This window comes from Nannobrachium achirus (assembly GCF_963921795.1).
Source record: "Nannobrachium achirus genome assembly, chromosome: 17".
NCBI classification, from domain to species: Eukaryota; Metazoa; Chordata; class Actinopteri; order Myctophiformes; family Myctophidae; genus Nannobrachium; species Nannobrachium achirus.
The window spans coordinates 47,971,492-48,043,580 of record NC_137824.1 but is presented as its reverse complement, the minus strand read 5'-3'; the positions used below and the strand labels follow the sequence as shown (position 1 = coordinate 48,043,580).

At 43.2% G+C, this 72,089-nt stretch overlaps 1 protein-coding gene across 1 annotated transcript; it reads left to right on the top strand.

Annotated features, from left to right (window-relative positions):
* Positions 1 to 33,310: 33,310 nt before the first annotated feature.
* On the top strand, positions 33,311 to 65,873 carry apln (apelin). The gene is made up of 3 exons (XM_080746407.1): positions 33,311 to 33,767; positions 53,212 to 53,384; positions 61,142 to 65,873. Exons 1-2 carry the CDS (start codon positions 33,701 to 33,703, stop codon positions 53,376 to 53,378), a joined length of 234 nt encoding a protein of 77 aa, XP_080602533.1. The 5' UTR covers positions 33,311 to 33,700; the 3' UTR covers positions 53,379 to 53,384; positions 61,142 to 65,873.
* The last annotated feature ends 6,216 nt before the right edge of the window (positions 65,874 to 72,089 follow it).

Sequence of the window (72,089 nt, the reverse complement as noted above, 5' to 3'; positions counted from 1 at the left end):
TGTCGGGCAGAAACCTTGTATCTTTCATATTTGTATGTTTTTTTTTTTCATAAATAATTCCTTATTTTATAGTCTTGTGCAGAAGTAGATGATCTACAAGCTCACAACTCATCACAATACAATGTGTTATGAGCTTTTGAAAAGTTCAGATGTTCTTTTCTGCCTGCTATGACATGCCCACTACTGAGGTTTAAAGTGGTTCAATCTTGTCTGTGGGTCTTAAATAAATATTGAACCAATTCAAAGTATTAACAAGAGCTTGTGACTAAAATAATACACTGTATCCGCTGTAAAACAGATTCTCTTGTCTACTTCCTGAAAAGACAAAACGTTTCCATCCAACAGCGACAAAATCAAAAAGGCCAAACAACAGATTCAACATTGACTGCAGTTTTTAAAGCCAGAATAAATTAATGCCATCCGGTTGAAATGCTGCTTGTTTGCCAATTTGATTTGATCTCGCTGTACAGCAACAGTGGATTAAATCAATGAAACAAGTCTGCGAGGCGCCTGCTGGCCTACTGGTCCAGGCGCACACCACTTAGGCATTGCCACATGCCTGGTGGTGTCGCCGGTTCGATTCCCGAACCGGACGACCTTTGCCGCATGTCACTCCCCGTCTCTCTCCCCATTTCCTGTCAGTCTACTGTCCTATCAATAAAGGCATAAAAGCCAAAAAACAAATCTTAAAAAAAAAGTCTGTGAATGATTTGGTTGTTTTTCATGTTCTAGGGCTAAAAAGAACAAAGGGTGGTCAGGAGAAGATGGAGCATATTGCCACTTCCTGCCTCTGCCTCCTGATATTAACCACATTTTAAATATTGCCATGGTGATTGCTGGAGATGGTCTTGAGAGCTGAAATTGCACATAATTGCTCCGTCTCAGCTTGAGTGAGTTCTCAGAGGACGTACGGTATAGTACAGGGCTGAACAGACAAAGCTTTAAAATGGCATTGAGAGGAAAGACATTATTTTATTCCTTTTGTATAACCATTACGTTTTAATTGCCATCTTCTAGTTTTATAAAGGATGAAAATCACATACAGTAAGCTGCACAGTGCTGACTGATGCCCGATTGTTATGTATCAGAAAGAAAACAAGAAATGTCAAACTATACCAGATTGTGCCAAGCTAAAACCCTTGAAAAGTAGTCATGACTTTTGCATTTTACTAAACATGACCAAAAAATATATATATTAAAGAATTAAATGAAGGTGCCTTTCATATCTAAAGCCCTGTAGTGGATTTATTAATGCACTCTTTCAGGTACAAACAATCCAATATCTAACTGTAAACATAAAAATCACACTCGTGTGAACTGAGCGGTGGTGTGTGTGTGTGTGTGTGTGTGTGTGTGTGTGTGTGTGTGTGTGTGTGTGTGTGTGTGCAACAGCGCCCCTCCCTTAACATGTGTGGTCAGAAAAGGTTACTGCAGGCTACGGACACGGAGACAGACAGACATACATACCCACACACACGGCCACGTATAGGAGCGTTGTGACCACCGCTCAAAAAGTAGAAAGGCAAATGTGGTTGCCCCGACGCGAGTCGTGGGTTGCGGCTGCCGGTAGTGTTGGAGGTCAGGCACTACGTTGAGTACAGGATTCTCGATGTGTTTATTGGATTTTGTAATTTTTGTTTATTAGGCCCCTATCACCATGCACAGGAATACTACGCACACTAGGTCCTTATGGTGGTGCAGGCTCACGGCAATGAAATCTCAGAAGATGTCTATAAAAGACAAAAGAGTGGCCGCACACACCTTATAGCCAAGTGCCAAAATTTTTATAAGGACACAGAGTTTCGGCAGTACAACTGCCGTTTGGGCAGTACAACTTTTGTATTTTATAGACATCTTATTAGGCCCCTATCACCACTATTTTTGGAATCCAAATAGGGCCGAACGGTCGATCATGTGTATCAATTTATGTGAGATTTGGACAAAATCTGTAAGAGGAGAAAAACGTGTTTTGAATAAAATTCTAAATGGTGTGAAATCAAGTTCGCTGCAAATGAGTGTAGCCTGTATGGCGAGTTGCAAGGAATCCAGGGAAATTAACGTTTAATTTTATGATCTACGGTTCAAGAGTTATAGGCCGAAGCGTAAAGTGGGCTGTTGTAGCGCCACCATTAGGCAGACTGGTGTAATTATTATTTCTTGGATAGGCCTTTGGACGTTGAACCTCTCTTCCAAGTGTGGTAACTGTGGCCCTTGCGTTTTCCCAGAGAAAAAAATACTTGAATGGGAGTTTTAGTATATTCCTATTCAAGTCTGTGAGAAGTTTATTCACAAATACATTTGTACACATGACTGGTGTGTGTACTGCCAAAACTGCAGGAGGTGTAGCGTGTGTGTGTGTGTGTGTGTGTGTGTGTGTGTGTGTGTGTGTGTGTGTGTGTGTGTGTGTGTGTGTGTGTGTGTCCATCAATCAAATAAAACATGTATTGAGGCAACTGATGCATATGTCCCATTTACAGTATGTAGCTCTGGCAGTTGTGACGGGATGCCTTAGCCTGAGAGGACGCTCAGGTAAACGTATTGTGCTGACCAATCTGACTAGCCATCGTCACGAAAAGGGGCCGCCCACTTGTCCCTTTTCTGTGCGCAGCCATCATTGACTCTTGTCTCGAGAGATTGTGTGCTGACTGATTCAGTCAGCACAATAAATACTCTTTTCATCAGGACATTAATGAAGGAATATTTCCTTCAGTAGCAAATAAGTTACAGCTTCTGAATGGCAAACATTGTGTAACTCTGATCCACAACATGCGCTGGCCCTCTGATGTACTAGTTCCTGATCCTATCCATCCTTGTTACACATAATTTTGGCCTAAGGGAGGCGCTAGAGGAAAGGTCATGATGTCAGCTGGGTGGGACAGCAGGATGGTGGATCTGAGATCATGAATTCACAAAACGTGAAAAATATTCACAAACAAAACAAAGGCATTCACAATATTATGTGAAAGATATTCTGGGATGTACTGCCTTGGCCGACTGGAAGTGTGCATATAAGGAATTTGGCGCTGATTGGTCGAGTGGTTTGCAATATTTGCCATAGACACACAGACAACACAAAGAGACACACAGACAGACCCTCTTCTCAGGGGCGATCTTAGGGAGTAGGCTGTAGGGGGGCCCTAAAGGCAAAAAATAATATATATCTATATATATTTTGGGAGCAGCCTTTTGGGGATTTTTTTGGGAACCTTTGCAATAATAATATAGCAGCGTCATACCATACATATTCTGTACATTAAACAGTTTTATGTCTTATAATGGAAGCAAGGTATTCCACACAATTGTTGGCTCATGTTGCTGAAGTAACTAGAATATTCTCTTCAGATTAGTAGGCTACTAGTAACTGACAAAAAGAGGGATAAATAGAGCTTTGTTTAACACTACTCTTCTTGTCTTCTAAGCGGCTTTCCTCCTTGGAGAAGGATATTTGATGAACAATATTCTAGTACTATTATATATTACACACACAGTGCATACTAGGGCTGTCTTCTAAAAATCGAAGAATCGACGAGTCGTTTTAAGCCCCGGGAATCGACGCCAATTGTTTGAGTCGAGGTGTCGAAAATATATTATTTTTATATCACCAGTTACTACTGTGGTGCGCTGAACTGGTGTCATGTACTTCCAATTGAAAGAAGTAGCAATTGGCGAACAGTTATTTATTGTCTCGCACCAGCGCAGGGGTGAAAGTGAGCCGGAACGACCGGAACTGCCGTTCCGTTAAAACATTCGGAGCCGGAACGGTGAGGAGAAGCAAGCTGTCAAAATCCCATATTAAATAACCTGCCACAGCACAAACGCACTTCCAAGAAGTAAACAATCTAATAAAGTCAGATTAACATACACAAGTGTAGGCTACTAGTTACATTTTCTAATTAAGTGCTTCTGAATTGTTCCAGTGTTTTTGTAATCCATGCTGTTTGTGTTTCGCTGTGTTTGCGTCCATGTCCACACTGCTAGCTCTAGCTGGAACGTGCATGGGCTGTGCCTCCCCCTGTGCATGATCCGCTGATTCTGAATCTGTTCTCTATGTTGACGTGGTTTAAAGCAACACTTGATTATTTATTTTTTTACACAAAGTATAAAACGATTCGTCGACACGTCGGAATGAATCCCTCAACTCGATTCGACTTCAAAAATCCTGAGTCGAAGACAGCCCTAGTGCATACAGGATACATGTAATAGGGAGTCGTGTGCAGGTGTTATCTTCAAAATGACTGTTAAATGAATACCTACAATACACGCTGTGTTAATAGCAGCATACAGTACAGTAGCATAACAGAGGTAAGCTATGACTTCTACCTGAAAGCTTACATCGCTTTCTTGTTTACTAGGCTATGCACAGCACTGTTCAGAATGAGATGGGTACGCCACATTTTGCCATACCCATCTCATTCTGAACAGCCATTTAATGTCTTTGTACAAGACTGACATCTACAAAATGAAGCGCATCAGCTAAACCAGTGAAGTGAAAGCCCAGTAAAACCGCCGAATCGATTCAGTTACATTTTCTGTGGCACTGCACTCGGGGTGAGTGTTTCTGAGGCTTCTGTCTGGGAACAAAATGTCAACCTTGGGCTTGGTCACCATGGCCACTAGCGTGGCCTCAGCTGGCTTGTCAAGGTGTTTTAATGGGGCCTGGTGATGGATGGCTCCATTACTGTACCACAGCATGCTGTGTCACCTCCGGCTGCCGACATGCTCCCCTCCCCGTGCAAGGATGTGATCTAATTGTTTGCAATGGAGGAAATAATACATATAGGAAACAAACAAACAACCAAAAAGAAAACTTCCGCACAAGTACAGTACTTCCTGACAACAAGACAAGCGCTTGATTGCACAGACATGGGGCCAGGAGACGAGGCACGTTTTGTTGGCTGCATGAGGAGGCCTATACTGTACATCCTTAGAGCTTTCAGATTCATTTGAAATGTAAAATTATTTTTACTATTACCTGTACATCCTGGCAAAGATGACAATACGAAATTATCAATTTTTTCAAACGTAGAAAAAAATGGTTAAAATATATTTTATTATTTAGAGCAGAGGTCTTCAACTTTTTCAGGCCAAGGACCCCTTTGTTGAGAGAGAGATGAGGCAGGGACCCCCACAACCTTTTCATAGATTCCATCGTTTGACAGCACAATCATCAGTGTATTTTGGATTCAAGTCAATTTGTGTTTTCAGATATATTACGACTTGAGCCGTCATTACCTAATAAACTTGACCTTTTACTCTGTGCTTAGTCTGCTATTGTTCCCCTCTACACCAAACCTCTTTACCGAAATAGCCGATCTACAAGCTCACAACGCCTCGCAGCACAAGGCGTTGTGAGCTTGTAGATCTGCTATTTTTGGCTACGGTTCTCAGAATATGGACACTAGGGTTCAAGTTGAACTTGTTAATATAAAAAGTATTGAAAGATTTGGAGGACCCCTTGTAGTAACTCTGAGGACCCCCTAGGGGTCCCGGACCCCCTGTTGAAGACCCCTGATTTAGAGTATAGAATTTACATAAATGTAGTACAGATACAGTAAATTAGTTGTATAATGTATATTCTGATAATAAATGTGGTTGTCATAGAATCCCAAGGCACACCTGGACTTGGACTTCCGACACACCGTTTGAGAACCGCTGCCAAAAGGGCTCCACGCTTTTAGAACAGCTACCACCAGACTATAAAGGGGTCAGGCAGCTGTTCTTTCATTTGAGTAGATTACTGAAGCAGAGCACTGTTGAAGTTGAACATGGAGAAGGGAGATGGCAGAATCAGCGGAGGAAGGGCCGACACAACAAACAAGGCATGGCCCAGATCAAGGTGCTCCCCCATCATCACCCTGCACGCTATCTGAACCACATTAGTCAGGCTTGAAAAGACTCCCCTTTCCCCATAACAACCACCCTTAACAACCACTGAAGATAGACAAGCAACAGTGAGATGGATAAAATCCAGAAAAAAAGAAAAGGTCAAGACTTTTCTCTGATTTGTCCTTTTCCTATGTGCAAAAATCAGGAATCTCTTGTCTGCTATATGGCCACATGTGGACATTCAGTAATACATTCCAGGTGTGTGTGTGTGTGTGTGTGTGTGTGTGTGTGTGTGTGTGTGTGTGTGTGTGTGTGTGTGTGTGTGTGCGTGCGTGCGTGCGTGCACTTGTGCATGTGCATGTGTGTGGGTGGTTCTTTCTCCTTCTGCCCCTCACAGCAACGCTGACCTGGGCTGGGTGCACAACCCGAGGGACATGACCATACTGTCACACAAAATCACAAGTTACATTTATTTTGTTACAAAGGCTTCTAAGTTATTGGGCAAATTTGTTTCGCTAGAAGGTGATGGGCCTTTCAGTTGGATGGCGGTGGTCTTTAAGTCTTTAATTATTTGAAACCACAGAAAAGGAGGAGGGACAGTGTTGTGTTTTGGGTGGATGTGCAAGTATGTCAGAGAATGGTGAGGGAAATTCACTCTCAGATTGATACAGAATACCATCATGGGTCCACGGAAATGGGCTGATAAAATATTTATCAATTCACAATAAATGTTTCACAGACAAAAATAAAACTTGGACTGTTCCAAGTCTAGCATGTTTGGTAGACGGGATTCACCAAAGAAACATGTCCTTCTGTATTCTGTTTATTCATCAAAACACACTTTTTGTCACTACTCCTAAAGATTTTGTACAAAACTCACACAAATCAGTACACGTTCCCTCTAAGGTCATGTAATTGAGATGCACCATTCAGATTTTTCAATTCCATTCCAGTTGCTCAAATTTTCCTCTAAAATTGGCAGTTTAGCAAAAGATGCCACAAATGTCCGATTTGGCCCATCACATATTTATCATATTTATCACATACGAGGGGCCTCTAGACAACATAGAGCCAAAAGCGATTTCACTTCCACTCACAGAGGGTACGACAAATGCTACAATTTCTTGCAGAAACGTTCTTGCAGAAACGTTCTTGCAGAAACATACGGTAAGTCTTCAACATAACTGAAAGACTGGAGTCTTCATCAATAACTTCATCTACTCAAGAACTTCTCATATATGGAGGGGAAGGGGTTCAGACATTAGTTCCATTTTTGCTATTATGTTGTTGGACAACTGTGTCTTTGATATTTCTGTTGTTTTACATTTTTATTGTGCTGGCATATGTTGTAGTTATTGTTGCTTGTTTAAATGATATGTCAGTTTATCCCACCTTGTGTAAGGCATGATCAGCCACTATACAGTTTATGTTCCCCCCATGACTTGGCTGTTATCAGCCCAGACCTATGCTTAAGTATTTGTGTTTGGTAAATTGAAAGAATTACACTACATTCCTATATTCAAGTGATTGATGATGGTGAATGATTTCAGTCATGCAAAGTTGATGGGGATTTTAATTAAATACATACAAGAGGTATTTTGTATGCTTTTACATGTTTAGGGGAAGAATGACTTAAGGGTACAAATACTCTGTATATCAAGTTCTGATTAGTGCAGTAAATGAGGGTAAATGGGTAAATAGATTCCTAAATTATCTTTCTACTCAATTCTGAGGCTTACAATAATCCACTTCTAATTCATTCCTTTAGGCTAATTCAGCAGGGCAAACATCTGAATTAAGATGGGATGGCTAATTTCCTTTTCCAATTATGCCTTTCATTTAGTTTTATTTCCGCACATTATGCTTGCCAGTGAACGGAGCTTGGCAACTCGTCCCAAACAGAAACGAGGTAGAAATTAATCAAATCCTTTACAACTGCAGCGACTTCTCGGCCAAGTTCACACACTGTTTAAATTCCAAGGCCGTGGAATGTGTCACTGCATATCTTTATTTTAACAAGTTTGTTACAAGTTGATGAGAAACAAGGAAATGGAGGCCTTGCGGTGCACATCGGGCCGGAGGCATTTGTCACAGACCGAAACGTGAGAAACTGAGCCTGACTAAAACCCAGCTGAACCCCGCTGAGCTCCCGAGCACCTGTTTTCTGTAAACACCACTGAGCTTTTGCGCCTCCCGATAACACCCTTCACCCGCAAACCCCACCCCCCATCCCCCCAGAGTGGAAGCCCTGTCCCCAGGGGATTCCAACTACTCTTATAACAATTCCATGGACCCTCTTCCCTGCATTATTCCCATCCTGAACAGTGACTAGTGGGTGCCAGCAGGGCAGGCCACGGCTGCCGACACAGATGGGAAGCCTGTGATGGCTTCCATATGTCGCATCGCTCTTGTGAGTCGAACCATGCTTTTAAAAAAAATAATGTTTTCTTTCCATCTCTCTGTTTTTGTCTTGATATGGACTGACCAGGGAAGGCGGGAAGGAGCAGCAAGCGGGACGGAAGGGGGTCAACAGCGATGCCCATTAATATGTCTCAGCACAAAACGGCACTCTGTTTAAGTTTGAACTCCACCTCTTCTCTCTCGTCTAGATGGATATTGTGAGGTTAAAGACTCTGAGAGGTTAAAAGTAGCACATTTTATGGCCAAGAAGCTGACATGAGATAATTTGTACTTTTGGGAGGGGGCGCCTGCAGTGTCTGCCAGGGTCTTGGAAATGGATCCATGGTGAGATTTCCCACCATAACTCCTCCCTCCGATACCTGTCACCAGATTTAGACATCTTTAAGCCCCTCTGGGGAGGCTAGTGACATGAATCTGTTGTTGTATGGTAAATATGAACCGATCGGAAGCAAAAAGGCTCATTTTGACACCGCGGCACTGGGAGGTTTTCCTGTCTGGACTGACACACGAGAACGCTAATATTCCCCTGTCTGATTGTAATCCCTGCAGCCGACCTCATTAACCAGGCATTCGCATTGAACCCTGGCTGAGTAGGGTCCAGAAGCTTGGCTGTCAATCAACACAGTTTTCTTTAAACAAAGGGCATGAGGAGACATAATCCATCTCTCTCTCTCTCTCTCTCTCTCTCTCTCCAACGGAGCTTATAAACAGGTTGTTTTAGGATTTAAAGACTTATGCATGTAAGCATACACTCGTACATAACATGAAGGCGTTTAAACATTAAAGGCAAAATATCACCTTAAAAGGGCTTTATAGCCTCACCTACAGCAAATACAAGTAGTGGGAGAATATAATTCAGAATTGGTCTTTATCTTTCATTTCTTTCTTTGGTATTGTGCTGACACAAAACATGGCACAGATCTTTGTAGGGCTGGTTTAAACCAAAAGCTTCCATCACTTTCATTCTAAAGCTCTCCCTCGAGCCCTCACACAAAGTAATTCATTGTGTACACAAGAGCCACACGTTAATGCAAGTTCCCGCTTATATGTTCAGGTTCATAGCATGCAATAAGGCCTTTACTTTCCATACTAAAGGAATTAGCGGAATTCCATGAGGTTCAGACACTGGACAAAGGTTGAATTGAGGTTCCCTGGTGAACTTTTGGTGGTCTTCTGATGTAGATGTTTCTGCACCCCCTCCCTCTTATTCACCTCTTGCAGCTTGAATTCAGAACCCCTTTTCTCTGCAACATGGAACGAAATAACAGCCCATAAAGTGACACTGGCTATGGGGCAGTCTGCCACTTGAAAACACAGAGCTGCCAAGGTGATTTACGGCATGCTCGCTTTTCCTGAGGGTGACAGCGGAGACAGCGACGGAGACAGAGAGGGAGAGTGATTGGGGCTTTTGTGAGGTCCTCTCATAAAAGGCTGAGCGATGAGACCCCACTGCTCTCATAACATTCCTGTGCTGTTGGGATAACACACTCAAACAGAAAACGATACTCCTTTTACGGCATGTGCCGTGTCACCAAACACTGACGCCGCTCTACGCGCTGTTCATCATGATAAAAGAGAGAGGGGGCTTTGAGTGGGACCTAAAAATGCCTTTTCATGGGAAAACTCACAGGGTCCGATTTGCTTAAAGCTAAGATGCAGAGGAAAACAAACAGTTATAGTTGCTCTAATTCCACAATCTCCTATTTCTGCATTCTCAGTCTGCATTCTGTAACTTTATAGCTCCACAATGTGGGGTGGAGTGGCTCTGCTGCCAAGTCCTTTTTTCCCCTCTGTTGGGTTGAGAGGATGCCACAGACTTGAAAGACAGACAGACAGACGGACAGGGCAGACAGACGGGCAGGAGGCTGAGTCTGGACAAGAGCGTTGTTGTGCATCAAGAGCACGCAGCCTGAACCTTATCCATTTCAGTCTTACAAAGACGCATGGGAGAGAGACATACAAGACAACATGGACACAAAGAGGACACTGCTCTGTCTGCTGTGTGCCATCATAAACTGCCATGTTCGTTCTCATGCCTGTGAGTTCACTGCTGGACCGCTGCCTGGGAAACAGATGGCAGGGAACAACACTGTCACCCACCCTCAACCGTGACATCCTGGTCCAGGCCTTCACCGTGCACCTTGCTACTGTATCAGGCTGACTGTATCTACTGTACGCCTGAAACCCCTCCGACCCCCGGCTAATCCATCGTCAGATTAGGAGATATTCAAGAGTGAAACTGCCTTGACAGCTGAGCCTCATTAGCCGAAGCATGCGCTTCCATTTTACAATGACTTACATTACGTGTAATGTGCACTATAAGGTTGTTCAAGTAGCACAGCCTGTCCTGCTGGACAGTGTCGGAGATTTATGGTACAATGGGACAGATAGACATGCTGAGTTAGCCCCCGTGTAAACCCTCCAGGAGATGAAATCGGAAGCCCCCTGGTCTTGTTACTTACTGACCAGCTTTACCACGTTAGACAATTAACGAGTTAAGATGGATCAGTGGTTCCTGGGATTAAGAGCAGTTGGAGATGCTGAAATAGTTTAGAAAGGATTAAAAGGGGACCTTGTAATACAGGCAATAAACCCTGTCACACAAAGCCAATATTTGGACATATTCTGTGATTCAAAATTGAGATAAGTTACCTAACAACTTGCTTAAGTGGTACCTTAGTCTTGGGATATGGATTTGAATAATTGTGATAAACAAAAAAGGTCAATGCGATGCACCTTTTTCAGACTCCAAATGAGTGGCAGCCAGACACAGAATACAGACAATACCTAGTTCACCAATATAATGATAAGCTGAAATACACAGGCACAACAAGGTCAATGTCTCTGTCAGATTGCCATGGTCTATTTCAGAGAGGGTTTTGGGAACAGGCACATCTCTCCTGGGTGTCTAGCTCCCTCCTGTTCAAAGACTTGTCGGCAGCATGAGGCCATTTTAATAAAAGTTTGCTAGCTCTTTCCACCCCCAAGCCCACCACCCCCACATACACTTCTAGTCTGGTTGGCAGAAAGTGATTTGAACTCAATAATAAGCGAGACGTCGGAAAATGTGTTAGATTGGGAGATGAAGGGAAGCCTTGACCTTGGCGGTTCATGCTGGTGTTCAGAGGTTTTGAGAGGGAAGAGGGTGCTTGGTGACTGCAGGTGGGTTGCCTCCAGCCCTCTCATCTACGTTCTCCATGTGATACCCGTCATGTGCCAGAGAACCAGCGGGTCTATTCAGCCCAGCTCGAACAAGAAAAATAAAAGCCTTTTGGAAAGGTTTGTTGGTTTAGTATTGGACTTCGTTATGTTGTCAAAAGGGGTCGCAAGTTGGAAAGACTAACCAGGAACTGGTCCCCCACACACACATGTTCCCTTGAGCAGAGAACGGATCCCAAAATGCTCCAACTTAATTGAAGTTGTCCTTAATTTTCAAGTACATTTTATAATTCAGACCTTTAAGTTTTATCAGGTTATCTAAGGACTATTGATCACCTTTCCTGAAAGTTTGTAGTTTCCGCTAGACCGCTACAGTATGTTCCTGTTGAATTGCTAAAATAGACAAACTACAGACAAATAAAATAAATAAATAAATAAAATAATATACTCAAGTAGTAGTACTTTGTTAACGTATGTAGTTATAGAACATGATTCTCATTTCTCACTTTAAAATTGTTAAGTGTTTCATTCAAATTCAAATTACATCAGTACTTCAGTACATACTCTACGGTATGTCTTCTGAACATGCCACTCCATTCAGAACAGGTGACTACTGAATATTCATCTCTTTCTCATTCGCCATGCAGTCAGGTTCTGAACCTTTTCAGGCTTCAATACACAGTGAAATGTCACAACAACCCACTGACATTCTCCCCGCTTCAACTTTTTCCTGGAGTCGACCGTGGTCCCTGAAGTGCCTCGCGTCCCTCGTCTTCCCAGCTTCCGTGCAAAGTGTCACGCCGCTGGTAAGCTCTGCCTCGCCCTATGGCCACTGCTGCCGCAAACCACCGGGGGTGCCCTTGGCGGCCATCTCCTATTCCCTGTATCTGCCACCGGGGACAACGGAGTTAGAGGCCTTCCTCGGAGGAACACTCTCTACAGCTCTCTGGCAGGAAGACCCCCCCCTCCTTTCCCCACAGGTGGCTCCGCATCTGGAAGCAGAGCACCAGCTGGGGCGTTGCAGACCCGGAAGACCAGATGGATGGGCGTTTTGTCACCGGTGGAAGTCCTCATTACCCTCCATGTCCTCAACCATCTCAGGGGTTCGCGTGTCACTTTGGGTCCATCACTCCCCCTGTCTGCCTCCGCTCCCGCTGCCCCCCACAGGCCTGCAGAGCTGTTGTGGTGATGCAGAGCCTGAGAAAACTATAGGATGTCTTCAGAGCGGAGAGCGGCGGGTGGTAACCTTGAAATATCGGCCGAGAGCACCGCACTTCACGTCTCTTCGAATCAGCGTCTTGGAGTTCTCACAACTATGGGAGACGCCGCAGAGAGATGACGTGCCCTTTGACCTTGCATGCAAGAACCTCATTTACAAGCTGAGAAAAAGATACTGCAATATATTATCTTCCCCTGCCTTGGAAAAGGAAAAGAGCCAGAAAGCTGCTCATCCTGGGTTATCATCACTATGAAAACATTAGAAAGGTAAACTTCTGTCCAGACCGTTTAAGGAGAGCACAACATACCTACTGTAAGATGACCGAGGATTCATCAAAATGTCACAATATCAAGTGGGAGTAGAAAAATAATACTGCTCACACTGTGCAAAGTGCAGATGCGGACCAAACAAAGATAAGCTGCAACTATGTCATGAAAATAACTTGGAAACAAAGAACATACAGTACACAAAGTAAAATCCTGAGTGTTCATTTAAGTCTGAGAGTGTACAAATTGAATATACATACTGTAACACCTGGAGGCCTTTTGGTAATGATTTACTCAATGAATGTATAATAGACAAATCACATTCATTATAATGTTGATACATGATCTTACTATGCTAATGCAAAATAACATTTAACAACATATACTGTAATGCCTTGACATACCGGTAACTATGGTACAGTTAAATGTGGCCTGGGAAAGGAAAGTCTGGGATTCTCTGCTGGAACTGGAACCTCCGCAACCTGACTCAGGATAAGCGGATGAAGGTGGATGGATGGATGATACTTACAGTACTGTACTAGTAGTCAGTAAAAACGGTTTACAGGCACTTTTTATTAATGGAAATTCAATGTATTTGTTTTTTATCGTAATTCTGCAGCGAGTATTGTGCAGTCACATAAAGCTTTGTTGTTGTTTTTTACAGCTGTCCAATATGTGTCAATCAATCACACCATTCTATGCTAGTGTAATGCTATTCAAATAATAATGACGCTAGTTAACTCCATATATATAATATAACCCCAATATATGTTATCCCCTTAAACTCTATATAGTCTACTTCATTGTACATCAACAGTGAAAATATCTACAAGCTCACAACGTGTTCCTATCTTTCGCCAGATGTTTGTCTATTTTCGCCATGGCCGGAATAGCGACGCTAGGATTCATATATTATGAGCCTGTTGAGTGCGTGTCAGTCAGAGTTGTTCAGCAGATACAATCGGCCTCTGAGGATCGGAGATCTCAGGATACCACAAAGTAGTGATGACTGAACCAGCTGTCCCTTCTGTGTACGAGTGTGTCTACACACACGCCAGCCTCTCATCTGCCTTTCAGCCCTCTTGTTTAATGTCTGTCTGCTTGGAGGGAACAGTGTAATCTTGCTACAATGTCACATGTGGCACATCCACTCCTCCCGCCCTGGAGTATGAGCTCTTGTCTTGGGAAACATGATATTGAGTCAAAACAGCTCGAGGAACAGAAATAACTTATGACCTGAAAGTGCCTGGGAATCCCTTGAAAGTACTCGATGACAGAAAAACAAAAAATATTACGTCCCTATCTGCTCTCTCTCTCTTCTGAAATGCGCCGCTGCTCTTTGGTCCGTGAACCCCCAAGGTAAATGGTTTTGTTTGCAAGCGCTGAATCACAAATGTTGAAAATCCACTTTTCATCGCAGCTGTGGTTGAACGCCTCACTAACTCCTACGTGTCGGAGCCTTCGTTATTATCATCATTAACGGTGTTCTTATCACAGCAACTTTTCACAATTGGCTCAGCACCAAAACATGCACTCAACAACTGCACGTAGTTCCTATGAGTAAAACCTGACCATGACTGACTGCCATTATTATTTTTAACCAGAGCTGCAGGTAACACGGTAGCACTGAATGGAGTACCACAGACAAAGGTATGATACTCAATTTATCACCAGGAAGATCACTCACCCTCAATATAGATGCATACCATGATTGGGCCTCAGAAGCAGGAGGATTCACTCTTTTTTTTAAAGACTTACGAATTGGGTGTCCTTCAATGTTTTTTATTTTATTTTATTATTATTTTCAGTCTAGAAAACCGGGGGCTTTAAGATTATTGAGCCACCAGGTGAGCACCTGGTAGAGCACATGTCATTAAGACGCAATCATTGCACAGCCAGCACCGGTTCAAGTCCAACCCAAAGCCTTTCATGCATGTCGGCCGGCTGGCCCTCCCAGTAGTCAATTTTAAGCATGTGCAAGCCTTTATTTGATGGCGATAGCAGAGAGAGAGACAGGAAATGTCAGGAGAGATGGGGAAGGGCGGAACACAGCCACGATGATACACGAAAGAAGAAGAAGCCACGTCACTGACCATAAACAAACCCGATATGCCCATATATAGGCCTGTCACTATGACTCAGAAATGACCATAAACAAACCCAATAATATGCCCATACTATAGGCATATATGGAGATCCAGTTGTCCAGAGCCAAAGATCCGACCACTATGCCCAAATATGGTCATGGTCATCAGACCGACCGACCAACTTCAAACTTGGGCAAGGACTCGAGGGAGTGCGGTGCCCACAGCAGAGTCTTTCGGTTATGCAGTTGTCGAGAACTCCTAATCCGACGATATGTCCATATATGGGCATGCCAATATATATATATGGCCAAAGAAAAGGGACACAGAAAGACAAAGTTGTGAGGGCCGCGTAACGGTCTGAACCTCTAGTATCAAAAGGGGGGACAACTGACAAAGTACTCTATACCACATGGCCACACTAACTGACTACCACCAGTAAGACTCCCTAATCGGGAGATAAGCGACCGTCAGGTCGCAGCTTGATTTTAGGCCAAAATGTGTAGGAGCAGTGTCCAAAAACTGTGTTTGAAAAAATCGGCCTGATGGTGGCGCTATTTGGGACAGATCCATGTTGATGAGATGAGTGTGGACATACTGTGTACCGATTTGCGTGATTTTAGGGCAAAATCTGTAGGAGCAGTGTCCAAAAATGTGTTTGAAAAAATTGGCCTGATGGTGGCGCTTCATGGGACAGATCCATGTTGATGACATGAGTGTAGACATACTGTGTACCGATTTGCGTGATTTTAGGGCAAAATTTGTAGGAGCAGTGTCCAAAAATGTGTTTGAAAAAATCTGCCTGATGGTGGCGCTATGTGGGACAGATCCATGTTGATGACATGAGTGTAGACATACTGTGGTCGCTTATCTCCACAAATAGGCCAAAAGTTTGTTTTACCAATTATCAAGACATACGGGCAGTTGACAGTTTGCCATGGTTACTCATTGAAGTTGAATCTCCATATATGGAGATAACCTACGCATCACACTAAGTCTGACCTCACCAGCCCATATTTGGGCATGAGCAACTTATGTCTCCATATATGGAGATATGATGACATCACACAGTCCTCAGCCGATGATGTGGCGTGATGTCATACAATACACAAACGAGCCCTACAGTATAAAGGGGCAATTCTTGCCAGGAAAGAAGCATTTCTTCGACTCAGACCTTATCGCCAGGGTTGGCTTATAGCAGCTGTCGGTAGATAATGCCGGTCTTATATAAGGGTCATTTGTGTACGGTGTGATTTGCCATGGTTACTCATTGAAGTTGAATCTCCATATATGGAGATAACCTACGCATCACACTAAGTCTGACCTCACCAGCCCATATTTGGGCATGAGCAACTTATGTCTCCATATATGGAGATATGATGACATCACACAGTCCTCAGCCGATGATGTGGCGTGATGTCATACAATACACAAACGAGCCCAGATAAGAGCAGGGCAAAGGTGTGACGTGTGACGTGTGACGTGACGGACGGCCGGTGGAGGTTTTGATACTAAACTGCGACCTTACGGTCGCAATAATTGCCGGACTATAAGCCGCGGCTTTTTTCCCATGTTTTGAACCCTGCGGCTTATACAACGGTGCGGCTTATATAAAGATTTTTACAGCTAACGCCCAGTTAGTTCGTTTTACAATGGTCTTTAACAAGGATTTATATATACCCGTAATTGCTGGACTATAAGCCGTAGCTTTTTTCCCATGTTTTGGACCCTGCAGCTTATACAACGGTGCGGCTTATATAAAGATTTTTACAGCTAACGGCCAGTTAGTTAGTTTTACAATGGTCTTTAACAAGGATTTATACATAGATTTTTACAGCTAACGGCCACCAGGGGTGCTCTAGCGGAAAGCAAAAAGGACACCTGCGGCTTATAGTCAGGTGCGGCTTATATATGTAAACATTTGTTTTTTGTTCTAAATTTTGCAGGTGCGGCTTATATTCAGGTGCGGCTTATAGTCCAGCAATTACGGTAGTTACTTGCTCCAAGTTATTCTCAAAGCTCTCAATTTAGAACCATTTATTTTTTGTCAAAAGGGGGGCATAATCTGGGCTTTAAAAGGGGGCTTTAAATCTCTGTGTATTATAAAAAAGGGAGCTTACGTTCTTTCAGCATCAAAACATGGGATGCTATCTCAAAAGTCTCCCACCACGCATGCACACACACACACACACACGCACACACACACCACCCAGGGTGCTAGTACTTGTCGCACATATTTGCCAATCGGCAGAATTATACCAAAAAATTTCACATTGTTTTTTTCAACTGCAATTTTGTTTGGTTATTGGGAAGGACTCTGTTCAGGAAGTTAGGTCAACACTTTTAATGCCAGCAATAAATCAGCCACTCGGTGGATTATAGAAGAAAATCCTATGTAGCAGGCGGTTGGAGCGTGTCCAAATCATGAACAAAGAGGTGCCTCTCTTTCCCTCTGCTAAAGGATCGCACTTGTTAAATGCAGCCTGAGGTTTGTCTTCTTTGATTTCCTGTAGGTCTATACTGTGGCTCTGTAACCCAACTTTCTCTGTGGGTTTTTTAATGGCTCTGCCTTCCTTCTATCTCTCTTGATTCTAATTTGCTGGGCACAGTTTTAGAAGCCAGCCGAGTGGGACTTGGTCAGTAATAGGGATGGGACGATACGCGATCTTATCATTTATCGTGATAAAAAACACTCACGATAATCGCATCGTGGAGATTTAATTTATCGTGATATCGTCCTCCGTCATGCGCTGGGATCAATTCACCTTTTATTTGCCCGAGCTGCATATCCGGTACCACTTAAACCCTCTATAATTGGTAAAAGGTACTTAATAACTTAGTAATATGTACTTGATACAGTCTTTTTTTTTCATTCTCTATCAAATATCTTTGCCAAAAAATAGCCGATCTACAAGTTGCTTGTAGCCGATTGCGACGCGTGGTGAGCTTGTAGATCGGCTATTTTTTGGCAAATGTTCCACCCCAGGATAATGGATTTTGATTATCGCGACAATATCGTAAATCGCGATTTCTTTTGTCACAATAATCGTGATATGAAATGTTCATATCGTCCCATCCCTGGTCAGTAATTGGAGTCTGTGCAGTGGCTGTCTCTGCAGCACGGCTCCAAACGATGCACAGGGGAGACCTCCTAGGAAACACTCAATAAGCTCTTCACAGTTAAGTATAGTCATCATTAGGGCCTTTTTTCCACTGTCGTGAACTGTACCACATGTCCTGTTAAACACCATGCGTTGAAATCACGGAATCCTTCAAAGCTCATACTCTTTGGCATGTTTCCTAATTTCTTTCATCACATCACAGAATCACATGATCCCTTTCTAATTTTGTTCAGTGCGAGGCTTTGTTGTTTAATGTGGGTCAATTCATATACCGGTACTTTGAAGAGTAATTTCCTTTCAGCTGGTTAGAGGTCAACAGAGTTAATAAAAATGTGAGTGAGAGCTGGCATGTTCAGCAGTGGTTGGTTGATATCCAGAGATGTCTTGTAAAAGTTTACAGCGATTACTTCTGCTACAAACAGTACTGTACCATTCCCTCTGCTCAATTTGACTCGTCTTGGAGTCAGAAAGCGGCTGTAAATTATTGCCTGAAAGAATCAAGGGAACTATTTCATGAAATAAATTGAAACCTGCTCAGTTACAATGATGGAATATGACCTCGCACTGGTGATGGTGAGGATATTTAACCACATGAACCCTAGCGTCACCATTCTGTGGCAAACATGTGACAATAATATCATATCATATCATCTCTCATGTTGCGTTGCAACACATTGTGAGCTTATACATTGGCTATTTTCAGCTAAGCGATATGGTGTAAAGGGAAAAAAGGAGTGGACCAAGTATATAGCATCCTGGGGACCCTAATCAACAAAGTTTAGGGTTTAAAGGGTTTAAGGGTTTAAAGGAGTCATATGAATGTGATTATTTAATTATCAGCATCTTAGCTTATTATTTATTATGTGTGAGCATGATTTGACATTGTTTGTAAGAGGAAAATAAATTCCATGTTGAGATACAACAACAAAAGCCTCAACTGCACTCAAAATCATGAAGATGTCTGTAATGGCCCATGTTTGACACAGAGTTAGGTCTGGCTTGTGTTTTTTCTTCTCTGCTGTGACAGAGATATTGACTGAGCTGCACTTGAGTAATAAAGGGCATTAAACAGTGATACCCCGCGCCCACAACCCCTTTTAAGGATTATGTGCTTACTTCAAAGCCCACTAGGCACCAAAGAGAGAGCATGAAAAAGGTGTTAATTGCAAAAATGGATTTGCCGCCAAGTCAGCGGTATAGCGGTCCCAGTGCTACGGCCACCAAGGTCTAACCCCCCCCCCCCCCCCCCCCACACACACACACACACCCCACTGGGCTGACACAGGGAACAGTCCGCAGGTTTTGTGTGAAAAAAAGACAAGGCCGAAGGGGGGGAAAATGATGAAAAGGAATTCTGTTCGAGCTGCTTTTCAAACATATATATTGCTCTGCCTCTTGAGGTTTGTCAGAGCTCTGGAAAGTTCAGATCAGGCGTCCACCGCCAAAAAGAAACAGATCCTGTCAGTGGAGGTATAGTAGCTCTCAGGAGGTGGGAGTACCGGTATGTGTTTCAAGTTGGTGTTCCTGAAGCTGAACCTATACATTACAACAACCAGAACATGCCATGAATCAGGGTTGCGTTGCCATCGCTTCCTGATTAAGATCCCCCCCCCAAAAAAGCTCCGTCTCACACCTGGCAATGCATGATGGGAAGCCCTGACACGCAGGCGCATGGTGAGTGACATTGTGATAAATGGCTGAGTGACAAAACACAGAGTCTGTGTGACCCCCTCCGACAAACGGTGCCGCTAAACCTCAAGAGGACAGACTATATTACACTCAGAGCCTCCAGCCTTGGAAAGACGTCAACATGATGTAGCAAAATTGCAGGAGGAGTCGTACGTAGCTTGTTTAAGCCTCATTTGGCTCACCATAACTGACAGCTCCCCTCTCATTATAAAAGGAGGTTAAAAATGATATTGAAACCCCCCGCGTGCCTGTGCAAAATCTACTCCCCAAAATTCAAGGCACCTTAAACAACGACGGCTCCCAGTGAACTCCCAACAACTCCTGATCCGCAATCATTTCAGGGGGAAGGAAGCCAATGACACGAGTGGCTGCTGAAAGACTGCGCTTCCTAATTAAAACAGGAAGAGTGATGACTTGGCTCATCCTTTGTGAGTTATCACTCTCTCAACCTCTCACTGTCCTGTGACTCAGCTCGCTGTGTTTTCCCCCAGATAAGTGAAGCTATGGCTAAGACCTTGTGACAAGACCAGGCCTGGCATGCAAGGAGATACGCCAAACACCCCCTCCCCACTCCGTGCAAGACACTATAAAACGCAAGTTGTTATGAATGCATCATGCATGTTGAAAACAAAGTGTTTGCAAAGTGCTTAAGAGTTCCAGCAGTGAAGTGGTAGTTACGTCCCCTGTGCTTTAGATTTACTGTTCCAATACCGCATCCCAGCATCCAGAGGAAGTGGTGGGTGACAGCATTTTTAAGGTGTGTAAGCAATGTTGCTCGAACAAAATGCCCATAATTCACGGGCTATTTAAGGGTTCCCCTTGGCCTACATAATCTTTAATGAGTTAGGGTGTATTTAAACAAGAGGGTCAGCCCCAGTCAAGTTAATGCAGTCCACTGCTGTAGCACTGAACCGCAAAACCTGACATTAATCCTGAGGGTAATGTGGCCCTTCCTGTGGCTAATGAAATCTGAAGCTTTTAAATGGCTGCACCTAATGACACTGCCTGACAGTTTTTGAATAAAGCAGCCGTGGCTGTTGGGACTGGTCTAAATAGCACACAGATGGCCCACACCAAAATGTTGTCCAGCCACCCCCACCACTTTTCGCCCCTGGGCTCTTGCATGCAATGCGGTACCTATTTGGGCATGGAAGCAACAGAGGACTTTAACAACAGGGATTCTACAGTGCCTTAGCCTTAGTCAACAGCAATGGCTGTGATGTTATTGCATGGCTTAAACTTTTAATTTTGTACATATTTAGGTTAGCATTTTTGATGGCAACCATAGCTAGGAATGACTATTCATAATACAGCGATGGCAATTTATGAAAGTGGGGATAACCATTTCAAGATGAATTCTAAGCTTAATGCTTATACACATAAGACAAAAGCTAATTGTTTTTTTTTGGCAGGATTCATCATGACATTATTTCAACATGGGATAAATTATTGCCAATATTGAGATATGAAAATAATTTATTTCACCACATCTGCAAACAATATTTCAAGCTAGTTGCCACTCACTATCTACTTGAATAAGTCGTAGAGATTCTTGCCCTACAAAAGACGAATAAATATATATTGATATTGTTCAAGGCTGGACACAAGACAAGATGGATTTTTTTCTTTTTTCGTGTTTCTTGAGAAATTGCCATGAATACACATGTCCTATGCAATCTAATACAGACAAAATGGCATTTCCTGGTATATGGTTGACTCGCTGTGTACAATGTGTACATTCTTTTCTCCAGTTTGAGGCCTCATAAAAATCTTTAACTAGATTTCAGTTGCCAAAAATGAATGAAATAAGATAAATGGTGATGAAAATTGTTGAGGGAAAGCATACAAAATAGTCATTATTGAATATGCTCAACGGTATTTATTGCTATTATCCCTTATCAATGATACACATTATCATTTTGTAATGATAATGACAATGTCCTTGAGGTGTAAGTACATCGTTATTGTACTGTATGCAATAATTGTTATTTGGACAGGCACAGAGCCTGTTTCACCAGCAGTAAATCCACCCAAACTTCTCCCAAGACAGTTGAGCTTGTCAACATGGAATTCAAAGCCACATAATTGCTGGTTTGATTGCTTCAAATATGTAACATTATGTGTAATCTTTCCGAGCAAAATAAATCAATTCATTTACCAGCTGCAATGCTGCATACAGTACAACAGAGCAAAGGCTTTCTTGGACACATCATGGTGAATCAACATCTGCTGAAAATACTCAAAGCCATTTTCTTTCATGTGCAACAAACAAACCGTTCCAGTAAGCCACAGAGGCACATAGCAAACTGCAGCCAAGGGAAGCGAAGTGTGAAAATGGCTTGAGATGGGATTTAAAACACCGTCGCCAAAGAAGAAGTTTATTTCACACACACACTATCTGAAAGGAGCACACGTTATAAAACTGTGGGGATCTTTTTTTTCTTTTCTTGGTTTACGCCACCCCTCCAAAATAACAAAACTTTGCATCCAAGAAATAAACGATACAGAAACGTATGCTCCTTTCCAGATATAACTTTAAAGTATCACCCATGAAGCATTCCAACCTTATCTCAGCTTCAGAGCCTCCCACAGTGTAAAGTCGTTTAGTGTCCAGATAATGAGCAAGCACTGATGGACCTGACCATTTATTTGATCACAAGCTACTTCAGCAGCACGCTCATTTGACTACTCTCAACATTTGGAATTATGGTCAGAGATGGGAATACCTCAGTCCCCCCCTCACCACCACCAACACCAGAACCCCCGTATAATTCACACATCAGTCACAGGGGAAGGGTAGGTACTGTAGGGACCACAAAATGTTGCTGCTGACTCAGAGGCGACCGCCTCAGGTACCGTCTCAGGTAACCGTGAGCCACGTGAGACACCGGCGAGCGAGCGGTAGCGAGCGAGTCGCCGTGTTGAGCGTTGCGACTGTCGCAGGAGCCGACTCGGCGCTGTTAACGAGTTATGAGCCGTTATGGACAGAATAGTAAATCTGACTTCATCCCCCCGACTTTCGGCACTTCTGCGCGGCCCAAGTGAACATAGCGAAGCGCTCCCTACCTCCTTGCCCACCACTGGCCCCCACCGTTGCGCTTAGGGTCATTATGAAAACCACGGTCGCCACTCTGAGGGGCTCTTCTGGCTCAGGCAGAGCGCTCTGCATCAACTCTGACAGCGCTGTCAGGGCATTGGGGTGGTGGGACTGAAGTCCAGACCCCACTTACTGTACATGTACACGTTCCGTGTCATGGGGAGAGGCCCGAAGCAAGGGGAACCGTTCCCACAGACAGAGCATGCAGGAGCACAGCAATTTCATATCTTGTGTGTGCACCAAAGTGTGCATGGGACACGGACAGGCCGACCGGCCAACCGTCATTCTTAGATACCGATGACATAAAGTTTTAATTAGATTTAGTCTACTAATAAGGTTTTGTGTTAATTGGCCTCATGTATCACCTCTGGCCATGTTGTGTTTGACCATGACATTGGTTGGGTGGGCTTGAGGGGTAGGGTTCCCATGGACTGGTCTGCTGAGCTGGTGGTGAGCTCTGATGGTGTGAGTGGAATGCTAAATGACCTCCATGGCTGAAACCTGAAGCTGCAGGACAGGCGTCAACGTGTGCCCAGATCCACAGCACACTGCAGAGAACTCTGAATGCCAGCCTGGTCATCGCGACTACCGTAACTCCTAACTCTGAGGTGTCAGTGTCATGTACTGTAATATCAAAGAGATACACGGACATCTTAGTAAGGAAAGCTTCAGTAAAGAGGCTATAGTGACACGCACGCATTCTATTCAGGTGTCTGTGATTTTCTAGAGAACCATTTCAAAGGAGAGCAACATGTTCTCAAATGTTTTGTATATTTTAAGATTGACTTGCCTCTTACGTTTCTATTCTATACTTCTCCATAAAGGAATTAGATTCAAAAACATGATATGCAACAGCTTTAATGTACGGCTGGAGCAGACACCTTTTGAACACTGTACAGCAAATTCAACTGAACACAGGGGGTTTCAGGCTGGCAGTGACTGATTATACAGTAGAACCTGTAAAATAAAACATTAAGGCTTTCACAATTATTGCCCTGGAGCCAAGTCAATGTTATGAAAAAAATGTACTGTATGATTCATCTTAAAGTGTTTACAGACTTCACTTCTTTCAAACACAAAACATCTGCAAATTTTGATGATTTTCCACGGTCAAAATGTGTTAATTGTTTGTGGCCGTTTGTTCATATCACAGCAGCAGAAGCTTGGCAAGAAATGCAACAATCGCATTCAGTCGATAGGGTGTTTTGTGTGTTTTGTGTAATGTACAGTACAGTATGTGTGTTGCAGGAGACTATATAGCATATCCATTCGTTTGTCAAGTTAATGGTCAAAAAATAATGCCTGGCGGTCAAGAAACCAAATCAATCGACCCCAAACAGACCTCCAAGAAAATGACATCCTTTTTATTTAATGGAACAAATGTTTTGCCGAGATTTAAGACTGTGTGTGTTCATAGATAAATTACGTGAAATACAATTCCTGCCAAAAGTCTAGTTGCTACGTAACTGAGAGAGGTCAAGCAGACTCAGTGAAGGAACGGGGTTTCTCCAGATAAGTCCATTCATCAAGTGCTGCCATGTGCCAAACATACAAAGGACAGCACTTCCATTCCTGGGTCTATTTCCCTTTCTCATCTCTTTTCTTCTTTTAAACTCCTTTCACAGTTGTCCTGACCCTTTAAAGTAGTCCCAACACAAAGAAACGCCCATATTTCTTTCTTCTTTTTTGAAGGCAAGGAGAAGGCAAGGAGACATATCACTAAATAATGCTTAAAAAAATGGTTATTGAGCTGATTTGCCTCCATGCATTACACATTTTTATTGTGCAATCTCAGTACAAAAATCCAAATAAGAAATTAGGTTTCATTGCCCAATGAATTTAAAGGAATATGATCAGCTTTCACAGGTTTGTCAGGTATGCTCCATCTGCAGTCAATTGTGGTAAAAATAAAACACGATTTAATGGGTCCCTAAGCTCATGCAGAGAAATGCCCTTCAACCACCCCACCGAGGCAGGTGGGGACCAGAGTGGCACGAATAAAAAAGAAACAATTTATGTTCGGGGCATTTGAAGTTTTAAGTCGCCTGTGAAACATTGTGCCATTAACAACGCTGCCTTTCTCTGCACTTCTCTCTTTTATAAAACAATAACAGCTGGGGAAATATTATTTCCAGGTCTGTTTTTTTTAATGTGACAATGAATAAATTACTATCAGATATCAGAGAAAATGGCAAACGATGAAGTGTGGATTGCAGAGCTATATTCTTTCAAGAAAGAGCAAAGAGAATGGATAATGAAGGCAGTGTGGAGACATGAAAGAGAAATTTCACACAGACAAGACAGAAAAGAACAATGCCTTCAAAACACTGCCAAGATAGTTTTTCTGGGTGATTGTTCCTTACTTACTAAAGTTCAACTGTGACTGTGATACTGCACAGTATCTTTTCATTGCTCGTTTTACTGAGAGGATACCAGGCGAAGGACACAATGTCACTCTTGTCAATTAGGTAACGGTATACCATTTTTAAGTATACCATGGTATCAAACAACCACAGTTCTGAACCATAAGCCTTTCTTTCCCACAGCAGTCCCATAGCATAAATTCAGCCATTCATTTTTTTTATGTTTCAGTAAAAACATGCACACGCGAGCAAACACACACGCACACGCACGCACACATGCGCACACACAGGGCCATTTAATGGGCCATAGTACAATATGTTTTATTAAAATGGGGACATTTCATTAGCCTCGCAACAGCCAGACTCTCCCAGGGGAGAGTCTGGGAGTCCTCCGTAGACAATGCATTACGCAATGACGTAGTTACTATACTTTGACTGACAGGTCCAGTCAGTAGTCATCAGCGCATCAAAACATCGTCGGGAGAACATCAAATACGTCTTTTCCAGACAGAAATTCCAAAGGTGCAAACTGTTTTTTTTTTAAGTTATGAGATGCCGTTGATTTCAGATAAAACTTCGCTTAATGCAGTTTTTATTTGCGATTTGTGAACTCGCATCGGACATGGGGTCCGCCATGTTTGTTGTCAAAATGCGAGAGCTGTAGCAGCCGCTCGACCAATCAGGAGCGGTGTGAGGCAGGTTCGCTCGAAATGCAGCCTTTTGATTGGAAATTGAGAACCAAATTCTAATAAAGAGACTCGATGGGAGGGACACCAGACCGAGAAAGGAAGCACATTGGTGATGACGTAACTCGGGATGGCTTGCAAGGCTAACATTTCATACCATTACATCTGACTATATTGTCTGCAAGTATCCAATGTTTACTGTAGTCATAGTAAGGTCAATAGTGTTCCTTTCCGTCAGTTGGCAGTATTCCCTCCCATCACATTTGCTCTTCTTGGCCTGATTAACTCCACACTAACCTGACCTCTGTGGGAGAAGAACTGTATTTTCCTGTGTCTCGTGGAAGATGCCCGAGGCAAGGATGGAAAGGGCAGATGCAGACACGGAATTAAGTCTGACTGTTGTTTAATGATCACATTTACAGCAGGACCATGCTGCCTAATGAAGACAGGAAAAGGATCACTCCTAATCAGCTCAAAGTGACATGCTGTTTATTGTTAACCACGATTCTTTACTCTCCTGCAAGGTGGTTTAAGATTTCAGATTGACTTGGTTCTGATGCTTCACAGGTAAGTCTACACTGACACGTGCTGAGCTATTGTGAACATGTTTTCCAAGTTTCGCAGACTTGTCTTTGTACTTGAACTTCCTAGGACTTGTATCGAAGAGGAAGGGCAAAAAGTAAACAGGGAAGATTTCTGTGAAAGGTTCAGTGAATTAGCTTCCAGGAGACGTGATCTTCACTTCTTATATAAAGATGATTGAGGCTGAGACCTTCAAAAAACCCATTCAGAAACGCCTTACGCCTGTCTTCTCCCTCAGAAAACGTTATCTCTCTCATCTCTCATCAGTCAAGTCCCATTTCTCCATCTTGCAGTATGTAAGGAAGACCAAGCCACAGCTTGCAGAGCCTTCCTTCTCAAACCCCTAGCAGTCTAAAGTTAAAAAAGAGCATCCATATGAAACAAGCAGTGCATTTCCAAACTGCATGCCACGGCGCAAACAGATCGAAACGCTGATAAGCGCAACAATATTGGAAGGGAAGAGAGCACCGATCCGCTTTGGCTGCCTCACTTCAACCGTTTCTTTTGTTTTGGCTCTTTTGATCTGTCTACAATAAAACAAAAAACGTCTAATGACCAACTGACCGTCGGTATACGTGTCCAAAGAACAGGACACACTAACCTAAAAAGAATGGTGCGCCCAGCGCCCAGAGGATTGGTGTTTTGAAGTGCACAGGACCATGTGAAAAGTTGGCATGCTGCCACTAACATCCCACTCACACACACATTCCCTTACATACGCCATACACGAGTACAGGTACAGTGCAGCAAAGCCAGGGTTAAGGAGTCAAACTTTATAGATCCTGCGGTACTTTATGTTTAACAGGCATTCAACACTGCCAGTGAAACAGACGGCTCTATGGGTGATATCGGGAGCGGGGCTAGTATCACCTGCCACCTGGAGAAGAAAGAAAGAAAGCCCCCCTCAGAAGATTTTATTTCTGATAAAACGCCCAGGAGAGTAAAATAAATTCAAAAGCCATCCTTTTGTTTGTTGTTTTTTTTTTCAAATATCTACGGAGAATCTGGGTCTGGCAGGCTTATGAGGGTGTGGAGCATGTTTTACACACTCGCTGAGTTTAATCATGTCTCCCCGCTACAAAAAGCAGGGCAACAAATTTACCGTACAATACAGCAGTGGTTCTCAACCTTTTCAGGCCGCGACAAGTTCCAGACAGTGTGCTGGACCGCTTTCTTTGATTTTATAGTCAGAGATACCCTTCTGTGGCTAAGGACCCATCAAAATAATCATATTGGAGTTGAGGCGGAGGTGCTGTGAGCTTGTAGATTAGCTATTTTTAAATGTTTTAGCTTCTTTACAATTTGGCCAATGTTTGACAATGTGTTTATAGTATAGTTTGTTGTTTACATGTCATGCAGTAATAGTCTTTTTTCCATTTCTTACATTTCTTTTACCTCCCTTTTTGGGTATTAAAAATGTCCTTAAAGGAGTAGTTCACCCCCAAAATGACTTTTTTTCCCTATTGATTACTCATGCCAGGGAGAGTAGAGTTCAATAATATTTTTAGATTTTTGTCACATTCCTAAGACAAAAATTTGATTCGAGTAAATTTACCCCCATTGATTCCGGATGGGGACCCGTTTCGAAACGGGTCCCCATCCGAACGAATGGGGGTACATTTATTGTTATCAAATTTTTGTCTTAGGAATGCGACAAAAAACTAAAAATATTATTGAACTTAGTCTCCATGGCGTGACTAATCAATAGAAAAAAGTCATTTTGGGGGTGAACTACTCTTTTAAATTGTAACCCCCCAAAAAATCATGTGGGGATCCCCCTGGGTGTCCAGACCCTCAGGTTGAGAACCACTGCATTACAGTACAAAACCATGCCACTGCAACTGGAAACCTGCTTGGACAGAGCCTCTCTCTCTCTGATGGAAAAAGGCAGGTCCCACAGGTGCCACATCACAGAGAGAGAGAAACTCTGTGGTCTCCTTGTCCACAAATCAGCAGAGATGGAAGTTAACAGACAAGAATACAGCCCATATCTACTGTGCAAGACTGATGGGCCAGGCCAGATTGGACTGATTGTAGAAACAACTGTCTGAGAGTCACGCAACACCACCACACAGCATATGGTCTCAGTAGAAATGTGGTCAGCTCCTTTTAGAGTAGGGACACACAATATGGAACCCTTAGCGATACGACTTAATGTATGCTTGGATATCTGGAGTTAGTGGAAAAAAGCATTTAAATCAAAGTGATTACAATTGTACTGATTTGTATTTGTATTTAATAGCTGGAAATACAGTAATGTATCTGGACAATGTTTATGTGGCAATGGTTACTATACCCAGTGCCGCAGGCATGCGCGTCAGTGGATTGTAATTGATCCTGTCTGTGTATTTCTGTGAACAAAATAAGTTGAGATAGATAGAATTCCATGAAGATTGGTGGGAATGATCAGTAGGCTGCTCCGAAGAGCTGAATCATTTTGGCGTCATGAAGGTTAAATGTAAAGGAAACAAATGCCAGGTCAAAATGACATAATCGTCCATAACTCTTGAATGGAAAGACAAAGACATGATGTACGTATCTCGGTCTGGGCAGTTTTTACGCCCCCAGGTGCGTGTGTTTTAATTAGTATGTAATGTATTCATCTGGTGGATATGAAATAGTCTAGAAACTGGATGAATCGCAAGTCTGTGGTTATTCTTTACTGGTACAGTATAATAGAAAATAGAATCTGACTGGTGGCTAGATCCAAGGAAGCATGTCCCACAGAAAACTAAACCAGGATCTCCATTCTCTCTGATATCTGCTCAATTAAACATTTTTAAAGTGACAATAAAAGCCATATTTTAGGACACCTTCCGCGTTATGGTTTCCAGGAACTCAAGCAAGTTCTCTGTGTCCAAGGGGGACTTTATGTAAGTGGGATTGCTGCAAGGCAATATGGCGAAATCAAAGACTGGCATAAAAGTGCTGCCCTATCTTCAAGAGGATTGGGAAGCCCAACACATTCCTCAGTTGAATTGCTGTGCCGGCGATAATGTCACGATTAAAGGCAGATAAATTAATCCACCGATCCTCTGATTCCTGACATTTTACGATGTGAGACACAGGGCGCCTGAGGCGAGGATCTCATTCGTTTAAAGTTAGCGGCATGATGGGAAAGCCAGGGAGCTCTGCTCAGATCCTCTAATCTCTTTGAGGAGACACACTTTTAATATGTTCTAATGAAGATGTCTCAGTTAACTCTTTTTTGTTCTGCATCTTTGCAGAGAGACACCTAATCTAATTATGGACAACAAAAACAAATCTCAGATTGACAGTATAGGTCTCCAGACCTTCGTCTTGATGCAGCATTGATGAGTTTTCCATTTGAGTGTACAGTAGGCAGTGGTGGAAAAAGTGGTTTTACTGCAATGTAGAAATACTCTGTTACAAGTAAAGGAATTACAAAAGTACAGTACTCATGCGCTATGCAGAATGACCCATTTCACAAGTTTTAAAATGTATACAAAATCTTTTGAAAATAGCAGATCTACAAGCATTGTGAGCTTGTAGATTGGCTATTTTCAAAAGGCCTAAATGTATATGTGGTAATGTATTGTAGGCTATGTTTTGTAATGATAATCAAAATCTACAAATAAACTAGTAACTACAAATTGTTGTACAATATTTTCCTCTTAGATGTAGTGGACTAGAAGTACTGGAAATTGAAAGTACTCCAGTAAAGTTGTACTTACTGTGAGTACAGTACTTGTAATAGAAACGGAACCAGATGCTGTGGTACGGAGATTAGTACTGTACAACAACAACAACAACAACACAAGCTGCCCGCTCCTGTTCATTCAACAATACACACAAACATCCCCCCCATCTCATTAGCATCTCAGAAATCAGCTTCTTTATATAGAAGCGGATAATAAACAGGAAACACATTAATCTTGAATACAGTGAATAATGCAGCAAATCTTCAGTCAGATCAGAAGATTAATTTAGACACAGCTGAAAGGCCACCTGTTGACATTTTGTAAGCATGATTTGTCATATTTACGGAAAGACATGCTTTGGGGGCAGTACCACTCTTCACTGTTACGCCTATTACACTTATCTGCGGAATGTTGAGTTTTCCTATAATTCAAAATGCCGGAATCAGGAAGACCTCATCCTTTACTGGCCACAAGAGCATCGCCAAAGTCGTCATCAAGTGACCAAAAGCATAACATACGTAGAATTCCTTTATCAGACATTTCCTGTAAACAGCCAAGTGCTTCCTGTGTCAGGGCAGATGCGATTATATTGCTGGCCTCTGTCTGATGGTGCTCGTGCCTACCATGACTCACTCCACATCCCTCGAGGTAGTTACAAGATAGACCTCCAGTCTGTTGGCTTGCACTCACGTCACCGCACATACTCCACGGAGCCCTCTAAAGCACTCTGAGGAAATACCATCTGTTACATTCTCATTATGGGCTTTGTGTCAAGCTAAGATAATTAAAGCTAATATAGTGCAAATGTTTGAGACACCCTTGCCAACTTTACGATGTCTCACACTTTCGTAATCGTTACCCGGGACATTTTAATGATTTGTAAATCCAAAGCCGTAAATTACCACAGGCAGATCCCAGCACCTGCATTCAACGGGACCTGGATAGCTCACTTATTCTGCATCAACGGGAATTTCAGTTCTGATATCCAGCCCAGGTAAATTAACTTAATAGTACAGGCAATTATCCCAAAAGGCTCGAAGATTATTCCAGAAACATAAAACAGGTGAATGTTGGACGAGATGTTATGCTAAATTACTCCAAATTACTCCCAGTTACCTACAGGGCTGGTAATGGTAGCACATTTCTCAATATCTCCCGCTGTGTACATTTAGATGGACTCGGCCTCTGCTTTCTGTCAAACTGATCAGCAACACCTCCGAGAGAATGCCGTGAACAGATTCTTTTTCAAAGCACTCGGTACAAATTATCTCAGCGCTAAAAAAAGGACAGGCTCGGATAAGCATCTTTAGCCGCCGGGACTCGGCCACCCGCGAGGTGAGAGGATTACTTCACACGGAGTGAAGGTTTCGAGTGCTGCATGTAAAAATGGAAGGTGCTCCTGTTGTTGTGGTCTCAAGTGGGTGGTGCAGACGTGCTGCCTGCCCAGGGACACAGCGCCTTCAGGAGACAATGGGCCGTGTGAAGCGGGCCCTAGAGCGGGGCAGGGGGTCACAAAGGCCTCTTCTCGGGTCTACACAGTTAAAGTGACTGTTTGGTGGCAACACATAGAGAAGTCTTTGCTGGGGTGGATGCGGTGGGGGGGCGTGAGGGGTCTTGGATTTGCGACCAAAGGCAGTCCATCCATCATGTGTCACTGCACCACTCGAGGACTCAGTAGGAACTCTGTGTGTCAACATCTATGGCATATGACTAAAACAGCATGGTTTCCTATTTATCTTTAATTGCACTACATTATTTGCGGTGTACAGGACTCCAGGTACAGTGTAAAATAACTCAGAGGTACTTTTCCTCAATTGGCTTTAGATTTTATATAACTATAAATACCACAATGTTATTGGGGTGATTATAGTTCAAAAACACTTTATAGGTCCATTTAAGAGGTCCTCCCATTGAAGGCTGACAGAGGAATAAAATCTGTAAATTTAGTGTGGCTGGTTGGTGCACAATAAGTGGCATTCTAGTCTATTAAGTACATATCCATTAAATATATTTACGTCAAGGGCAACTGGAATGCTTTTCATTTCAAGAAGGGACATAAAAATGTGTTGCCTTGATGTCGCACTATGGCTAATAGCGATAAGTGGCTGCCCAACGTGCCCATAGTTCTCACAATTCAATAAAGCAACCTTTCCTGTTTATTGTTGGCTAAACAAATGGAAAAAAGAAAATGTATGATTTATTTTATGGCAACACAGGGTGGAGGTTCTGTCGGCACTTTGTTCACTGAAAGAATTGCGTCTCCCTAACAAACGAAAACAAATGACTCTGGGCCAATGAGACAAACAACGCAAGCGACGGGATCGGGGCACAGTCTGATAAGTTTTTTCCTCTGGCTACTCCCAAATGTCATGAGGGTGCTCACATCAAACACATGCATGTTATTTATGCCGTGCTGTTCCTCAGACAGGGCTGTCTGCTGGCACTGCCGTTTTTTTTTGTGTGGTAAATAATAGTGTACGGAATCGGAAGAAAGGTCTATACAGCTGGCTATGGGCACAAAAGCAGGAAAACATGAACCCCCCCTGCTTTTTTTCCTCCTTTCCTCTCATCTCGCACACCTACCCCTCTTTTCATCTGCTTCCCCCTATAAGCTGGTATTTTGATTCCCGAATTCCTGGCAATCCGCCCTCCTTGCGCGCCAAAGGGTTTTCAACAAGAGCATCTGTTTAGGTATTATCATAAACCTGGACACCCTACTCTCCCCCCCATTTCTACCCTCTTCAGCCACACTCCGCTCTCATCATCCGGAGGGTCAGAGAGTGTGTGTGTGTGTGTGTGTGTGTGTGTGTGTGTGTGTGTGTGTGTGTGTGTGTGTGTGTGTGTGTGTGTGTGTGTGTGTGTGTGCGTGCGTGTGTGTGCGTGTGTGTGTGTGTGTGTAAAGGGAGGGTGGGTGTTTGTGCGTGTGTGCAAGGGGTGAGTGGGATGGCATTGGGGGTTGGGGAGGGCCCTTTTCCATGACCCAGAGTCAATGATACATAAGCCACATGACCAACTGGGCTCCTTATCCAATGCAAACAGGACTCGCGCACGTTCGCAAGACAGAGAGACCTGACTACCGGCACATTCACAGACCTACTGAACTTGGATCAGGGCTGCCAGAGGAAAGGGAAAAAAAGGACAACAAAACAAAACAAAACACATGTCCGTGGGAGAGCTCAGATTCAGATAAAGACGTGCGTTCAGTCTAGGAGCGGCGCTGTCACACTGATATACAAATACGCATTTAGAAATACACAGACACAGCCGGGGAGCGACCACCACACGCCACATTCACATACATTCACAGGGACACACATACTCAGTCCTCTCTCACATACACACACATACACAGGGGAGCAAATAGAGTCTCTCTCCTTCTCTCTTTCTTGCTCGCTCAGCTGCTCTCTCTCTCTCTCTCTCTCTCCCTCTCTCTCTCTCTCTCCCTCCCTCCCTCCCATCCACACACACACACCACTACAGTATATCAGCGAGTGACTAGCGGAGAGCCAGAGGGGAGTGCAGAAATGAATGTGAAGATTCTGACGCTGGTGATTGTGCTCTTGGTGTCTCTGCTGTGTTCTGCCAGTGCTGGTGAGTACAGGAGCAGCCAGCCTTATAGCTGGTAGCCTCCCCACGCTTTCTCATTTTCCCTCTTATTAGCCTTGGGCTTGTACAGGCAGCTGTAGTTGATCAGTTACCCAGTATGGTTAGCCTTGTGTGGGCTCTAAAAGACAGGAATATCAGCACCTGGCTGTGTACAGTACTGCACTGCAGTGGTTACACCGTCTGCTATTGTATTGCTGAGGGTTTTATGTTGTAGTTAAAAAGGTGGTTATTGCTTATGCTTCAGATATACATGTAGGACTATTGTTTTCTGCTCCCAGCTTTCAGATTGATGTAAGCAGAGGCTGTGACTTTGGGATGAAATATTTAAGAGGCTTTTATTGATGGGCATCGCTCTGTCTGTGTGGAGTGGAGCGCTGCCATCAGATCTGTTGGGCGACTGTGTTGTGACTGTTATGTAATGTAGATTTTGCACAGCACATGTTCTGTAAAAGGTGGAGTAGCAAATGGAGTGATGCTGATTAATTCACGTCCCACTGTATATTATCAGTGTACAGGCAAGCTATAGATGTATAGCATGATATGTGTGGTAGCGATCATGAGCACTGCGTTGAGTGAGGGGAGCACAGATCACAGATGCACGGATGGTCCCTTGAGCTTCCCAACATCTTGACTCCTTGTCACGGTACATTTCCGTTTAAGTGCTGCTGCATCTCCGGAAGCCATTGTACTGATGCTGGATATCTATTTGTAATGTGGTCATAAAAATGATAACTTGTCACGATTACACACGGGGCGCAGGGCGTTGGGGCTGGCGGCGGATAAATGGGCTTTGAGAAATGTGTCTTGTTGTGGGGTCAGCTTCACTATACCGCTGGTCAGTCTGCAGATGTGATGCAGGTAGCATTGTGGTGAGAAAAAACAACAGTTAAGGCTTGTGCAAACGTCTAGACCGCTCTCTGGATCATCACCTACCTATGAACTATACAGCTGCCTGGCAGACAGACACACACACACACAAGCTGTTAATGTGAGTGTGTTTTCCCGCACATGCGTGCACGGCACACATGCAATATGGCTACATGCTGTTAAGGTGATCTATAGGCGACATGCGTTTTGATATGCAGTCTGCACTAAATGGTTTTACTATTTAAGCACAGTTTTATACTTTACTTTTATGCTATATTTTTTTTTTTAAACAATTTGGAAAATGGGTGAACATTTTTGTAACATGTGTGCCTATAATGACATGCCCAAAATAGGGATGGCAAGGTTCATATCATTAAGATGCTGTATGGATTATATACTGTATGGACCGATTTACTGTATGTGTACAATAGGATGTATAGATGCAACGAAGGCTGTATAGGTTGATTTTTGAAGACAATCAGTGAACTGTGCGTACATGCGTGCGTGCGTGCATGCTTGCATGTGTGCTTGCGTGCGTGCGTGCGTGTGTGCATGTGTGTGTGTGAGAGAGAGAGAGAGAGAGGTGGGGGGGGGGGGGGGGGGTCTTTTAGAGGCTGTGCAGACTATATGGTTGTAAGATGCTGTCCACTGTGTGCGTATCGATCTCCGCACAGCACTCCCAGTTCCCATGCTCCCCAGCACGTTTTATTACGGTGACATGCTATTTTTGTCACGGTGCTCTCGGCACATGTAGCAAAATGGGAAGCAATTATCTTGCATTACGGTCAGTGTCGTTTTTCACACCCTGCGTGTGGCGGAGCGTGTTCCACGCCTGAGAGCACCCTCCGCCACCCCCCACCCATCACCCCACACCCCGCCACAGTGCTACACCACAGACAGAGAGAAAACAAGGCTGCTGTGGCTTTGCCTCTGGCTGATGAGAGCTTATCCTGCTCAACATTGTTTCGGGTCATGCTGCTTATGTGCTTCCCTCGTTCCCTGGCTGCCAGTGTAGTATCAGAGCTTCATTGACAGAGAGAAGAGAGAGAGAGAGAGAGAGAGATAGAGAGAGAGAGAGAGAGAGAGAGAGAGAGAGAGAGATGCAAGCATGTTGCAGTGATGATGGGTGTGGGGAGGGATGCTATGGCTCTTGTGTGTCTGCGTAGCCCAAGTCTCTGCTCTACAGTCGCGGGAAGGTGTCGGAAGAGGCTCTGCATGTAGGCAGTGGGTGTGAAAGCCTTTCATCTCGAGACAAACGCTTTTCCAGTTCAGCTGGCTTTTTCCTCTCAGGCAACTGTCTGCATGTCTACGGTATATACCTGTATATGGGAGGGTTTGTGCATGAGAGAGAGAGAGAGAGAGAGAGAGAGAGAGAGAGAGAGAAAGCTCATACTGTATGTGCTGTATGTATGTGTGCGTACCGTACATGAAGCAATGTATGCCCAAAACAATGAACATAGATAAAACTGAAATAGGGAGGGGATATGTGTACAAATGTGTCTGTGTGTGTGTGAGACTTGTAGTGGTAGGACTCCTAGTGCAACAGGCAATAAGACACTAAATCCAATGCTGCTTCCAACATACTTTCAGCAGTGATACTTTGAGGGAACCATGGCCTTGTCTATGTAATATTAGCATCCTTGAGCAGTGCACCTCAATCACCCATCTTCAGAAACCACTCTGCCTTTTCAGAGCGGGCCACAGCTTTAGACATGTGGTGTTCATAATTCACCCTGACGCCGATCACTCTTCCCTCTCATGTAACTCTTAAGGCTGGTATGTAAACAATCCTCGTTCTGGTGACACGCTGGCCTCTCAGGTCCTTCAGCGCTCCGAGATATCAAAAGCAGCGTTTCTCACAGCCATGGAAACACCCCTGCCAAACCTCACCTAGGGACATGCAGGACAAAAACAACAGGCTGGCTCACATGATCCGTCGTGGCGCACGCAGACAGACACACATGCGCACTCAAATGCGCATCCATATGCACAAATACGTTTGCTCCAATGCATAGTCCCGCACACATGCACACGCACACACTCACACACTCACATACGCACAAAGATACAGAGATGATTTCTGAGGTGGAACCACAGCTGCCTAGCCGGCTAACTGTTTGCTGTGTATGTGTGTGTGTACAGTATGTACAGTAGTATGAGGGGGCAAAAGCTCTGATCATAACATTATCAGTGGGAGGAATTGTTTGCTTACAAGGGGGTGGTTTTATGAGAGCTGTCACAAGTGCTATTATTCTGTATTTGATGTATTGTAGGGGCTGCTGGGTCCAATCTGCACATACCGTACATACACACAGTATAACCAGCCTCACTCGCAGACTCAGCCGAGCGTTTGGGGTATGGCTATGCGAAAGAGAAGAAAGGAAGCTGCAAAGCAACGCATTGTGAGCTTTGCGATGCATTGTGAACATTGATATGTGATATTTTTCACAGAATGCTCATCTATTGTAGCAGAATCTTTGCCTATTTTCACAGAATGTCCGCCTATTTTCGCAGAATGTCTGCCTATTTTCAAAGAATGTCCACCCATTATGACAATGACAATGCCCAGAATAGGGACACTATATGGTTCGTGTTTTTAAGGCACCTTCATGGCATACAATACTGTCCGTACCGTATAATCACAGGTGAAAATTTTGCCGTGATAAAACTATGGAACTGCAAGGGGCTGTAAGGGCAGTGTGCACAAAATCCAGAAAAACGTTGATGTTTTCTTAAACAACATCACTAGACCTAAACTAACAGCGAGCAGGAAACTTTAAATCAAAAATCCCGGTTTCTCTGCACTGGTGCGCGTAATATAAAGGAGGTGTTTGTGTCCGTCGACATGATTATGGGGGGTGTGGAGAGAACAAAAACAGGTAAACTTTTCCAGATGTGCTGGAATAACATAATAACAGTGGGCAAACAGTGGTGTGGCAGGGGGTTGCAGTGGAAAGGTTATTGCAGGATTACGGAGAATCTTTCAGCCCGTTTTGAACTGGCTTTTTTTACGCCAGCTGGGTTTTTGCCACACAAGCACGCACGCATGCATGCCCACGTGCGCACACACACTCACACACACTGACAAGGTCAATGGTTGAGATCTATTTTATGAGTAACCTGGATTTCCTCTTCACACAGCATTGCTATAGAACAGAGCCAACCAGCTTCAGATGAAGACAGCATGTCTTTTCTGTTGCAAACAGGCCAGCTGCAAATGTGTACGCACGCACACGCACACGCACACGCACACGCACACGCACACACACACACACACACACACACACACACACACAAAGATCTCTGCGCACCCCCGTTCTGGTTTCAGTGGTGTGCGTGTGGGGGGGTGTGTGTCACACACACACACTAAGAGACTGCGCACACACACACACACACACACACACACACACACACACACACGCACACACGCGCACACACGCACGCACACACACACACACACACACACACACACACACACACACACACACACACACACACACAGTGGCCGCATGGTTTTGAGTGCAGCTGTTGCAACTACACCGGCTGATGTTTGGCTGACATACATTTTGTGTACATGTGTTGTGTACTGTAGCTGCCGGAAGTGCAGACAGTATGCCGCCGCCGCCGCTGTAGTTCCGATTTATAGCATGAGGCCCAGTGTACTTCTATGGGGAGATTTTAAGCAGGCTTTTTGGGATAAGCCACATCACATCTGTATAACATCCTAACACACTGGGCTTCATAAATATGGTCCACAATTGCCTCGCAGAGGGTGGGAGTTTGGGGAAGAGATTTAGGAAAAATCATAACTCATTTGGTAGGGATATAAGGCTAACCTTTTGGGCTAACTCTCCCCGGAGGCTTCCGCCAGTGAACACTTTGGCATATGTGACTGCTGGCCCGCTGTAATGCAATTCAGAACCCTTTGAATGAATAAATCAACTCACTTAAGACTTTCCCTCGAGACCATAAGCATTGATGGGGGGGAAAAGGCAGAGGGAGTAAAAGACGGGCAGAGGGACAGAAAAAGAAGAGGAGGACAGGAAGAGGGGTTATCTGGAAGCTTAGGGGTTGTGTAAGCTTGCGGTAGTAGAGGCACTCGTCTGACTCTTCTAAAGATCTCACAGCTGTTGGTCTGGCCAAGCTTTTCAAATTCCACATGTGGGGAAATAAGAGGAAATTACACATGCTGGTAGCAGGGAAGCTGAGGTCCATTCTGCTAAATCAAATTTAGCCTCCATTCTGTTATTCCAGCACGTGAGTCTGGCCACGTCGATGTACCATATCGGACTTGAGAGGGCATAACCTGAAAGTTCAGGTACAGGGGGGTTGCGTTAGCCACCCTGCTTGTTAACCAGGCCTTTGGTAAGTAACAGACTCCATCCTCAGGCCCAGTCTACACCGACAACTTAATCAGAGCCAGATATGTTCAAAAGCCATTATTTTCCACCAGGGTCCAATAACAAAGTGATTTATGACTCCCAGTTTGAACATTAAGTGTTACATTTATAGTGGTGGCCCAACAGATCAGATTCCTGATCAAGATCTGAATGGACCTTTTTATTAACAGCATGCCAGACTGCATAATAAGTATTCTGGTGCTTTCAGAAATAAATGCTAACTAGTTTCATGACTTTGAATGGTGAAATATTAACTTCGAGAGTATTAAGGAAAATCAACATACCGGTAGGTGTTCATGAATCCAATGTAAATCGCTTTTGCGTGACAATATATATTGATTCATGTTGTTTTGTGGCTGATATTCAATAAGCAGAAGGGCATTGATAAAACAAGAGCAATATTGTGATAAAATAGAGTTTGACCATTATTGTCAAACATCTACTGTATAAATGCCATCATGGTTCGATGTTAGATGTCATATTCTGGTTTAGATTGCGGTACACCTGGCCCTTGTTAGAATGCTCTTAGGATTTCATTGTCAGCTGTGAAGATGGGATCATGGATTGGAGACTTAACAGAGTTTGGGAACTACCAAAACTCTGAGCCTTAGGCCACAGGATATCCGTGCCTATCCTACATATTCTATTGTCAAAGACTTTTAAGCCGCAGAGCACCTTATGCTCTCTAATGCTGCCGTGCACATATGTTCTTATCCTTAATGAAATTAAACGAATGAAAATGGTAAACATCGGATCTTTTCCATATACTCTCAAGCGAGTCCTCTCTGTGACAACACAGAGATCTTTAATTTATGAAATCATACATAATTCATGACAAGAGTAAAGTTGCAATCTTTCTCCCTTTGATCACCAATGATACTTTTCCCTGGAGACTATTCCACGCATGTGAGAGTGCGCTCAACAGCGATCAATCATGATCTAGGATTCTGCCTTTGAGTGATAGCGGGGATCTCTCCACACAACGTCTCCTGGTGGTTATTTGGGGTCCAGAAAAGGGCCCCTCGCTGCGTCCCTATGTCTTGTTTGCCGTTGAGGAGAGGGGCTTGTCTGCGCTCAGGGCCCCTGACCACGAACAGATGTTTATGAAAGTGGAAGGGGAAAACAATATATGGAATTCATAAACATGTATCCACATCAGGCAAACAGTTTATCCAAGCAGTTGATGAAAACCTCATGGACCCCACAGGACTTATAAACTCTCACGCTTCAACTTACCTGCAGTAGTGTACAGCTGTACCTGGCAGTGAAATTATGTATGAATTTTATAGCATCACTTTTATACAAGTGACCAGATTGCCTGTAAGGGATCGTGGCAGTATATCATTTATCCATAAACTCTACTTTCTGCACTACATATGTTTTATGTTAGATCAACGCATTGCACCTAAAATATTTAGAATTGATTGTGTTTAACTAAAGACAAACATGATTATGATCATATATATAAATGTGTGTGTGTGTGTGTGTGTGTGTGTGTGTGTGTGTGTGTGTGTGTGTGTGTGTGTGTGTGTGTGTGTGTGTGTGTGTGTGTGTGTGTGCGTGCGCGCGTGCGTTTGTTTTACAGCATCCTTTAGTTTTGGCTGTAAAGTAACTTGTAGTATTTATGATATTTGGCTCTGGGCCTATAATGGGGCTCTGGGCCTATAATGGGGAATGTGCTGGTCACCTTAGGAACTGAGAGCTGCAGTAAACGCTACGCTGTGACGATTCTCTTTCAATCTCTCTCTGCCATGTCTCAACTGGGAGAAGCCCTGCAGGTTCACAGTGTGGCGTGGAGTGATGACACAAGTGAAGGCGGGGCTGTGCTTCACATCTGATTAGTGTGCCCATGGAAACGGGTGGTTGCAGGATACCTTTGCCCTTGACATGTTATCTCCGGAGATTAAGGTAACGGTCGGTAGCCTTACCGACCGGCATGCCACACGCGGGGTCTTAGTTCACTGCTGTTAACTGGAACATCCATGGGTCTGCATCGCCAGCCACTGCAACTGTGTGCCTTCCCACAATCCTCTTGGACATAACGAGGGGCTTAAATCTCACTAGGAGTCTTTGTGTGACTCTGTAGCTTTCTGGTCTCACGATGTGTAATAGGCTCCAACCTACAGTAACCTCCTAGCCACAGATTGACCCTATTCACTGGAGTGGGTTTGTGAATAAACCAACAGGCAGTGAAGTAGTGAAGGGATTCATTAGCTGGCTCTGTGCTGTTGTTGCTGGTGCTGCTGCTGCTGCCGGCCCTTTGAACTCGCAGTGCTCTGATCATAGCAGAACAGAACTTATCCCACCTCATCATTACACACAGTCACTAATTCAGGAGCATGTATAGTTCTGAACTTCACAGCCTTCACAGGCAGCTGAGTGACTCAAGGGGACATCAAGGGGATAGCTCTATAGAAAACTCTCTCTATAGACAGCAGTGGGCAGAACCATTTGTTTTTAATAGTTCTGATGCCTTGGCTGGTGCAGGGTTTCTTTCTGAGCAGGGTTGTGCAAAGAGGTTAATTTTCAAAGCTGGGGCTTAGCGGCGGCAACTTTTCATGCACTTTGGTTTCCTCCGCAGAGTTGGCCCGGACAAAGCCGGCCTTCAGTTTAGCCACAAGCCTTGCATTATCACAGCACAACAATGCTGCATATCAATCAGGGCCCAAAAAGCAAGGAAACTGTTCACAATCACAACAAACCTCCTGAGAGGAACACATTGAGGCCAAGCGTAATGGAACACAGAAATGGTTAACCCCTCCTACCCCACACATACACGCACACCCACACACACACACACACACACACACACATACACAAGACACCTACAGAGACACAGTTGGCAGGCTAATCACCGATTCAGAGCTTGTGCACTGAAATTTGTAAACCGGGAACCTGGTCCATTCCAACTGACAATGTCATTCTTTTTGCTCCTAACTGAGCGCCTTTCACGGTGGCTGCCATGGTAACGTGGTCTGCGAGTCGGCAAGCAATTGGTACCAGTTTCTGCCAAGGCCCAGAATTGGTGGCGAGCATGCGATAAGCAGCTTCCCAAAGGAGTGCGATTCTGACGGCTGGGTTCTGAACGGTAGCTCTTAGAAACCATTCCATACAGTATGTGATGCAGGCCAGCGATGGATGTGAAGGGGAGGCTAAAAGGCAGCTAGCAAATTCCTGGTACCATGCCGCAAAGCTTATGCAAGGCTAAGTGTTAGCCACCACGATTATGTGTCATGTCTAATGTCTGCCTAAATAGACCTTATCCCCTTATGTGCTTATACAGTGAGGAAGCAGCCCTGGCCATCGCATGTCTCTGGGTGTGTGGGTTAGGATGTCTGTTGCAATAGCACGCCAGTACAGAGGGAATCGCTGGTTAGAGCTACTCCTCTGCTTTTAGTGAATGAAAGAAGGAGGCACATGATGGACGCAGCAGGCTAGCTCCCCCGACGTCACGGTAATAACCATGGATACTCTCACCAGGGTGTTTCTCACCAGTGTATTTATTCTTACCCTCTCCCACACGCACAAATATTGTTTTTTTGGATTACACAGGAACATGCACATAATTAGCAAACACAAACCCTACGCAAACTCTGATGATCTCTCTCTATAAATATAAACAATGTAATATTACAGTATAGCGTGCCTATTTTGGTGTGTCATTATAGGCAAAAATAGACAATGTGCAAGCTCACAGCGCATTGGGAACTTGTAGATCGTTTATTTTCAAAATACTTGATATGCTGTATGTATTGTACTGTCTATACACACACACACACACACACACACACACACACACACACACACACACACACACACACACACACACACACACACACACACACACACACACACACACACACACACACACACACACACAAGCTTTTACAGAGCATTTTGTATGCTGTATGTTGTCTGTGCAAAAAAAATGTATAGTCAATGTACTGTAATGTAATGGGAATCCTGTATGTATGTGTACTAGAAACCTTGTTCTTCCATTAGGTACTCTATGTTGTGGCAGAATGTTGTGCTCTGCTGTGGCAATAACAAGGCATTTTTCACCAAGACAAAATGTGAAAAGAGGCCACATTGTACTTTTAGCTGTAGGTAATTGGGTCTCTGCCTCAGTGCGATATATATACAGTATATATATATATATTAGGGGTGCAACATATCGAACCGAATTAGTGTGGTATGCTATGTCCAAAATACAGCTCCTGTAGGATTTTTGTGCCAAAATTGATTTTTCTGCAGATTTTGGTTCTATAGGGTCCAAACTATCAGAAAATGACGGGGGTCAAATTTTCCGACCCCTCCCTCATTTCATGGGGGCGGGTCACTTCAGTTTTGGCCCTATTCGGCTATGTATTCCCAATTTCCCATAATATTTTTTGCTAAAATTGATTTGTTTGCTGTTTTGGCTTCTATAGGGACCAAACTATCAGAAAATTACGGGGGTCACATTTTCAGACCCCTCCCTCATTTCCTGGGGCCAGATCACTTCAGTTTTGGCCCTATTCAGCTATGCATTCCCAATTTCCCATAGGAATTTTTTGCAAAAATTGTTTTGTTTGCTGTTTTGGCTTCCATAGGGAACAAACTATCAGAAAATAACGGGGTTGAAATTTTCAGACCCCGCCCTCAATTCCTGGGGGCGGGTCACAGTTTTGGCCCTATTCAGCTATGCATTCCAATTTCCAATAGGATTTTTTTTTTGCTAAAATTGTTTTGTTTGCTGTTTAGGCTTCTATGGGGACCAAACTATCAGAAAATGACAGGGTTCAAATTTTCATACCCCTCCCCCATTTCCTGAGGCGGGGAGGGGGGTTTCAGTTTTGGCCCTATTCGGCTCTATATTCCCATAGATTTTGTTTTTCTTCTTTTCTGTTTTGGCTTCTTTAGGGACCAAACTGTCAGAAAATGAGGGGGTTCACATTTTGCATTCAATGGAAGATGCCAGGGCAGAGCCCCTGTAGGAAGATCTTCCATGTGTCCCATAGCATGATCTGACGGAGGACGATTATTCTATCAAAGTTCTTATTGTTGATGCCATGGGTTTGCTTCAGAACATGAAAAAGACAAAAAGCTGTCAGATCTTCAGGATGCATTCAACAAACGCATCATAACGATGATGGCTGGCTATGTTGAGGGTCAAGTTGTCTTTGATAGGTAATATTAGGTATATGGATCAGTCGAAAAACACAAAGTCTTCATCCAGAGATGAAGCTCACTATGTCCATCAAGGAACTCCTGACTGTGTGATCAACCAAGGAGAAGTTGAAATGTGTTAGGCCAGGGACTGCTTGAGTATTTCTCAAGGGACAGTTCTTTCAAGCTCGTTGTCATATATGATACCTTCATTAAGGGACATGATTTTGAGGAGGTGCACACATCGAAGAGGCTGCTGACACCGATGTCCAATTGCCCTGAGCCCTGAGCTTCCACCAATTGAAGAGAATTGGTGGAATTCAGAGAGTGGAGGGTATGTTCCAGTCAGGTGTCTTCTGTCTTGCCCTCCCTGCTCCAAAGGCAATACTTGAGCTCATCACATGTGATGTGGGTGCAAAGCAGGTTGCAAGGGACAGTCAGTCTCTGCAAGTGCATGAGACTTTGCCAACAGTATAAAGGCCCATTCTCACTGGGCCAGATTAACAGATAAATAAATATCTTTCTCCATTCAAGTGGATGGTAAGACACAGCTAAAAAATATCTGTGACAGATATTTTCTTTTATCTGTATCTTACCATCCACTTGATAACAGTGATCATTAATAGATCCTGTATTTGACTAGAATAATAACAGGTCAGAAGTATAAATGCTACCCCATCCTCCTCACTTGAACTGTTCCTACCTAAACTATTGAATATCCTCAGAATATACTGTGAAGTTGTGTATAAAGTACTGTAAAGTACTCCCCCCAGGATATGAGGGAGGGGTCTGAAAATTGGAACCCTGTCATTTTGTGATAGTTTGGTCCCTATAGAAGCCAAAACGGCAAAGAAATCAATTTTAGCAAAACACTCCTATGGGAATACATAGGTGAATAGGGCCAAAACTGAAGTGACCCCCCCCCCCCCCCCCCCCCCTAGGAAATGAGGGAGGGGTCTGAAAATGTCTACCCCGTCATTTTCTGATAGTTTGGTCCCTATAGAAGCCAAAACAACAAAAGATAAAATATGTTTTAGCAAAACAATTCTATGGGAGATTGGGAAAACATAGCCGAATAGGGCCAAAACTGAAGTGACCCGCCCCCAGGAAATGAGGGAGGGGTCTGAAAATTTGACCCCCATTATTTTCTGATAGTTTGGTCCCTATAGAAACCAAAACAGCAAACAAATCATTTTTTTGCAGAAAACTCCTCTGGGAAATTGGGAAAACATAGCTGAATAGGGCCAAAACTGAAGTGACCCTCCTCCAGGAAATGAGGGAGGGGTCTGAAAATGTAACCCCCATCATTTTCTGATAGTTTGGTCCCTATAGAAGCCAAAACAGCAAAAGAAATCTATTTGGCAAAAGAATCCTTTGGGAAATTGGGAAAACAAGGCCGAATAGGGCCAAAACTGAAGTGACCCGCCCCCAAGGAAATGAGGGAGGGGTCTGAAAATTTTACCCCCGTAATTTTCTGATAGTTTGGTCCCTATAGAAGCCAAAACAGCAAAAAAAAGCCATTTGGGCAAAAAAATCCTATGGGAAATTGGGAAAACAAGGCCGAAAAGGGCCAAAACTGAAGTGACCCGCCCCCAGGAAATGAGGGAGGGGTCTGAAAATTTGACCCCCGTCATTTTCTGATAGTTTGGTCCCTATAGAAGCCAAAACAGCAAAAAAATCAATTTTGGCAAAAAATTCCTTCAGGAATACATAGCATACCGCACTAAATATCGAAAATCGAATCGAACCGAGAAATATCGAACCGAATGACCCTGTACCGAACCATACAATACAATACCACTCCACATCCACATTCCCCTGGAACCCCCTCAAGGACCCCTAGGGGTCCGCAGAGCCCACTTAGAGAACCACTACCCTAGAGGTTGGGTACCGTATTGTTCAAAGTTAAAACAAAAAAATACATAGTTAGAAAATATATTTATAAATCAAGGACATTTCTGTATATTTTTTGTATCGAAAAGGTATCGAACCGTGACACCAAAATATTGAAGCCGAACCGAACCGTGAATTTTGTGTATCGTTGCACCCCTAATATATATATATTTATATATATATATTCTATTTAACAGAGAATGAATCTCAGGCTGAATAGATAGAGCTCATTATCACTTTCCATCACTTGTCACAAGAGGTACTTAACCATAGCAAGGATCAATTATAAATGTGATGATGCCCCTTGAAAATGTGATGCCCCTTGAAGAAGTGGCATCATATTGTGGGCACACAGGGCTAGCTCTCCTCTCGTCTCCACGCCCCCAAACTCCTCTAGTTCCAGGCCAGTGTCTTGATTTCCATTCTGTGACAGCTGTTTGTGTAGTCCACTGTACAGACTAGGCTAAGTAGTGCTTGAGTAGTGAATGGTGTCGTGATGGAGGGATTTAAACACTTTCTACCTGGGCATGTAATTATAGGCAAAATTGTGCAGAAAATAGCAGATCTATACGCCAATGAACTTGTATATCGGTTATTTTCACTTGCTGTACAAAGTATACACTGTATAGGGCTTTGCTTGGTTAAGTATAGGGCTCGGTTAAAGAAATACAGCAGAGAAATCAAATGTTTTGCGAATGCTCAGCCAACCGTGAAAGTGGATCAATGAGATTGTAAATATCTGACTACTAATCAGTGTAGCTGGAAGTGATGAGAGCGCGAGGCCAGTAAACAAACAGATCGAATCCAACAAGATGGTGTGTCAATTCGCTGCGACAGGCAGAAAATTAAACACAGCAGGGGCCGCTCAGTTTTGGCGCCCATGCTCGACTGCACATGTTGATGTTGTATCAATTCATAACAGCTACTCTCACTTGTTGCTACAAACATTATTTTCTAGTGATGGGGAAAAGACCAGATCCCGTCTTAACAAGTGTAGCATATAGACATGCTCTGTGCTCCCATTGACGTCCTTTAAAAAAGAAAAGAAACATTTTAATTCTCAGAAAAGCTCTTCTAACCCATTTGCCAAATTGCCACACAGTTCTGTACCAGCACATGCCACATCTTTGCCAGTTCTGTGATATAGAGGCTAGCTACTCAGGCCAGGGGTGAGGGCGACTGATGAAGTTGGCATTACCCCAAAGGACATTCCTTTCTCTTCCCTGACATGACAGATAAGTGCTGGGAGATGTAAAACTCTCCAGGCCTGCGTGATGAGCTACTGGGGAATCAACAGCGATAGGCTGTCAGTAGTGTTCTTTCGGGGCTGGGCCAAGATAAGAGCGAGCGAGAGAGAGAGAGAGAGAGAGAAAGAGAGACAGGCCATTGAAAAAGTCAACATAATAGATGGCACCTTAGGAAGGTGCTGAAGCTGGAGCAGGGAATTAGGTAGTAGCTGAGCAGCTATTCATCATGAGTCTGGAGACTAGCCAGTTTGTGACACAGTGGACTACCCTCTCTCCCTCCTGCACCCTCCCAGTGGTGGAGAGTACTCACATTTCTTACTGTGTAAAAGTATCAATACTGCAATGTAGAAACTCTGTTACTCTCTGTTACAAGTAAAAGTCCTGTATTCAAAATTGACTTGAGTAAAAGTACAAAAGTAGAAAGTACTCATTATGAAGAATGTCCCATTTTAAGTTTTCAAATGTATAAAAACTCACGAGCTTGTAGATCGGCTATTATCAAATTGCTGAAATGCATATAGGGCCAAAGTGGTTAAAGGACAACTTTGTTTTTTACAACATGATTTCATATTTTAGATTGTAATTAGAGAAAATAAAAGATGAGTGTTCAAATGTTTTAATTGACTGCTTTCTATCGTTTTAGCGATTTTAATGATGTTTATTTCACTGGGTGGGGACCAGCGTACAAGTGGCTAAATATGTCTTTTTACTAGACACAATAAGCCCAGTCCCAAAGATGCACCACAATCTTTCATGGACAGATGTGACTTATGGGGGCTAGCAGTGTTACTAATGTAAATAGTAATAAAGAAAATGGCGGCTTATTGTGTCTAAAAATACACTTTTAATCACTTGTACGCATGCCCCCACCCAGTGAAATAAACATCATTAAAATCGCTAAAACGATAAAAGCAGTCAATTAAAACATTTGAACACTCATCTTTTCTAAAATATGAACCCTTGTTGAAAAAAAAAAAGTTGTCCTTTAATGTATTTTTTGTAATAATAATCCAAATCTACAAAGTAACTAGTAACTAAAGTTTTCTAATAATTGTAGGTGAGTAAAAGTACAATATTTGCATCTGAGATGTAGTGGAGTGGAAGTAAAAGTATTGGAAATTGGAAATACTCAAGTAAAGTACAAATACCTAAACATTTTACTTGGTACCTAAGTAAATGTACTTAGTTAATTTACACCACTGCACCCTCCTTTCCTGTGTGAGGAAGCAGCAGACAAGCAGTCAGTAGTAGTGGCAATAACCAGGCATTCCAGAAATTCCCCCTTTATTAAAGTTTAATTAGGGAATTACCAGATGGGGAAAGAAATGCTGGGATTTTGGTGAATGAAGGAAGATCCAGGGCACCAAGGTTATCACAGGTGGTGATAAGGTGACTAACCTTACCTTTTTTTACTTTTTTTCTTTCTTTTTAACCCGCTGAACATAAACATGGGAATCCCACATGGGAAAAGATGAAATGGGATGGTACACAGAGTGGATTCAATTTCCCTGCAATAAGATAGCGGAGATATCTTTGTTTGTGGAGATGAAATATGCATTAGCCGGTGTTAACCCTACCATGGTAACAATCATAAGGTCTCATCCAGCTGTAATGGCTGCTGCCACATTCAATCTATCTAGCTTTCAGTATAGATAGCTACGGTTTAGATGCAGGAGCTAGTTGCTAATATATGACACTGTGTCTATCATAGCACGATGCTTTCCCTGCTGTCTTATCACTGGCACCTAGCTTATTTTTAGTAAAGCTTTCATTACACTTCTCTATCCCTTAGCCAGATGGATGGATTGAGTTTTGCCGGGAGACGTTCTCTCCTCAAACCGCGGTTTTGAGTAGACACTGACAGCTTGCCATAGCAGGAGACATCTAAATTGTCTCATTACGGACCTGGGTTATGACAGTCTGAGCCACCCATAGAGGAACAGCACATCAGCTGTGTTCAGTACAGGCTCTGCAATTACTGTACCATCTTCGCTTACTCGCGCGCGCGTGCGTGCGTGCGTGCGTGTGTGCGCGTGCGTGCATGTTTGTGCGTGTTTGTGTGTGTGTGTGTGTGTGTGTGTGTGTGTAAGAGAGAGAGAGAGAGAGAGAGAGAGAGAGAGAGAGAGAGAGAGAGGCAGAGAGTGTAGAGACAGCGAGAGAACATGTGAACACATCTGAGTGCATTTGTGTGCAGCGGCTGTCAATCAAACATCAACCGCGGTTGGGGGGGTTGATGACCATGGTTATTGGTATCCTTCTAGTGTGACAAGGACTAAAGCCTTCTTTCTCCGTGAGCAGTTGCTGAAGGTGTTTCAGGGGCCAAACCAAAATGCCCCTACCCCACAAAACAGAGCCGCTGTCAGACAAAGCTGCTCACACACACACACACACACACACACACACACACACACACACACGCACACACACACGCGCACACACACACACACACACACACACACACACACACGGATGTTTTTTGTTTACGTTAAACCCCTGAGATTAGAAAGCAATGAGCTGAACGCCTTCAGAATAATGTAAACTTCATTCATTCTGTATCTAGTGCAATAACAAAGGGATAATATGCAGATTAGCGCGCCTCTGGGTAAAGAAGGGCTTTAGATGCAGAAATATGCAACAGAGACTTTCCCTTGTTGCACATGAATTAGCCCACTGTTCGTCCACAAATGTAGCATGAAATAAGCGTGTGGAAGAAGATTAGTGTGGAAATGGAACTTGAGATGTCTGGCTTTTCGGGGGAAATACTCTGAAAACATTCGACAGGCCGTCTGGGTTAAATTAATCAGTCAATTCTCCATTGTTTAAACCTGAAATAAATAATAAATCTTCCATTTCTTTGCAAGATGTTCCTTGAAAATGCTTGATGTTTATTGAACTTGAAATTGAAATTCTGCACAGGAGGTAAGCAGTCCTTACAGTCCTGTAGTGGACACTGTACAACAGTACAAACTGCTAACAATACATGCAACAGCCTCCAAATCTCTCTACTCCAATTTGGTTTTTGGGGAGAGATCTTAGTGGATTATAGCAACGCAAGCATGCCTTCAGACAATCTTCCATAAAGCTGGCCAATTAAGAGAATCATCATGGCTTTGACAGCTGTTCTATTGCGGACCTGAGCACCCGTGCTCACATTTCCCACCTCCGTGGTAGCCTCAGTGGGTTATCTTAACAAGGGTGCCTACCCACAAGCTCAGAAACCCATGGAAGGTCATTCTAGAGCATGGGTCTTCAACAGGGGGTCCTCAGAGTTACTACAGGGGGTCCTCCAAATCTTTGAGTGATAGAACATTTTTGTTCTCCTTTTTTATATGAACCACTTGAACCCTAGTGTCCATATTCTGAGAACCTTAGCCAAAAATAGCCGATCTACAAGCTCACAACGCCTCGCGCTGCTGGCAAAGAGCTTTGGTGTAGAGGTAGACATGCACATGGTTAAATATCTGAAAACACAAATTGACATGAATCCAAAATACACTGATGATTGTGCTGTCAAACAATGAAACTATACGGAATCTAACAGGTAGTGGGGCTCCCCGCTTCATCTCTCTCTCAACTTAGGGGTCCTTGGCCTGAAAACGTTGAACACTTCTGTTCTAGAGAATTCCCAAAAGTGTGCCTTTCTGTGTGTTTCTAGGGGGAGGGGGAGAGGGGGTTGGGGGGGTCAGGAATGTCATGACCCGTTGTGAATGATGTCAGCCAGTTTTTGGAGCTGTGTGAAACACAGGCTCCCTATACGTAGCTTTGTGGGTCTGTCTGTCTGTGTGTCTGTCTGTGTGTGTGTGTGTCTGTATGTAGCCTGACTTCGGCACGCTACTAGTCCCACAGTTTTGCCACCACACACTCGCGCCATATGTCAAATCGACCGGCTTACTCGGGAATAGTGGGCTAGTAACTTGCTAAGAGAAAGGTTCAATAGTTTAATTGATATTAATTTATTAGTGAATTAATTTTCCCCATTGACTTATAATGGCAATCGCAAAAACTCACATTCAATTATTTGTCTCTCGCAAACCATAGGGGCTAGAGTTTCAAGACTTGGAGAGGAGGTTCATAATGGTTTCAAGGATTAAATAAAAAATAATTGTGTCATTTGGCCGCATGGTGGCGCCATAACACCCCACTTTACGTTTTGGCCTGTAACTCTTGAACCGTAGGTCGGAAAATTAAAAATATTTTTTCCCTGGATTCCTTGGGTCATGACGCATCTCCCCATATAGGCCACGCCCATTTGCGCCATGATAGATTTTCCGCCATCTTGAATTTTCTCCAAACACACTTTTTGCTCCTTTTCCTACATATTTTCTTCAAATGTCACACAAATCGGTACACACACACACACACACACACACACACACACACACACACACACACACACACACACACACACACACACACAGCTCCACTTCACACGGGTGTGATTTTTTTGAAAAGAAATGCCTTAAGAGAATTCTTATTTACTTTTGAAGAACTGTGTTCATTTGGCTCTGATGCAATCCTTTTTGCGGGAGTGCAAAGGAAATCTTTGTTGTAGAACATACCGTAATATTGTGTCAGAGAAGGCAGGCAGACAGTAATGACATATTCAGATGTTTCCGCTTACTGACAATATGGCATCTTTCGACATTTGAATGATGGACGTCTACACAAATTCTATAAGATTGCAATCTATTTCTTATGGTTAATTGGGTCAGACAATTGTGAATTAATTTAAAGTAATAGCCAGAATTACTTTAGCGAGTGAAATGTATCAGCCTCTCAGTTCGCTGAATATTCTACCATAAGATAGTTAATCTTTTTGACATGCCCCAAGGAAAAGCAAAGCTATGCTTTTACTGAAATTTCATAGGAGTAAGGCAATGGACTTTAAGTGTGAAAGATCACCCACGTTAAATATCCCATTACATATAAAGATATGCCACAACCCTCCCCCCACACAAAACCCTCTGCCAAAAAAAGAAAAGCCTGATCTCCCGGAGGTCTTTTTGATTGCATTAAGGTTGAAAGGTTACGGAGACAAGAAGTGGATCAAACCATTTGGAACAGACGGGCTTTAAAGGATCAAGCCACACTTATTGAGAGCTGACTGAGAACATCTGGGATCGCTCTTTAACACACACATGCACGCACGCACACACACACACACACACACACACACACACAAACACCTCACATCCTGTGAGAGTCGCACCACAATTCAGCTCAGCTCGTCTCATATCTTGGTTCGAACATGGGGTGCTATAGGATGCATCTCTTCGTGGTCTGTCGGTGTGATGGTGTGTGTGCGAGTGTGTGTGTATGTGTGTGTGTGTGTGTGTGTGTGTGTGTGTGTGTGTGTGTGTGTGTGTGTGTGTGTGTGTGTGTGTGTGTGTGCGAGCGCGCGTGTGTGTGTGTGTGTGTGTGTGTGTGTGTGTGTGTGTGTGTGTGTGTGTGTTTCTGTGTGCATGTGTGTGAGTCTGTGTGTGAGAGAGAGAGAGGCTGAGAGCAAAAGAGAGAGAGTGTGTGTATCATTTGTAATCTTGACAAAGTGTGACAGAGATGTGAGACACACACAAGGCTTTTTAACTTGGCTATAGTTAGATCTGCTGTGCTTTGGTTTCACCACACTGATTTGATGAACTACGATGCTGGGTGGCCTACTCTCACACTTATCTATACATGTCTCTTATTTCCTCATCTATTATACCACCATGAACCCTCTCTCCATGTACACTGTATGACGTTATTCTCCATAGACATCGAAAGAGATGGTTCGCATCTAAAACTATGGCAATATGGCATGAGATTAGGTTGTGAAATGGTAATTAAGAGTGGCGCACCTTGGGGTTCTAATCGTCATCTGTGTTTCTTCCCCAGGTCCCATGGCCTCCACGGAGCACGGCAGAGAACTGGAAGAGGCGGCTACGGTGCGGAGGCTGGTCCAGCAGAACCCTGGCAGGGTCGGTCAGTCTCACAGACCAGCTGGTTGGAAGAGGAGACGCCCACGGCCCCGTCTTTCCCACAAGGGGCCCATGCCGTTCTAGAACAAGGTGAGTTGTCCAACGTGGGAAGAAACGTGTTATGTTTTAAAGCACGGAACAAACAAAACAGTTGTTGAGATGATCCCAAAAAAGAAGCTTTCATACAGTATTCAGAAAACGTCAATAAGTTATTCTTCACTTCAATACTTGGTATTACTGATTTCATTGAATAAAAGCGTGTGTTTCAAATACATTTAGACTGATTCCAAATTTCTAGGCCAAACTACTTAAAAGTCCACAGAAGGTCTTGTTTATTCACTCAAGTCATATTGCACCGGAGGCGGATTTAACTACATGATATGACCAAACGTCAGTGCAGTGGACACCCTTTCTAATTAGTCTTTCAAATTAATGCTCTTGCCTTTGCCAGTGAGTGAAAATTCTAATGTTACAGCTGCAAAGACATTCTAGACAATTCTGTGCTTCCAATTTCGTGGAAGTTTGTGGATGGCCGTTTCCCGTCTCAGAATGACAATCCGCCCATCCCGCTCACACTTCCACATACAGAAATAGTTTAGGAAGAACGTGACTCTCCTGCACAGAGACCTGACCTTAACCTCATCATAGGCTAAACAGTTTGTGAAAATGAATTGAAAATAATATCAAATGTGAGCCAGACCTAAAAAAAGTGTGTCTGACCTCACTAATGCTCTTATGGCTGAATGGAAGCAAATTGCAACAGCAACGTTCCAACTAGTGAAAAGCCGTCCAAGAATAGTGGAGATTGTTATAGTAGCAAAGGGGGGGCCAACTTCAAATAATGCTTGTGATTTGCTTCCATTTGGCCACAATACTAATTACTAGAAAGGTCACTGGTGCAGCACAAATCTCCACCAGGAGGCATGCCCTACCTCCCTCCATCTTTCTGTCTGTCGAGAGGATGTGATGACAATGTTTTGGGATTGTTTGCGTGTACAATATGAAAACACACTTGGTAATGGGGAGTAGGGACACTCACAAAGGATGCTACCTGTAACTGTTAATTCCTTGTGTCAGTTATGTTTTTCTTACAGGGGTGGGCAGTTTACTGTAGGCTTGAATCTAAACAGACAGAGATTTTAAGATAATTCACCAATAAGACCAACACAATAACAATGTGGGGGTATGTCTAAAGGATTCTCTGAAAAAATATGTTTTACATGCATGGATTATCAATGCAAGTTAGCCAGTGTTGTTGCATGCCTGCAGCTGGACAAACAAGAGCATTTGTAATAGGCTAGTCGTGTAGATCCCATATTCAAGATTGACAGCTTGGATCCGATTGGCTATTTTCGGTCCATGGCCTAGCGGGACGTGTGTCCCCTAGCCTGGAGGGAAAATTGCACTGCCATGATTAATTCACAAAAGTGACACAGTTGTCGTTGACCGATTTGAAAAAATATTCCAGAATGCTGTGCAGTATTGAGGTGAAACATTGATTAGGTCTGGCTCACTTATTTCAACAAACTATTTATGTACTGTATGTGACGTCCTTCAGCAAACTGCTTTCCCAAAATTGGAAGCACGTGATTGTCTACATATCAACGTAGTTGATGATTTCCATTAAAAGCTCTTAAAACCCTAGTGTCTTCTGGACATGTCATAGGCGAACATTTGCAGAAAAAAGCAGCTCTGCAAGCTCACAACATGTTGCATTGCGATGCGTTTTGAGCTTGTAGATAGGCTATTTTCGGCAAAGAGATTTTATGTAGATTTAGTGGGGAAAAGGAGGGGACCAATTATTGATCCTGAGGGACCCCAGTCAACAAATTATAAGGTTTAAGTGGTTATAAAATTATATGTATTTTAGACCCCCCCCCCCCCCATCTCAATATATTTTGTTCCAGAGACCCCCAGAAGCAAAGATTCAAGTTTAAAATGTTTGCTTTAAAAATATATATGGGGGCACGGTGGTGCAGTGGTTAGCGCTTTGCCTCACAGCTAGAAGGTCCTGGGTTCGATTCCCGCCGGGGGACGCTATGGGCACTGGCGGCGTGTTCCTCCTCCGCGTCATCAGCGCCCACACCCTAGGTGGGGTTGGCGATAGGGCCTTTCTGTGTGGAGTTTGCATGTTCTCCCCGTGTCTCCTAGGGTTGATACCCTCACAAAAACATGCACGTAATCCTGGTCTCAATAATGCCAGCTGGGGCGCCTGATGGAGGGGAAAGGAACTGGTTGGAATAACGTGTTCCTTCCACGCGCTACGTCCAAACCAGGGAAATCTCCACTGTCAGGTGAAAAGAAGCAACTTGGACTCCTCATGCATAGAAGGAAGCATGAGGTTAGTCCGTTGCCTCCCCAGGTTGGCAGAGGGAGAGCAGAGCCCAGGATTACATAGGCAATTGGCACTGGGTGAAAAAATGGGTTACAAAATTGTGGGATAAAAATGTATAAAAATATATATATATTCAAAGATTTGCACGCATTTTCTCAATTTTCCAAAAATAGCAGATCCAGAAGCCCATAACGCGGCACAAAGTGATGCGCAATGAGCTTGTATATCTGCTATCATTAAATATAAATAAAGTGGTTAAAAGGATTGTAATATTAAATACTTTTGCTGGGGACCCCCTGGAACCCTACTTTGAGAACCAATGTGCTATATACAGTATATATAAGCTAAAGTCTAAAATGGCACAGATGCTTTCCCAGATTCAATGGGTTAACACAGTGTGTCCTATTACATACCATGTCAGACTTTTTTGTAAAGATCTGCACAGAATCTAAGCATATCTGCCGTTGCCTACTTGAACACGGCCAGAACATGGAAGAGCCGACATGGAGCCTTGGTGGAAGAGCCTTTAAACACATCTAAAAAGACTGCTTCCCCGACACTGGCGGTTCACCCGGGCAAAGCAGGCTATAGTGGACAAAATGTACAGTTTTGCAAACAACGCGTGAGCCGGTGAGTTTGTTTCATTTATCTCTGTGACTACTGTATGCGCAACATACAAATCAGAGAGTCCAAATGTACAAACTGCGCAGATATCAGAATATAAAACCATGGTCATGGGCCCAAATACAAACTGGATGATGCACAACGCAAGTGCACAACACACAAGCTCCCAGGAGAAATGCGTGACACGAGAACACAACAATTAAAACAAATATTTGTGGAGTGTGGGTGGACGGTGGGTGGTTGGTTGAATCCACAGTGGCAGTTTGAATAAATTCCTGAAGCCGCCACTGTCTCCAACACAAAGCCATGTCTGTACGACGAATCACGACATTTGGGGGCTGAAGCTCACTCACAGTGGTACCCAAAAATGTCACATTCGTCCTGCATTATAACTCTTCTCATATGCTAGAAAATCTATGTAAATATTAATTCTAGGCATGAATTGTGATTTTTTTAATAGTCAGTATTAATAGATCAAGAGAATATATAATGAAATAAACGGTAACATGTCCTTAGGTCGAACACACTTTGGTCCGACCACCAAAACCTAACCTTAACCCTAACCCTAACCTCAGTAAAACTATGCCTAAATCTAACCCTAATCCTAACCTCAGTAACTGTGACGCGGGTCATTAGCTAACTGGTTAGTAGCTAACCTGCCGACGCCGGTGCTAACCATTTCCCAATATCTATCCACAAGTTTCCGCGGGAGTTTACTGGAGACTATCAGGGCCAAACTTCCGGGTTATCAGCAGACATACAAGCTCACGTCGCGTCGCAGATGCAACCCGTTGTGAGCTTGTAAATCGGCGGCGGAACCTCGGTGCAGACGTTTGCGCAATGCACTATGGGGCGTAGGAAACTCGTGGATATCGTTCCGTAAATCACGAGAGCGCTATGATAAGGCAATAAGTGTCATGTTTCATATCGCTATAAGAAAACTCAAATCCAAGAGGCCTCATCTCCTCTCTTGGCAGAGACCACAAGTGGAAAGTTCAAACCGTTAGAGGAAGACTGGAAAATCTGTTAATGACCATCATAGACGCCTTTTCAACTCAACCCCCCCACACAAGGATGTTATTGTTGGCCCAGAAAAAACTATCACGACTTAACAGATTATTGGACTTTTGCCTGCCGGCTTGAATATCTTCATTTTACTCCAGTAGCTGTTTTTCATGCGGTGTAATTTAATATATTTCCTTTTAAAGAGAGACGGTTGTACTTGGAAACCTTAGCGTCAAGTCAACTGAACAGGAATAAGCCTTTTCTTTCGATCTGATGAAGTCAATTAAAACCCTCTAACAAAGATAATACTTTGCAGGGTTGAGTTTCTCAGCTCTGCCATCAAAGTGTTTCTTTCCATAAAAGGATATTTGATTTACAGTCCAGAAAACAAAGTACGTCTTTGTGTGCATCTAAGGATGAAAAAAACAAAAACAAAAAAAAACATTGTATTTATCATCTTTTTTTTTACACAGTCTGCAACACATGTATTTTCATTAACTACATTACCCCTGGAGTGTCTATTTTGGGCATGTTGTTATAGGGAAGGATTTTGAAGAATAGCGGTCTACACAGTATATGTCAACACATCATAAACCAGTGTTGCACAGCGAAAATGGTAGAACTACAAGCTCACAACACATCGCCATGCAATGCATTGTGAGCTTGAAGATCCGCTATTTTCCTTGTATGACGGTGACAGGCTTAAGTGGTAAATACGAAGCAGGTTTACTGGGGGAGAAAAAAAGCATAACAGTGAATGAAACAATGACATTCTATACAGATATGAACTCAAAAGAGACTGTAGACTATGTACATGTTAGATATAATGCGTGTGACCACAGCACGGCTCTGTCCGTGAACCGAGAAGCACAGGACCCTTTCATGTCTTTCCCAGATCGCGTGAGAGACGGAGGAACTCGATGGGGCACAATATCCCTGCAGGAGGTGCCAACCATACAATGCCAGCCTGCCAAGGGCAGCCATAAATTAACCCCGTAGTGGGAGAGCGCTGTGTGAGCAGACACAATCATGTCATTCCCTTAAAGACTAATTTATACTCTGTGGTACGACGGTGTCACTTGCCAAAAGGAACTGATTTTCAACCTATAACAACACGTCGCGACTCCGTCATGCAATGGAGAATAGATTAAGGCATGGTTAATCATTTTTAACAGGAAGGCGAATGAAAGACATAGAAGTGTCATTCTCTAAAGAAGTCAGGATCCTTTTTACAATCTTTGGTGAATTACGGATTGGAGAATTGTTGTTGGGTATTTTCTTACATTTTGAAAGGGTAGGAATTATTTGAAGTCACTCCTACTTCCTATACGAAACGTCAGAGGTAGTGGTACAAAGACGGAAACAAAGACTCGCTCAATGTCATTCCATACAAGGAGGGCCACAAAACATTATACACTTGATTTGCCATTAACGGTGTTATAATTAGTTTAAAAGCTCTGTATTTGATTGCTATAGACTAGAGTGTGTGTTCAGTTACAGGCATCTCCCCATTTCTCCAGTTCTTCAGTAAACAGAAAATCCATTTTCAGGTCAGGATGGCAATTTTGACTCTAGAGAGAGAAATTGTTATAGTGTTCCTGTTCTAAATTTGTCTGCTAATATTTTTTGTTTCATCACTTCCAATTTCACTTCCATATCCCTTATGCTATACTAGTTACCTCTCCTGGTTGAATACAATTGGTGTGTATTTTACTGTGTACTCTATAGCAGTGATTGCTATCAGAATATAGAGCTAGTCAACACCTATTTAACAGAAGAATATCACACCACCTTCAACTATATTTACATCAACGGTAGATGCTGGACTTTACAGTAGAACTCACGTACCGTGAGCAGGTTCAAATTCTAAATAACAGAGTTCTTTTCTCTGCCAGCAGTAAAATGTGTGCATTCTCTCCATGTATTCAATACTTGCTTTCAGAGGCAGAATGTTAACACACAATTGAGGGATGCTTCAGGAAGTTGTGAAACTCTATAAAAGAGAACGGCTCAGTGACTCACAATGCCGTCCTCACCAACACCACTCCAGTCACAACAAACTGAAGATTTCCTTTTTTGTTTGCTTCCCATTCCAGCCCCTCTCATGCCTTACTAAAGTTCACAGTTCACCGCATTCAAGGATCCCTTTTCCCAATCCCACAGTCATGCCAATTTGCTCAACCTGACCAGCATGCCAATCAAGCCTTTCGTTTGCACTGCTCGAGATAGAATGTGCACTGCTCGAGATAGAATGGTCATCCACAAAGAAGAAATAGGCACTATCTGAGATCAGATGTGCTTCTTCCGAAAATCTCATAGGAATCTCTCTGGTGCTCAGCTTAAGCTTATACAGTACATATGCAAAATGTGCGAGCCGGCTGGGTTTATGATCTGACAAATATCTGTGGTCCAGCTGACAAGGCTACTTGTTCATGTCTCCTGCTTTCCTCATGTTCTACCGATGATGCGATGAAAGACCCTTGGACACAGATGGAGTAGCACATTTTTCCACTCACAGGAATAACCTAAGATCAAAGCTAACATTGAGTTGAGAAAGACAGAGAATTCTGCAAGACAGACTGTATGTGGACATGTCATTATTAGCCTAGCCTTAATTATGGCCCTGCGTAAATAGAGATTAGGAGCAGTGATAGACTTGACAGTGTCCATCCACCAGCCACTATGCGTTCCTGCGTCTGCTCTTATCACCCCATTTCAGTGTCATAGGCAGCTCATCTGTTATTCCCTGACACCTAAGGCAAATGGGGGAATGATGTTAACTTTTCCTCATTACACATTCCAGATGTGAGAGAGTCCTAAAAGAAAAGATGGTAACCTAGGTCATTTTCTTCAGCCCCTATGTGGATTTACCGCCAAATGAGCTATTACAAGTCTTGGAACGAAACCATGCGGCAGACAATCCAAAAAGACAGCAGGGTATTACAGGTTTAAAGCCACAAGCAATTTCTGAAAAGTCCTTGAGACCCCTGGTGTGAAAAAGCTTCAAGCGCAAATTGTGTTGTGTTTCCCATCACAAAAAGGTCTGGCGCGCACCTTCCATTCCAAGAAGAGTCATGAGCACATCCAGAGCAAATCTAGAATAAGTACACCAGGTGCTGGATAAAATAATTAGTCTGTGGAATTATTAAAGCATATCTGCATACTGGAATTCAAGCCGTTTACTAGCAATATTTAGACCAAACTGTATTCTTCAGTAAAATACCCACACAATGGGGAACTTCCTTTCAACTCTACTCAACTCTACTCTCAGACCTTACACCAAATAGCCTGTACATGTTGACGTCATCCTATACAGAAGATAAACAATATACAAACAAAAACTGCAAGAGATTAGATATGCATCAGTTCTTTGGCATTACATTACCACACAAATATGTCTAAAGGGAAGAGTGGTCTGGTCTCTTATCAATGAACGAACTCTGTTGTCATGCAACAAAGCTTGCTGTGCCGTCTGAAATCTCCGTAAATTATCAAGACAAGGGAAGATAAAAGGATAGGAAAGATGAAAGATTGTTCCGTTAACAAGAACTGATCCAGGTCCCTGGGCGAAGTATAACATAGGATTTCTGTTACATAGATAGAGATATGCAGTTGTTTTCCTAACTCCTACCAGTGCATTTCTATCAAAGCCCAGAGAACCTGCGAGTTACATGCTGGTATTACTGTTTATTCACTGCTTTGCAGTCTAGCATTGTTCCAACTTCCAAGTACGAGATAACAACCTCTGAAAAGCTCCGGTTGAAATCCCCCTGGGGGAAACCTCGGTGAAGAGGAAATTGAATTGTCTGCATATGACTCATAACATGTTTGGGGAGAAAATGGAGGCCTGATGGCACTTTTCTGTATTTTCTTTGTTTTGCAGGCACTGCTCTGAGCCGCCCTCCCCCAGGTTCTGATTTCTATGCTCTTCCTTTGCCTTGGGGGACCTTGCAACGAAGGGCCTTCGCTTGCCCAGCAGTCTGAAGAGTGATGTCCATAGCACCTGCTGGTTCTTCAAGCAACTCTGTCCACACAAAAAAAAATCAGGACAAGCCGCTCACCCTCAGCTCTAAGAAGAATTGGGGGCAGCGAAGGGGGGTGGGGGGTACTGAGTCCGAGCTACCAGATTCTATTTCTCTGTCTCTCTCTCTCTCTCTCTCTCTCTCTCTCCCTCTCTCTCTCTCTCTCTCTCTCTCTCTCACTCCCTTGCTCTCTATCTATCGCTGTCTCCTCCCAAGTGTTTTTTTCCCCTCTATCGTTTGCTTTCTAGAGCCCTGTCATGGCCATCTCCCTGAGTGTCTCATACACTTTGCATGACATGTGGTGGAGAGGGAGCCCGGTCCAAACAAGCCGTCTTAGTCTTAAAGCGTCAGTCACTTCTCTGTGGTGTGGTTATTCCTATCTCTCAGATCTAAGGTGATCACAGCCGCTAACTCCGTTGCCGTGTAGCTGCTTCTGGCTTTACTTAGTGGGAGAGGGTGGTTGTGAGGAAGGGCAGTTGACAGTCTCAAAAAGGTTGAATGCATCAAGTAATATTCACATCACTCGTGATACTTGTACCATGTACCATGTCTGCTGCAAAAATCCAGTCCAAGGTTTCCCTTTCCAAAAGAACATAGGCCTAATGCTAAATCCATTGTCAATCATCTTTTTAAGACATGACCACCATACAGCTTAATAACCATTATTATTGGTGCGTTATACTTCCTTACTGCAGTACATTTCACTTGTGAAGAAAATAATACTGAAAAAGAGGCCAAACAACACTATCGTTCGTCTAAAACAATCTGCTTTACTACAGAATAAATCCTTAATTTAGGGCAAATTTTAATCCAAAGCTTTTTTGGTATTACTGAACTCCTTAACACCTCGGGGTTTAACGATCATCTACTCAAGGTCACACAGCAACAATGTCCCACCAGGGATGAGTCCTTTGACCCCAAATCCCGATCCCAACCAATCCTGTCCCCAATCCCTGGCCTCCCTCGCCACACTGCTGCCCTGCGCAGCTGCTCTACACGACTGTTAACAGGCAGGAGTGGCCTGCTCTAAGGACAGGCCGCCTTGCCTTTTAATGAAGTGCCAAATAATAACCTACTCCACAATGCTGCCAGGAACGAAAGAACGCAAGGAGGGGAGAAATGAGAAACACATTACCTCTTGTTTGAAGTCTCGATACACTGACACATTATTATGCATTATACATTTCTATAAGAGAAATAAAATGAAAAGGAAAAAAATGTCCCAAAAAAAAAGACTGTGGTAGCAAGGAGGACAGTTAAATTAGACCAAAAACAATTTTAAAGCTCAGTAAATATGCCACCATTTTCAGCCTACCACTAGTGCTCTAGTTGTCTTACTGTTTAGCATAAGGCTGGTTTGACCCTTTGACTGAGATCTTTGATTGACGGAATGCTATGCCTTTCCATCATACTGGAATATATTAATGTTTATTTTTTGTCTATTCTAAGTTTTACTAGTTTATTCCTTTTTTTTCTCAGGGTGCTGTGATAGAAGCCTGTACCAGAGCAGTCTATTTTGTGCATTTATTTACCAATAAATACACACATACAGGACATTTATAGCTTATATGAGCATATTTTCATATAATGTATCTTTATTCTCCCTCTATGTATACACCATATAGCCATGTATTCAGATTCAGTCATCATCTATCCCTCTGTTGGGTACAGTTGCCTTTTTAGCATGCCCTTCCACAGCACAGGTGGTCGTGGCTTTGATCATTACGCCCATTAAATCCCATGGTTAATCTTTCTCAGATGGATCTCCCCAAGGCTGGCTGGGGCCACTTACAGTCTGAGCTCATTGTCAAATTGGCTTAGATTGAAACCACAACCTTCCTCCTTCCCAATTCCCAAACCCCTGTTGATTTCTATGATCAATACAACCATTTAACAGGTTACGATTGTCACCTTGTAGCATAGCCACGGTCAGACACCCGGTTTTGAGTTAGGTGTGCAGAGACCCACGACCAAAATTTGTTTTCGGGTTGGTCTTTGAAAATCCGAATCTGTTTCAACTACAGTGGAGTTAGCAAACACCTCTACTCAAATGAGTTTTGATCAGATGAAGAAACTGGTGGGTTAACCTAGATTACAAACATCTTCCCCTCTGTTGCCATATCAAATGCAAATATTATAATAAAGAGCAGACTTCTCTGGCTCAGCACGAGAAGCATTTATTAAGAGAGCATCTAAAATCACAGTGGTAATAATCCACCCAGCCAAGCTCACCTCGATTAAAAATGTATTAAATCCTAGGGCACTGTGAAGAGAAATAATTTCAGTTCCACCATTATTATTTCATACCCTCTCAGACAGAGATGTAGATTTCATTAATGCTCCTTGGGAATGAGACAGCTTTGCTTTGGGTGCCTCATGTATTATTGGGGAACACAGTAGAAGGATATGAACAAGGGGCTGGGAGTTCTAAGCACAGGAGTGTGGATGCTGGAGTTTTATGACAAGAGGTTCAAATCAATATCTCTCCCCATCTCAGAAGTTATTAGGGAGTCAAGCAACGTCTGTATCCGCACTGTTCTTCATGAATGTATCCTCACCATCTGCACCAGCCATGCTGCCCTTTCAGAGACCAGAGCAAAACCAATGTTTATGGAAAGCACATTTGGAATCGCCGTCTCCCACTCTGCGTCCTCATAACTGCTACATCCTCGTGACAGTTATCTGTTGGATCCAACAAACAAAGCCAAATATCCCACGATCCAAAGCCTCCAGTATCAATTATCCCCATCATTAAACGTGGCTTTGCTCCAAGACTTCTCTGTATGGGTTTGCAAGGCTGCACTTTTGCAATTCCATTATGCTGCTGGAGAAATAAACCCTGAAAACAAGATTCTCTTGGTATGAAATGGTTTTCCAGTGTATTGTGACAATTGATTTTCTTTTTATCTTTTTTTTTCTTCTTTTTGTCTGATTCTTGTCTAGCTGGTTGTCCAAAGCTTACTTTTTTGAATACAGTTGTGGAAAGCTGTATCCTTTGTGGATGTAACGAAATAGAGTAGTCTGCAGCACAACAATGTCGTGGACACGTGAAAGCTTTCAAGCATTCTTGTCTTGTAGATGCTAGCCCACAGCCCTCCCCTGCACATCAGGTTAATGGGCCTTGTGGTGTGGCAGGACAAGCGCGTCCAGGCTCAAACTGAAATGGTAAACCAATACATTATGCTCTGGGAGCAAAACCATTTTCCTTAATGGTCTTTTCCAGCAAGGCTTACACAAGAGAAACGATTCCTCCCCTCTCATTGTTTCCTCTCCTCTGTGACCATCACAAGGCCTGAGTAATGTTCCTATGCACTTGTTAGCATGTTTTATCTGGTAGGCTGTGTTTGTTCTGAGAACTTACCCCTTTTTTATGTTTAGCCCTTTTTGTTTTGTCCAAATGCATTTGGCTGTGAGTGTGTAAGGAGATGAGATGAGTTATAAGGGGAGGTTGACGTGTGTAACTGGTGGAGATGAGAATGAGCTGCCTGCTGGTTAGTTTGCAATAGGAGGTAATTAAATATTAGCGTAGCAGTTGGTTGACACTACCCACTATCTATAGACAGTACCCTCACATAGAATCATTCAAAACCACAAGGTTCTACATTTTTTATACCGCTGTCATACATATTCTCTCAGTTCTCTACCAGATAACAGTTCCTAGAAAATGAAAATGAACCAAACATTTCACCCATCCAGGAGATGGAGTTAGCATGCAACACATTCCACGGTTTACCTTGTGCATCTCTAACCTATCATTACTGCATCACATTGGCCTTGAGAGTGGGTGTGTGCAGGATCGAGTGGCTGATATTCAATCCAGTGCATTCACACATTTCTACTGGCCCGGCAATCCAAAGGATAACTAGATTTGATCTCCCATGGGAAATGTGTACATGAACTGTCATTATCTTGCAGCCTCAAAATGAGACTTCCTATACCCAGAATAGAACAAGGCCCCTCCTCCGTTGATTGTGACACATTCTCCGATCTACATAACCACTGTGTCCAACACCAGTTACCGTTCAGAACAGTCTGAGAACAGATAGTCTGTAGGCTTCCGCCTGATGTGTACTCCGTCGAACGACAGTGCCTTGCCCTGAAAATAGCCGATCCAAAAGCTCACAATACGTCGCATCCGCGACTTGTAGAGAGCGTCGATTTCCGATGCGATGCTGTCGTACGACGGAGTACAAAGCATTACACGCCATTGCAACAGTGTTACTAGGTCAGATACCGTTTAAAAAAGACAATGTATTATTCCTGATCTTCTTTAATTCTGTTTAAGGTGTGTGCTCATATTACTCACCAGGCCAAATGTACAGTCCCTGTCTCTGTTTTGATGTTGATCTGGGCAAAAATAAATGAAATAAATAAATAAATGAATAAAACAAGTGTATCAGAAATGGTTGAAATACTGTGTACATATTTGAACTTTTGGTTTCTAATTTATAAAAGATAAGCTTTAGCTCTTGGAGTACTTATTTTATTTTTTTCCTTTCATGCGTAGCTTTGTGTTTTTATTTTCTATTTCTGTAAAGTGTGTAAATATATCTTTATGATAATAAGTAATATTAAAAATCTTATTTTAAGAAACCACTGTGTCGTGCCCTTTTTTAAATGAGGAATTGAATGGAAATTTGACCTTCAATGATATTTGGAAGTGCTTTTATTCTGCATTTTCCTATGAATGTGACTATTAATGTATCATTTGAAAAATAGATCTAACTCAAGTGGAGTCCACACTACGACTATAAATGATGATCACATAATTATATGCTTGGTATGGACAGCCCTGGCCTGTTTTTTTCTGAACTGTTCAGATTCAAATGGTGTGCAATAATCAGAGCAAAATTTGTCAATGATTATACAATAAAGGAGACATAGATAATCTCATGGGAGGTCTGTCATAGCCAATAACACTCTAATAGCAGCTTTAATTACAGCTCGTCTAAAACTTCTACAGCTGTGGTACAGTATGTACATATCTGTTGGTATTTATATCAGTCCTTGGCCCATCAAGTAACACCTCAATAGTGTCATACCTTATAGTGCATACTAAGCACGCTGCACATTAATACATCACAACTGCTGAGCGTGCAAAGGTATCATGAATACGTCTAGCTATAATAAGATTCAGAATACATGCAGGTTATACTGCTATAGGCTACTGAGTCTCCCCCAGGCCAGCCACTGGATAAGCATACAGTCCAGTCCGTAAAGGAATTCTTGAATTCTTTTAGCATTTTTTATTGTTATTATTATCAGGTAGACTTTCGACCTACCTAGACAATACATTTCTGCATAGTGCATCATACTTCACAATACAATTATTTATATACAGTATTTCACATTGACAGGAACTGATGAAAGTATTAGTCATAATATTTCTCTTTACCAGACATACAGTACTGCTTTTTTGAACCATCACCGACCATGGATTCAATTGATCTCTGCAAGTATAACAGCTTCAGAAGCACCTTCCATACAATCACCGTCTTTCCCTTTTTTTATTTCATGGTGAAATACGATTGCATTTGTCTCAATCACTATATTTGATATTAGAACTGTTGCACAGTAGTTATTATTTCATTAAAATACCACGTTGTGGTCATTTGTGGAAATTTAGCAGTTTCGAAAAGCTTTCATGACAGACTTCTAATGTTTCTAATAATGCAATCTGGCTAACCATCGTCAAATAAAAGGGAACGCCCTGGCCTAGAGTCTGCCTTGAGAGATTACTAATAATGTCATAAAGTGGTTTTTTTCCCGTCACAAGAAAAAGACTGTGAGGCAAAGACTTCTCATGAGGGGGACTGGTTTCTCCTCAACCCCCAGTGGGACCACTCAGGGAAGTGTCTGGTTAGCACACCGAGCTGACACGGCTTGATAGACAGGAGGTGCGCCCCTGAGCCAGAGTAACCCCAAAAGACGCCCAAGGTTAGATCATCAAGCCTGGGTCAGCTGTATAATTGGGCTAGGGGTCACCGGTATGATACGGAGCGTGACAATGAGGCTATAGAGTTACAGTGGGGAGCAGAGACCAGTGAGGGACGCCAGCAGGGCACTGCGGTGAGGCCAGACGGCCCTTTAAACAGTTCAAGGTCCATCATCGAGAGTGGCTAGAGCCCTGTTCACTGTCACTGCTAAAATGTGTGTCACTGCCCTCAAGACAGTGGTGGGCCGATGGGAGTATGGGAGCGGGAAAGAAGACGAGTGCATCAAGTGTGTTGTTGAGGGGGAAAGAAGATGATGAGCAAGGCACTGTGGGTAATGAGTGTCAGACACACTCGCTAACTCTCTGGCGGCTCTTTTAATTATTGACAATATCCCCACGGCTAGAAGGAGCGAAAAGGCAGCGGGATTTACAGAGGGGAAGCACATTAAGGCACTCCACACCACAGAAACTGTGGTGGGGGAGGAACATCTGGACGGCTCCTGGCACTGAGTCCCAGGATCAACTGCTACCACTTCATAAAAACCTTTCCAACAGTTGGCTGTCCCACAATACCACCAACAAAGCCCTAAGAGCCACTGACAGAACGACACTGATGGATATTATACAGTCAGTCGGCTCCGTTTCAAACACCTGGACTCATTGAACTCTCACTAAATGTGCAGGCTGTGATTGCAAATCAGGCACATTATGTACAACATGCAGGCAAACATGCATATAAGCAGCCTTATTATATGCTTCTATGTATTTCTGTATCTATGTGGGATATAAGTAAATTACTCAAAGTCTGTGTGAGAGTGTGCGTTTGTGCCTCTGTGTCGGCTCAGGAGGCAGAGGAAGAACGCTCCTGAGTGCAAACAGAGTCTGGAGCCGCAGGTAAGGGGCAGCAGCAGCAACAACAGCCTGTGTAATGCACCTCAGCTGTGTTAACACCGGCAGCTCTGCAGTGGAGACGGATCATTGGAGTGGTCATAAAAACAAAGCCAGCCCGGCCCCAAACACAGGACGTGCATGTGGGAGCGTGCATGCAGGAGTGGGCGGGCCTGGTAGCGAGAAAGGCTAGAGTTGCGGGGAGCACGAGAAATGACAAGTGATAGACAGAACCCCCTTCTGTGGGTTGTCAGAGTGCCGGTTCCCACAAAGTGATGTGTTCTAGGTGGGCTCGGGATGTGGATATGTTGCAGTATCATGCAGATGAATGCTGAAGTTACCATGTGCTCTTAAAATGGTCCTGCGAGAGTGCCACAATTGGTGTTGAGTGATTTTGCGCCTTTCCTTGAACTCATTTTCCATTGTCAATGAGCCAAGACTGTCCTCAAGGATTAAGTCATACACTGTGCAGCTTAGCCACATTAGCCTGAGCTGGCGGGCCAGAACAAAGAGAGCACCAGTCCATGCTCTAATATAATCAGGGTCATACCTTTCCCATCATTAGAATGTTACACATTAACCAATTTCAACCTGGGGTCCCTATTCTGGGCATGTCATTTTGAAAAAAATATTTAAAAAAAGCATGTTTAATTTTTCTTTCGCATAAATAGCTGTTAAATATACTTGTGTTTAATGATGGGTAGCACTTTTAAAAGTAACCTTCCTGCAGTCCTCTTTGTAAGAAAGCTTTTGGACCAAGAGGACACTTTGGTTTGTGATGTTGACACAATGGCCGTGGTCACACGTGCGTAGAGGAGGGCTGTCCGGGGAGACGCCCGAGGTTGTTGGACGGTAAACGCAAGCAATGCTGCAATCTTTATGGCTACATTTCAGGCAGTAAACAAGACATCCCCCGAGGAATTATGTGACATTGCAAAACTGTGCAAGGCCATTCGTACTGTGCAGCCATGCTACAATGAGCCAAACTGATTTTTATTGAGCAAAAGACATTTTTACAGGAGTCTTTTTCTCTTGTTATTTGAAGGCCTGTATTCTTAACACTTGGTCACAGTCTCCAATGGACTATTTTTAACAAGACAGCATGTAAACAGAGTCATTTTGAGGTGTCAGTCTGTCCTTGAGTTCTCCTTCGATAGGCCAACTTACAGTGTGCAGTATTCACGCGTATATATACTGTACATGCCAGTTATTGACAGAACAAAGCAAAAGGGTGTCACCAAAAAAGACAGGGTTATCATAAGTGGTGTAAAAAGTACTCAAATGTTTTACTAAATCAATACTGCAATGTAGAAATACTCTGTAAAAGTAAAAGTCTGGAATTCAAGATGTACTTGAGTAAAAGAACAAAAGTATTGGCATCAAAATGTACCAAAAATAAAAGTACTAAATGTTTGAAAATAGCAGATCTACAAGCTCACAGTGAATCGCATCGTGACTCACTACTCACTACTCACTTTCAAATAGCCTAGGTATAAAATAGGGCTAAAGTGGATTACTGTAGGTCTTATAATATAATCATTTATATCTGAAAAGTAACTAGTAACTAAAGTTTTGATATAATTGTCCATCCTCAACCGCTTATCCGTAATCGTAGTGGAGTAAAAGTAAAAGTATTTATTGGAAATTGGAAAGTACAGACAAACACTGTACTTAGTTACTTTACACCACTGGTTATCATGCTACAGATTATCTGATAGGCTGACTGACTACAGCTCATACTGGGCTTTAACCATTCAAGGTCACGTTGGTACCCCCATCCCCTCCCATCCCCCACCCCCCACCTTTCCCTTAACCCCAAAGCATTAAAGAAACAATTTGCTGCTGATCAGGGGAACCTTGCAGTGTTATTATCTTGTTAAGGCCAGTTAAGAGGCCATGTCTCTGAGGGCCGAGCCGCCCCCATCAGTAAAGCCTCCCTGTGGTCTACCATGCCGACTATGCGAGCATTAACGAGCAGGAGGACATGCACACACACACACACACACACACACACACACACACACACACACACACACACACACACACGGTCATGGTCACACGCACACACACACACGCACATACACACTCACGCATGCATAAAATGCACACAAGTTTCACACACATGAACACACAGACAGCAACAGGAGTCACTTCGCTGCCCTCAGGGTATTTCCTTAATCTGTCAAAGTGTCAAATTAATCTCTTTTCTCTGCTCGCAGTGTTCAATGCACGTTTTTGTCCAAGTTCACTGAGGTTTACAATATTTAGGGTGCTCTTCTGACAATTTAAGGGAATGTAGATGGCACATGATGGGCGGTGAATGTCAAAGTTCTACTCAAAAGTTATTAAACTTTTTTTTCACAAATATCTTAAGTGACTTGAGAGGCACAAATAATGGAACTACATGGGTATCTTCATGCTGAAAAAAAAAAAAAAGAAAAGAAAAAACCTAAAACAATGCACCATCCATAAAAGAAAATAAGCAAAACAATTCATAACAAAGCAAACAATTCCTTCCCTTCCTCCTGGGTGTTTGTAAGAGGCAGACATTCCAAAACAACAAATCAATCTACAACGATCCTGAATACAGCAGCCATGTTATTACTGGATTTCAAATCCAACTTAAAATAGCCAAGAGACAACACATAAAAAGACTGCAGCAGGAGCCGAGGACAAAGCTATTCAAACCCAAGACAATGATGGTGTGACACACAGTGACCTATAATTGTCAACAGTGTGGAGCTGAGGGGCAGTGATTGGCTGTCTCGTGGGGGGCCGGTGGCCTAGAGAGGATGCGAATCATCGTGTGCAATTGCACAGAAACAGCAAATCACTGTCAGGTGGGCCAGTGGCTCGCCACTCAAAACCCAACGCTATTTTACCAATCAGCATCAGAGGGTTTTACAGAACACAATGAAAGAAAGAAAAAATGCGGGGAGGGGGGGGGGGGGGGGGAATATGATCAGGTTGGAAGAAAAAGCCTGAAGAAGCCCGAGGCTCATGCCAGCAAAACTAATCTCAAAAGAACACGTCCCTGAAAAGCGAGACGGCAGCGAAGGAAGAGAGATGGGATCCTTATCGTGTGATAGTACTCTTCAATGAGGATAACACCGCGCCGAAGTCTCCTGAGTGCATTAGGTTACTTGGGGAGTGATAGTACATGGGGAATCTTGGCTCGCGACCATCATTTATCCAATAAGACAGAAACAGGTTGCCTCTGTGGATACTACATCTCTCATGAACACATTAATGGTGGAGATAAAGACACCAGTGAGCGAAGGAGCATTTGGGGCTTTTTTTTCCAGGCAGCTCTAATCTGCCAACATGGATTATATGAACCCTCATTTAAACTGTAATAGCAGATTTCCTTAAATCACTGCCAAAGCTCTGCACTTTAACAAGCTTTTTGAAGATGCTCGGGAACGCGGTTCCAATTAGCCTGTCAGGCCATTTCTTAACGTCTTAATGCAGGTCAGCTCTAGTCACAGACCTCACAGTTGCGCTGAGAAAGAAATGCTACGAGGGAGAGACAGAGACAAGAAAGATCAACGAGTCCTGCACAATCTGCACCGTGCTGATCTCGGTACATAGACCTACAGTTGATACACACAGAAATAACCTTTAAATACGTTTGGGAGGCTAATTTCTATTTTAAATTATCTTTACTTATCTATAGCCATAGAGCATTCTTTCTTTTTGTATTATTTATTTTGAAGTTAATTTTACCTGTTATATTTGAGTGCAATGTTCCACAATTCATTATTCTCCTAGGCCTATATGCAGTTGTACACATTTAAGATTTTGATTTTTTATTTTGGCAATGTGAACTATGTTTCCAATGACAATAAAGCCCCTTTCAATTGAACTGAATTGAATTGAGACTCCGAGAGAGAAGGATATATATTGTAGGTTGTGTGTGCGCGTGTGTGCGAGTGTGTACGCGCGCGCGTGCGTGCGTGCGTGCGTGTGTGCGTGTGTGTGTAATA

Bases quoted from the DNA above. Each gene is read 5' to 3' on its own strand.
- apln (XM_080746407.1), top strand. From the start codon at position 33,701: ATGAATGTGAAGATTCTGACGCTGGTGATTGTGCTCTTGGTGTCTCTG. The intron at 33,768-53,211 runs GTGAGTACAGGA...TTTCTTCCCCAG, and splicing joins GCTGTGTTCTGCCAGTGCTG to GTCCCATGGCCTCCACGGAG.